Source organism: Dipodomys merriami, unplaced genomic scaffold (assembly GCF_024711535.1).
Source record: "Dipodomys merriami isolate MVZ:Mamm:240054 unplaced genomic scaffold, mDipMer1.0.p SCAF_331, whole genome shotgun sequence".
Taxonomy (NCBI): domain Eukaryota; kingdom Metazoa; phylum Chordata; class Mammalia; order Rodentia; family Heteromyidae; genus Dipodomys; species Dipodomys merriami.
This window is the reverse complement of record NW_027204838.1, coordinates 884,082-956,170: the sequence shown is the minus strand read 5'-3', so window position 1 is coordinate 956,170 and position 72,089 is coordinate 884,082.

The following is a 72,089-nucleotide window of genomic DNA, read 5'->3' as shown; positions in this document are numbered from 1 at the left end:
ATTATATTCACATATTTTAAGTGAATATCGAGGACAATTTACCTAGTATTGGAAGTTTAGGGACGATTTTCAATTTCTGATGAAAGAAACAGGAGTCTGTTTTAATTATGCAGAATCCACTATGTAGTGAGTGCTGTAGTCTTCTAAATTTTCAATAAATTCCGAGTTACTTTTTATTAATAATTGAAAAAGTTTTATTTCAATATTTGAAATGCTGTCCCAATTATTTTAAAACTTTCACATTAAGTTACAATGAAATCCCCCCCCCCCCCCACATTTCCCCTACTAGTTCAGGTTCAGTGTCCTTTGGCTTTATTGTTTCAGGGGATGAGGATAAACAGATGAGGGTAAATAGAAAGATGATCATTGCTCAGATATCCCCTTCCTCTTCTGTTTCTGCTATTATTTTTTTTTAATTTTTAATTGTGAAAATACTGTACAGAGGGTTTACAATTACATGGGCAAGATAATGAGTACATTTCTTATCAAGCATTGTAGCCTCCTTCTTTGTTTCCCCTTCCCATCCCTTCCCAGCCTCCCTGTTTCTGCTATCCTTGTAGAAAGGAAGACTGGAACAGGGAATAAGAGTAATACTTGGACAAGGGAGCATTTCTGGCATATCAATGATTGTTTCTCAGAATCACTTAAACTGCTTACTCTTGCCTTGTTTGTAACAGTAACCTAACTGTGGCTTCCTTCCTACAGGAGTAAGCACACTAACAGGTTTTACATGTAAATTTGTATTTTATATCTCAGCTTAGTACTACCAAAAATAGAAAGCTTTGGTTACATAAATGCAAAGGCACTGATTGTTCAACAATACCTTGGTGAGGAATAGACAATTATACTCAGCTCCCCCCTCCTCTTTTATCCTTCCTTCCCCTCCCATCCCATCACTTCCCTCCCTTGCCTTCTTCTTTCTTTATGTCTCTCTCCTCCATATTCATTTCTATCTTCTCTGTTTTTTTCTTCCAGTAGCAAGTGATTTCGTTTATCTGGCAATATATACGTAATTGAACAAATATGTTTTCTCCTCTTTTTGTGAATATTTATTATTAAGAAGTGAGTTCTAGCAGAGCACTAGTGGCTTAAATCTCCATACTAGGTGGGTTCAAATTGGCAATTGTAACTCAAAGCTATTCCAAGTAGATAAACCTAAGAGATTCTTTTATCCACTAGTGGTAAAAGGAAGAAGTGAAAGTGTGTTTCAGGAGGTATAGAGTAAGCATTGAGAATTAAAGCCCAGATTGTTAGGTTTTTAAAGAGTGGTTGAGTAAGAACCACACAAACACAAGGTATTCAGGAAAGGGGTAAGTTTATTCATCATTCCCGCTGGCACCAGGACATGTTGGACCTCCATGTGGCTGAGAAAGTCCTGGGAAAGACCTGGAAAAGACCTGAGAAAGAGAGCATCTAGGGCTGGGCTAGGCCTTATCTAGGGTATGGGTGGAGAAAGGAGTGGCCACATCACTTTCAGATATGACCTCAGCAGATGCAGATGTGATATTTTCCAGGAGTGCCAGTTGCCTAGGTGACGCAGGTACTGGGAGGAGACTTTGCTTGGAGGAGGGTGGAATCTGCTCTCTATCCAGAAGCAGACCTTATATTCCAGCCTTTTAATAATCATGAAATAGGGTGTGGATCCTCTCTGGCTAATTCCTGCTGACGAGGTGTGTCGAAATTAGGGGTAAAGGGCTGGAATTTGGTCCCATCCCAGAGAAGGCAGTGAGCTGCACCTGTCCCTTGGTGAGTGTGAGTCCTTTGTTAAAGTCTGGCAGAGGCAAGTCTCTTGGATGAAGTCTAGAGAAAGTCTCATGAGGCATTGAGGGGCTGGAAGAAATTATTAGAGAGCAAATAAATGGAACGTGGAAGGACTTGGGGCTGAAAAATGTTGGTAGAAATGTCCCTATCTGGTGATTAGGTAGAGGAGGATTCAGGTAACAAAGGCAAGAATGTGAATTCCCATAAAGTTAAAAGGTAAACAGGTATGAACATTAAATGGTAGGCTTCTTACTTATATTCATCCTGGCTCTGGTTAATTTTGAAAGGGCAGGCACAAAATGGCTGATATGACATCATCTCCTCTTACTCCTCTCCCTAGTCCCTTGTTCCCCAGACTGGCTGAGTCTAGGTGCTCGTTTCTGGGATGACTTGTCTCAGTGAGTATTCATCGAGATTTGAACTCAAGGCCTGGGCACTGTGCCTGATCACTTCTGCTCAAGGCTAGTGCTCTACCATTTTGAGTTACAGTACCACTTCCATGGCTCTTTGCAGGTTAGTTGGGAGATGGAGTCTTAGGGATTTTTTTAGCCCCAGTTTGCTTTGAATTGCAATCTTTGTCACGAAAACTCTTTATTATTTCCAATTAAATAACATGGAGATCAAATAGAATAAGTAGAGTTTACCTGGTCCTTACCAAGAATTGACCAAGTAATATCCTGCAATGACAAAACTCGTTAGATGTGAGAATCTTAGCACAGATATACCCAATATTTTAGAATCATGTAGTCAGTACTAGAATACATAACACAAAACCAAAAAGGCAAAACTCAAAATCTAAAATTTTTTACATTAATATTTAGACATCTTTGCTAACAAAGCACATCAGACATTTGGGCCTCAGTTACCAGGGTCTGAGAAAAGAGCAACTTGATAGCAAGTTACAATAGAATAGATGGATGGAGGAGTAGTAAACTTGGTGGAAAGGTGTGGGTCAGATAGGAACAAACCCTGAACCCACCATGTGGCCAAGATGGCAAACTCACGATGGTGAATTTCTGAAAAAATGCAAAGAAAGCCTGAACAAATAGATGAAGCCTAGATTGGCTAAGCTTTGATAGGGACGCTAGAGGAGGTCCTCGGGACCCAACTCTCATTACACACTTCAGGGCACAATCCAAAAAGTTGTAGAAAAGAAAGGGAGAGATACACGAAGTTGGACATGATTAGCAGAGAGCAAAGAGATCCTGAAAGTGAACAGACTTCTGACCGTTTACCATTGCAGAGGCAAAAATTGTCTAAATCTGAGAAGAGACTAAAAAATAAGTGCTCTGGCTATCCAGGGAGTGCAGGAGGCATTTCAGAGGGGTTTCAAGGCACTGGAGTTACACACAGTTCCCCATTAATGGTGTAGGAGAGAAAAGTAATCAGTGAGTGAAGGTGGGCTTATCGGATGGAAGTGGCCCCACAACTTACCACTGAGCCCTCTAGGGGGAAGTGGCAAAGCAACCAGAGTCAAGTGCCCTCAGCTCCAGACGTGACTGGGCTTTCAGTTAAAGGCCTAGCAGGTTCTTCGGCGTGGAACCACATTTGGAGGGAGACTGAGCGACAGAGAACCCTTAGAGAGTATTTCACTCACCAAAAGGTACAAGCATGGAGGTGGATGCAGAGGCCAGCAAGGAATTGATTCACTTTGTCCACAGTAGACAGACCAGTTTCCAAAAGCCCTTCCGAACTGTAGTATTCCTCAGAGCAAAAAAGGGAAAAACAAGCAAAAGAAAGAAAAAAAAGGAGAGGAATCCCACCTCCTATCATGATTTTAAGCCTTTCCAGGGTTCAAATGGCACCATTTATGTTATGTTTTTAAAAAGATGTTGCTGAGTAAGAACCACACCACAAATGTGGTATTAAGGTAAAGAGTAGGTTTATTCATCAATCCCACTGGCACCAGGCCATGTTGGTCAGCTGGGAAAGGCCTGGGAAAGACTTAGGAAAACCCTGGGAAAGAGCACGTCTGGGCATGGGCTAGGCCTTGTCTAGGGGATGGGTGAAGATAGGTGTGGCCACATCAAATTCAGATGTGACCTCAGCAGATGCAGATGTGACATCTTCCAGGTGTGCCAGTTGCCTAGGGAACAAAGTTATTGGGCGGAGACTTTACTGCAAGTAGGATAGAATCTGCTCTCCATCCACGAGCAGACCTTACACAGGTAGTGCGCAAGGCCGGGAGTTCAAACCCGAGTACCAGCACAACATAAAAAAATGAGTCCTTTATCTTTGAAAAGGGATATTTCTCCAAAAATTCATACCCAGGAAAATTTTCAAGGTCAAAGACTGTTTGAAAGGCTCTTTCACATCTTAAACTGATTTCTCTATTTGTTTCACATTATGGAAAATAGGAATCACACTACACATTAAAAAGTATGCACATTGTTGAACATTTTTAATGTTCAACAAAATGTAAAAATTGTTTGTATTTTTAATGTAAAGGAAGCATGTGAAAGGAATTCACCTCATTGGGTGAATTAGGTTTGACTCACTGACAGACTTTTGCAAGTAAATGAGGGTCTGTTTACATGTAAAGAAATCTACACAGATGGATTTCTAGGAGGGAGAACAAGCTAGCTGCTGTCCAGGTTTGAATCAAAGTAAGTTTATTCCTATGAAATGACAAAAAGTAGCATATCTCATAGAATTATATGCAAACAGCAATTTCAAAAGGTTTAAAAGACTCATGTCTATGTTGTGAACAACCAAGTTTTCACAAACAAAAAAGAGTTTCCTGAGCCAAAAAAATATGTTATAGCAAAAGAAACTATGTTAAATATAGTTAATGGCTGAGGGACAGGTGTAAAAGAGTTCTGTAATAACAACTATACTATAAATTTTTCATCAAGTCCCTAACAAGAATCTCCAAGATAAGCCTTGCTTAATCTGTCACAGAGGACTGGGTTTATGCAATTGTCAGTTTTGTTTAGGGTCCAACATCTTCTATGGTAGCTTTGTTTGCAAAACCCTCATACCACATGCAGTGTCTGGAAAAACGTGCTGTCTTGCTAGGCACCTAAGGGATTTTTGTGCCACTGTGAATATTTGTCGTTTTACTTCTTGTAATTATACCTGTCAATGTGAAGTCCTTTCGTGACAAGAATAATAGCTTCTGGAAGTGGTACCGTGGCTCAAGTGGTAGAGCACTAGCCTTGAGCTGTGGAGCTGAGGGACAGCGCCCAGGCCCAGAGTTCAAGCCCCACGAATGACAGACACACACACACACACACACACACACACACACACACACACTCACACACACACACACACACACACACACACACACACACACACACACACACACACACACATACACATACATATTTACCACTTTAACTCATGTTAGGTTCCTGACATTGGATATCACACAATGATCTAATAATCAAACTTTCCTCCCCAGACATAAAATACATTCATACTTCCACACAAACAAAAACACCAGATCCTTCAAAATAATGAGAATAATGAGCCATCTACTCCGTGATTTCATTCATTCATGATGATGCATTTTTCATATCATAATTAAAAATCTTTTTGAGTCTCTCTGATTAGTAGACAAAAATATGTTATCATATAATAGAAACTTTAGGTAAAATTACTTTCCCCTAGTTAAACTTTAATATATCATATCAAAGACTTCTCTTTCCTTCTTGCAGAGTCTGTTTCTGGCATTTTGCCCTAATGTCTAATATTAAATTACAAAGGATATGCCATATTCCTTAATTCATTTTTCCTAAAGGTTATGCTATAGAGTTGAATCTGATTTGTTTACTGATTCTAAATTAACTTTACTCAACAACTTGTATTATTGTTTATATTGCTCCTAAACCATTTGAAATGTGAAAAAGAACTGGATATTCACCTTAGCAATGATTGTGAATGGCAGCAATGTTTGTGGGGAGATGAAGGACTTGACTTATCTGGAGTGCCTAAAAGATGGCAATGCTATTTAAAGGGCTGATCGTTTAGTAATCTTTTAAAGTGTGGTCTTCTTATTTCATCTAAGAAGATGAAAGTATGCTTTTCATCACATTCTGGCCTGTAAAACACTGGAATCATTTCCTTTGTACATCATATACCCTGCTGCTTCTGTAGTGAAACCCACAAACAACTGCACAGCTGTGTTAGCTGCTCTAGATTTTGAAATTTTCTTCCAGCAGCCCTCCCTAGTGATTCAAGCCCAGACTCATGAGATAGTCATATAATCCACAGTTATAAAGCACCACAATATAAAAGACCACGTGCAAAACGAGGTTCATTTTTTTCTTTGTTATTTCCTTTTTTTTATTGATTGTCTTTTAAGGAGCATGGGGCTGTTTATTTTTCATTATTGTTGGTATGACTTAAATAAATTTACCAGATTTTTGAAATAAAATACATATAAAAAGGCATATTTAGTCACAAAATAAAAGTAAACATTTGAGTGATTCTTTTCATTCTACTCCTGTTCACAGTTATTTTAAAATAACTTTGAGATGAGACAAGCATATGTGTAAATTGCCATGCATCAAGCACACAGGACTCTCTAATCTTTGGGCTTTGATTTCTATATCAACTCCACCTAGAAAAGAAAATTATCACTTGCTTCATGTCTTAAGTAATCTACTTAAAACAAGTTTAATTTTATCAATACATCTCATAATCTATGGAATTGATGCATTGCATAAGTATTTGATTTCTTATTTCCACTACATTAATATTACACTTATTGAAGTTTTTTGCACATGAAATAATGACATTCTTGAGGATAAAACATTCCTGTTTTTCATTTTGGTTGCCGAAATGGAACTATTAGAATTTTTGAAAATATAACTTTAAATCAAAACCTTCAAATTTCATAGGACTTCAATTGTGTTACTTACATCTTTAATGTTAGAATATAAAGCATTATTAAATAGAAAGCAAAATTACGTTATCACTCCTCAATTTCTGAATTGATTTTATAATAAAAATAATTATATTTATATAATATATATACTGAAACAAAGTATGTGATATGGAAACAAAAAACTCCTTTTTGGTTTTGTGTTCATTGTTATTGTTTATAGTTTGTGATGATTCTATAGGCTTTACCTCATGCCTGGTATATTCATTGTATGTCTTCAGGAAGGTAGGGGTGAGCACAGAGCTTTAGGGAAAAATTGCAGCAGTGGAGTTCATTGAACATTGATAAAAGTGAACTATTTAACACACGGGTAGGGACAGGAAGGTAGTACTGGGAACAAGTGAGGGAACTGAAGACATTTTATAAAAAGAAATGTACTCATTACCTGACTCATGTAATTTTAATCCCTCTATAAATCACCTTAATAATACCAGACTAAATTTATTTAAAGGCCAAGAAAATGTTGTTTCTTAGAATCCTAATAGTTTGCTTTGTTCACTGGTTTGGGCTGGTTGAGTCTATCTCTGAAAACAGATACATTGACATTCATTGGGAGAAGTTGTGAGCTCATTGGGAGAAGTTGTCAGCTACTAGATGATAAGTCAATTATGATTGTCTGTATGGTTTTTGAGACTCTGATTCATTTATTTCTTTATTCTAATTTGTATTATTTCTGTCTACTGGTTTTTGTTTTGGCTTGTTCCTGTTTTTCAAGTTCCTAGTGCTGATTCAACATTCTTCTGATTTGTTGATGTACACACTCAAAGATATAAATTTTCCTTGAGTATTGCCAGTGCTGTTGTATCCCAGAGGAGGTAGCATTTTGTCTGTTTCACTTCCACTGAATTTTATAAACGTTGGAACTTCCCTCCATATCTCATCAGTAACTCACTGATGATTTAGCAATGTGTTATTCAGTCTCTGTGTTTCAGAATTTTCTGTGATGCCTTTTGATGTCGAGATCTCATTTGGTCCCATCATGGGCTGACAGAGTACAAGGAGTAATTTCCTTTTTTTTGAATTTTCACAGATTTTCCTTGTGATCTAAGATATGATCTATTTTGGAGAACGTTCTGTGGGCTGCTGAAAGGAATATATATTGTGACACTGCTAGATGAAATATTCTGTAGATATCTGTTAGGTATGGTTTGCCAATACAGTTATTTAGCACTGAAGTTTTTTTGCTAAGTTTTTACCTGGCTGGCCTGTCCAGAGGTAAGAATGATGTGTTCCAGCAACCAACAATGTGTTTGGAGGTATACATGTTTTTAGGGTAAGTAGTATTTGTCTGATAAATTTGGGAGCTCTAGGATTCATGGCATTGATATTTAGAATTGTTATATCCTCCTAATGGATAGTTTTCTTTACCAATATGTAATGTCTTCCTTTGTCTCTTTTTACTTTCATACCACTTTTAATTTAAAGCCTATTTTATCTATTATTAGTATAGCTACTCTGGCCTGTTTATGAGGTCCATTTTTAATTTTTAAAGATGATGTACCGAAGGGTTACAATTACATAAGTCAGATAATGAGCACATTTCTTTTTGAAGTGTCACCTCTTCCTTAATGTTCTCCCAGCTTTTCCCTTTCAACCTCCTTCCCCTATAAGTTGTATAGTTCATTTTTAATGTAGTGTCTATTGAGTAGCACTGCTGCATTTGTTCACCCTTTGTCCCACCATTTCTGCTCCCCCTTGCCCTTTGAAATCTTACATATAAGACCAAAGGTGCAGAAAGAAAAACCAGCGTCAGAAGAAAGGAGGAAAAAGCAAACCAATAAAAAAATCTTTCATTATCATTTATTGGAGATCATTTTGATGAACATTATTTTATATGATAATATTCATGTAACTATTGAGCTTTTGTGATCCTCTACAAAGGGCATCCTTCTTTGATCTCACTGTATACATGTATAAAATCCCATATAATTTATCATGTGCAAGTGTAATGTTTTCTCTTTTACCATCCAAGTGTGTTTACTTGTAGAATTAGAGGCACATTCTAATAAAACAAGTGAGGGAAATCAGGCAACCTATATTTCTTTGAGTGTATCTTTCTTCACTTAATATGTTTGTTCTAAGTCTTTCCATTTCCTTATGAATGGCGTAATATTATTCTATCTGAATCAATAGAATTGCATCAAACTGAAAAGTTTCGTCATGGCAAAGGAAAAGTTAGCAGGATATATAGAAAGAGAACAGAATGGAAGAAGAATTTTACTAGCTAATCATCAGACAAGGGTTTTCATAACTAACCCATATTTAGAAATGAAAAAGTTAAACCCAACAACAATAAACACTCAAAAAAGAAAAACCCAATTAATATATGGTTAATTACTTAAAGATAACTTCTAAAAAGAAGTAAGAATAACAAATAGACACATCTCTCTGCATAAAAGAAATGCAAATCCAAACAACACTGAGACTCATCTCAACCCTGTTACAATTTCATTATGAAAAAATGAACAATCACAGATACTGATATGGCTGTGGCCCAAAGGAAACTCTATTTCATTTTTGGTGAGACTGTAATCTTGTTCAATCACTTTGGAAAAAACTATGGAAGTTGCTCACAAAACTGAATAGAGAGCTACCTATTATCCAGCAATTCCACTTACGGGATGCAAGGAGGTACAAATGAATTATCTGAAATGTCATAGTCCATGGAGAATGAAAATACTATAATTCTCTTTAAAGACTTTCAAAGCCCAGCGAAATAAATAGCAGTAAATGTGTACTGCAAGAGAGGACAGTGGGGAGCAATGTGAGAGGGGTAGGAAATTGAAGAGGAAAAGGATAGAATACAGACAACAATCCATTGTATAATTCCCAGAATTGAAATATACAAAGGAAGGAGTAGTGTGAAAAGGGGGTGGAGATGTTAAAGTCGTAACACAATTCCAGGTGCATTGTACATATAAACTGCTTTGTTTAATGGCAAGTAATTCCATAACAAAATATTGACATACGTAAGAATTGGGCTTGAGTGGGAGGGGTGGATGAGAATGTTGAAAGGGGTGATATTGATCAAGATACACTGTATCCCATATACTGTTTCAGTGAATGGAAAATCCTTTGTACAACTACTTAAAGATAAAAACTTTTTGAATCTTAATTATGATAGTTGAATAGAGTTGAACCTCAATTCAATTCCAATTTAAAAATATTTCTAACCTGGAGTCTTGGAGAATAAAATTCAAATAATAAAATATTATAAGTATTTTTATCAAAATTTGTGATATTTATAAGAGAATTCTTCAAAATAAGTGGCATAAAATAAAAAGGAGTATATTACCCATACTCTAGAAGCTTGAACATTGATTATAAAAATGGTTGTTCCAAGCAATTCCTTTTCTCATGGGGGTTCACTTTCTGGTTCATTATATTTATTTGCTGGACATTCATAAGGCAGTGTAATTATATTGGGCTTCCTTAATCAGGATTATTATTGCAGGGTCATCTCTAAAAGGTTGATTCTAATGTCACCAGACAGGGGAATAGAATTTCAACATGTGTATCTGAAAGGAGTTACATCGTCCAATACACTTTGCAACTTTTGCTTTAACTTAGGGTAGTATATCATTTGGATATTATTTCATAGAAGATAATAACTTAAGGACAAGCTTATATCATTTGACTTATGTGGATGATTCTTCTTAAAATGGGAATAATTATAGTGATGGCAAAGTGAAGTATGATAGTTTAATGGCTCTTGAATCACATCATAGGTAACTATGTAAACATTGTACAGCCTTTCTAAGGCCCTTCTGATGTATTTGAAGAATCTCTGATGAGTTAATTGCTTTCAGAAATATTTGATTGAGCCAACAAATACAGATATCATTTGATTTTAATTACTTTCTACTATTAGGACTTTCACAGACACCACAATCAGAGGATATTAATTTCTCTGATAAAATACATAATAAATTTTTTGTAATTAATATAACATGAAGAGTGTAACGTTAATAGCACTAAAATGCTAATATTCACATTATATAATACATTGACATTCGTTGGTTACATCAATTTTTAGATTATTTATAATTTTTAGAATATTTATAAGAGTAAATTGTTTGCAATGTATAGACAATAAGAGAAAGATTTGCATGCATATTACTACAGATGCAAACAGATTCACTTGGTTATTCATGATCCTCTATTCGTTAGTTTCATTCATGCATGGAGAACATGCAAAGAAGTGAAAATTGCAAACTTGAATTTACTAAAGGGTTAATTACATGGAGTTTCTGTTGGACTAATAGCAGATTTTAGAAATTAGTTTTGCCTCTTCCGTTCACCCTCCTTTCCTTCCTTTGTTCCTTCATTTCTTCCTTCCTTCCTTTTTTTCTTCCTTCCTTCTTTACTTCTTTCCTTTCTCCCTCCTTCCTTCCATCCCTACTCTCTCTTTTTTTCCTTTCTTCCTTTCTTTCTTTCTTTCTTTCTTTCTTTCTTTCTTTCTTTCTTTCTTTCTTTCTTTCTTTCTTTCTTTCTTCCTTCCTTTCTTTCTTTTACTGAGAATATTTCTTATGGCTATAGAAAATATACCAACTGTTGTACTCCAAGGAATTATTAGTAATTATAAATATAACTAGATTAATATTAATTTAAATATCCTGTTATATTTTGACAAATTATACTAAAAACAATTTCACAACCGTTGTAAGATATGCAACAAATATTACTTTTCATGATATTGTTTATTTCTTCAAACAAAAATAAGAATTTAGACATAATATTGTGTATGTGTGTGTTGTTCTTGTGATTCTAACTCAAGACCTCTAACTTAGTTTCTTTTTTCCCTCAAAGATATTTCTCTATCATTTGAGCCAGAATTCCATTTTTGGCTTTGTGTGTGTTTGTGTGTGTGTGTGTGTGTGTGTGTGTGTGTGTGTGTGTATGTGTGTGTTATGATTTGCGTGTGATATTTGTGTGTGTTGTGATGTGTTTGGGCTTTGAACCGCAGCTTCCTGAGTAGCAAGGATTACAAACTTGAGACACCTTCACTTAGCACAGATTTAATATGTGTAAGAATAAATTAAATTCCATATTATTTGAATTTTAGAGGCTCCATTTAACAAATTAACGTTTAGTTATTTATTTAGTTATTAAACTTGAACGTGCAGTGTGAAAACTAGTTTTCATTTTTATGAAAAAAATATATACTCAAAGGTTTAGATGACAGAATCTTTGGACAAATTGAAACATTCTATTATTCAAAAGCGAAAAAGAATCAATCAAATTTCTCATGTAAACTAAAAGCAACAGGCTCTGTCAGGCTGAATGAAGCAATTTTACATTACATTAAATATTATATACTTTGGTCACATAATTTTCTTTTCCTTTAAACATAAGCTATATTTGACAGAAAAAAAGTAGATTCATAAATTTTGGGGTATATAAAAATCTCAGTTACTTGTCATGTATTTCTCAGGTTTGAATAACAAGTCATTTCAGAGAAACACTGAATTTCATGTATTTTATGTCAATAGTCATTTTAAAAATGAATCAATCTCAATGAGATAACTAAAGAACGATATTCCATCAGTTATCCAATTATTCCAACAGCCTTTAATAGAACTTATTTTTGAATAGCTACTCTCTATAGAATAACTAAAAAATAAATGATCATGATAATATTTATTGTTACTTCAACTAGAAAGAAAGAACCTCACTAAAGATGACACACACTTGAATGGAAATGCCATAAAATTATGAAAAATTCAAGTCATTATTAGTTAGATGAAATAGTCATTTTTGAAGGTCAAAAATGAAATCTCTTGAAGCTTCCTTATCTGTCAAATTAAAAGCATTTGTACTCTAAATATTCCATTCATTTCTCCAGCAATTGTATAACCCAACCACCTTTATGCCAAATAGCTTCTCTGATTAAGTTAGGAACAGAAGTTATCACAATTGTATAGATGTATCTATCCACCACGCAATAAATTAAATCTGAAATCAAAAAGGATTGGGATTAATAACTACCTTTCACTATGTTGCCATAAAGAGGTGAACCCTTTCAAATGGGCATAGTCATAAAGATTTGGTGACTGAGAACTTGTGATCAAAGAGGATGTTAACATCAAAGTCCTTTTCCTCTTCCTTCTTTTAATTCTCTTTCTCCTTTTCCTTCTCCCTCTCCCTCTTCCCCTGCTCCTCTTTCTCCCTTCCCCCACTCCTATTCCACCTCTTCTTTACTTCCTCGCTTCCATGAATACAAATAATCCATCACATGTTCCTGACATGGGGTACTGTGCCACCAGCAATCCAAAGCAATAAGGATAAGAAACATACAATGAAATGTATAAAATCAGAAGTCAAGATTTATCTTTCCTCCTTTTAAGTTAATTTTATAATGTATTTTGTGATATTAATAGGATACTGAAACAACATGTTCTCATTTATTGTAAGCGATAAGATTTACTGGAAAAAAAATCAGACCAACATCGCCCTAATGAAATGATTGATTAAATTAATATTATATTAGGACAAATCTACTTTAAAATATTAGATATAATTGAGTAAGAGGCAAAAAAATCACCTCTATGATTTCTTATGAAAAGACAGCAGAATACGATTTGTTAACAAAAATGGGTCCCATGGAACAATGGGAAACAAAATCTACACCTACAGATTGTTATATAGCTAGAAATTAGTTTTCACTATCCTAAGTCTTTGACATTTTAGGTTTGTTTACACAGCTACTGTCATCTCTTAGGAAATGACTTTATTAATACTCAAGGGTTTGCAGCTTATAACCCAGCAACAAATAATACTTCTAAATGTAAAAAGGCAGGGGGGTCTAGTTCAAAGCCTTGGCTTGGTGCCAGCTTAGTAAGGCATAGCTGCACCAGGGAAGAGGGGTAAAACAGGTGTGGTTATAAAAAAAAAAAAAGCACTGGTCTGAAGCCTCAAAATAAGGACCCCATTCTTTGTGGACCAAACAGTCTCTAACATGAGGTTCTTTTTAAATTAACAAGCACGATTTTAGATTTTTGCAGAGTGAGATAATTCATAGTTACAGATGAAGTCTGATATGTCAGGTAATCCAGTCTGCTCTTTCACATGTTACCCAATAGCCATGTTTCAACACATATGACTACAATTAGATTGTCCAAATTATACTGTGACTTTTACCTCTCATGAATCAAAATTCTGTCTAATAATTTCTGTCTTCCAGATGTTTTCACAACATTTCTCATGATCTTTTCTACTATTTTGTCTTCATTACTGATGCTCATACTATTTTTGTGTTGTTTTCTTTTGTGTATATGCCATTTTTAGTGCTTGAACACAATGTTTAATGGTCTCCCTTGTATTTTTTGCTCAGGGCTGATGACACGCTATTCCTTGAGCCACATCCTCACCTTCTGCCTCCTGCTGGATAATTGAAGATAAATTTTCACATTTTTGTCTGCTTGTACTGATATTGAGCTAAAATATTCAGCTGTTAGCTTCCTGAGTTTCTATGATTCTATACATGAACAACTAACACCAAGCTTTGCTATCCTATTATTTTAATTATGTCTTAGAAGAAAGTGAAGTCTATTTGTGTTAAGTGTGTAATTTTCAAATACAAGTTTGAATCTACTTGATATAATGTAACTCTTATCAATTTTAACAGTTAAATCAATGAATGCTACACATTCCCAAAGAAATATAATTGAAAAAATGCATAATTATTTTCTTTAAACAAGCAAAGGAACTATGAATTCTTTCACTTTACAATTCATGTTTTATATAACTTTAATTAGCAAACTTCCATGAATAAAAGTAAATATATTAATTTTATACTACAAGAAGCAAAGTGATTATACTTAAGAATAGATATTTCATCACAGTCAGAAAATAACTTTTTGAGCATTCTCCCCATAAAGAAATGTTACATGCAGAAATTAATGGATATGATGTGGCTTGATCATTAAACAACATATAAATGAATGGGAATATCACTCCATATTTCATAAATGTGTAAAAAATAATTATGTTGCTAGGCTCCAATGGCTCATATTTGTAACGCTATTTACTAAGGAGGCTGAGAGGTGAGAATCATGGTTCAAAGCCAGCCTAGGCAGGAAAGACCATGAGACTCTTATCTCCAATGACCCACCAGAAAACTGGCTGTGGCTCAAGTGGTAGATCACTAGTCTTGAGCTGAAGACCTGACCGACATCGTCCAGGTCAAGATTTCAAGCTTCATGACCGACAAAAATTAAAAATAAACAGTTACAAATAAACTAATATTTTGGGATAAATGTTAAAATATGTATTATAAAAACCTTTAAATCCTCACTAGATATACTAGTTTAAATAAAAGTAGAGAAGTGAACTCTGGTTTTAAATGTCATTGAATCAATTGTGTAAATCACACATTTCTCACTCAATTCATATTTGTATGTTTATATACTTATATGCCATAAATATAATTAACTGATATGTGATAGGCAGTGTTGTTTTAGGAAACTCCCTTGGCTTTCTAAGATTAACCCTTCTACCCTAAAATAAATATGCCATCCAACCTTGTAAGAGGTTTCATCTCATTGAATCAGAAAAATATAAACTGTAATCATTTTTTGGAACAACTGTAATATTTTACATGCATTTCACTTAGTTTAAGAACCAAAATATTCAAGTCATCTTAACTGTACAAGTAATAACACAATGTCTTCTGAGCTTTTCAGTCTCTTAAGAGATGAAAACCTTTAATTATATATCTGTTTTTTTCTGCCTCACATGCTATTCCTTAGGAAGCTCTTTTGTGTAACCTTGTGTTCCTGATTAGAAGACAGGATCAAAGGGAATAATGAAAATAGCCAAGGAAAATATTTGAAACAATTATAAAACAATCGTCTACACTCCTGTATTCACTGGTTTCAATGAGAATATACGTTAAAGTATCACGTTTTTGTTATCATTTAAAGAGCAATAATTAAACTTCAATTAACAGTGAAGAAGGGAACAGAAAACTGAAGACAGCTAGACTTTGAACAATCCAACATAAGTAAAATGGATTTATCTTTTTTTTTCTATGTAGTTGCCAAAATAATAGAGAGCAACAACCAAAGGAAAGAAAACACCTAAGCCAAAGCAGTAAAACGTTTGTCTATAAAATATGGGGAGCGTCTGACTCGTTCAAAATCAGGCTTGCAAAGAGGAAAAGTGTATTTGCTTTAATGTGACCGATAGAAAATATAAAAATCTTTTATTGAAATTTTACATATCTAGACTAGGACTTCTTGTGTTGGAGAAGAAGAAAGGTATGCAAAAGTTCAAGATCGCTTGACTATTCCCCAAGATCATTCTACTTTATCAGCTATAGCAATGCAAGTAGCCTTGGTTACTCTTAGTATCATGCTTGTTTGCATTTAGAAGCATTATTTGTTGCTGGGTTGTAAGCTGCAAACCCTTGAGTATTAATAAAGTCATTTCCTAAGAGATGAAAGTAGCTAAAATGTCAAAGACTTAGCATAGGGCAAACTATTTTCTAGCTATATCACAATCTGTAGGTGTAGATATTTTTTCCCATTGTTCCATGGAACCCATTTTTGTTAACTTCTTTTTCACCATCCGGTGATCCTATAACATCCTATACTATCCTGGGATTGCTTATCTTTACTGGATTCTCTAATTTCTGTTCGAAAGTTAGGAAGGAGAAAAGATTGAGTTACCGTTTCGGTTTTACTTTATTTTTTATTATCTTAGAAACTGTAAATCAAAATAACATAATTTATCTTTATAATAACAGGAGACATATTTCATTTCTTTATTCTTACCCTAGCCTTCCACATAACTTTGGTACTTAGTGATCCCCAAATATGAAAATGAAGATAGGGAGCTTCTTGTTTAAATATTATTTAGGAATTCAAGACTTCATTAATGCAAGGCCCTTAGTAGTATGTACATCTTACATGTGTAAAAAGCTGGTGGCAACTTTTTCTTATTCTCAGAAACTAGGATTCGTGGTATCCATGTAGTTGCATCAGGAAAAGGCTGTGGTTGATTTAGCTTACTACACCAAATCTGCTGTAAAATATTTTTACAAGATAATTGTCTTGAATAATCCGAATTTATCATTTACATTTCTAAAGGACAGAAATCTAAAATAAGTCTCACCAGATTAAAATAGAGCCTCCTACAGAGCTAAAATATTTTTCAGGTGAATCTAGTGGAAAAGGCATATACTTCCTGTTCCGCTTCCCAGAAACTTCAGTATGTTTGTTCTTGTCTTTTTCTTAAGCTTCTAATGTAGCATCTTTACATCTTTCTGATGTTTCTTACCTAATGATGTCCCTTTGGAACTACAACTGGGACTTTTGAGTATACTTTGCCCATCTGATAATTATTCAAATTTGTGTTCCTTGGGCAATGAAAGGTGATTGTTTTACAAACTTATATATAAAATGTAAATCTACATTTGATTGATTAGATATTTCAGGACTATAGATATTTTGGGAAGGTATTTTACTGCCTATCACAATGAGTGTGTAAGCATTCTTTCTACAGGTTATAACCTGTTACCCTTTCATTAATTTTGAACAACATATTCCTTCAAAAAAATATAACGAAAAAATTTGGTTCCTGAAAGCATTTAATCCTGATTAAAAATTGTCATTTACTAGAAATCTTAAATATCAGTCAGCAGCTCCTGAAGCAGTGCTGGCACTATCACTTTTTGTATATTCTGCTTACAATCTTCTCTTTTCAAGAGCATTTGATTGTTATTATTTTGGAATTATGGTTAATAGTTATTTGACTGCTATTTTTAAAGAATGCACCACCAATACTCCTTCTCGTCTTTTAACTTGTTTATGTGTAATCTATTTCTGAAAGAAACACAGCTATTTGAATTACATGAACTGCTTATTGAAGTGTGGAGAGGAAAAGAAGAAAAAAGATGTCCCTGTGTGTATGTCATGTTGAAAATTTACCTAAAAGCAATTTTCTTCACATCATATATTTTTCATTTTGTTTCGATTCTGATAAAATTTAGCCTCTCAACTCACACAATGTTAATGCAGTCTTATTTCATGCCTACTAAAAGCAAACAGCAAATTACTACATATTTGAAATTTTTTAATTGTTAAAATTATTATTTATTAAAAACAATATTTTTAAAAAATTAGGTAAGGAAAATTGTTTATTAGATGTTTAGAGTTGTGTTCAGTCTCTGTTGTTGAAGCCAGAAAGGGAAAAAATCTTGCTTTTCTTTTTCCTTGGGCCACTCTGATTTATTTCATCTATTTCTGAAAGAATAAAATTCAGGCTTTGGAGCCTTTTGCTTGATATCCACAATGTGTCATTCTTTCTTTATTAATAGGAGAATTTGGAGAAAGGCTGAGAATTCTCACTAGAAAAAGGAGAAGAGGAAAAGAGAAGTGAGAAATCTAGATATTTCTTTCTCATCTCAATCACAAGTTCTTGATAATGATTGTGGTTGTTAGATACAGTACTCTAGAGGGATTAAACACATTTATAGAAAGAGTTAACCCCTCAAGTGATCACATAGAGAATGCTTATTTATTTAAAAAATGTAATAGCATCAAACAGGAAGTGTTATCTATTTATTTAGTACTTGTTTAGTATTAAATTCTAATGTGCTGTAGTCATACAAGAATGGTAAGAAACTAACATATTAATATCACATACTAATGTTCACCTAATTCTTGCTGTGTTTGAGTTTTGCTTCAATTTTACATGCTATATTCTTCCAGTATATAATTTGAAAAAAGATTCCCTCTGGAAATATGCTATTTTTATCGGTAAGGGTAAAGAAGTTAGCTCTTAGACACAGACAATGGGACAGAAATCTTCTATGTTCCATGTTACTGGAATTAGAGAACATCTTAATACTGAGACAGCATAAAATCTCAAAGAAAGCTGGACTAATCATTTCAATACTACATTTTGTTTTGCTAGGACATGAAACCATTTTATAGACAATACTTTATACTGGTAACTTTTTTTTTCCAGAACTGTATTTTGTTAATATATGTGACTATCCACCAGAATAAATGTCTTCATTTTCTGCATTTTGTGCAGACAGCATATTAAAGTAGATGTTGAGTTCGTCAGTAACAATTTTAAAAGTGCAAAAAATGTGGACCAGGAGCCAATATACATATTTTTCCAACATCACCTTCTACATTCTCCTTCTTCCTTCCTAGGAAATACACCCAATCAATAAAAATGTTTAGATTTTTGGCTCTTGAACTTGAAAGTGTAAGTAGATTTTTATGGATGTCAGGGATGAATTTTTATATTTTTTTTTATATAATAATGTAACATACAACATCCCTATGAGTCCTGCAGGTCTTAACACTGTACTTCTTTAGGGATGTGATACGAATGTTAGCCTTACTGGACTTAGTATTGTTTTCCACTTCCTTTTCTAACACATAGCCTAAATTATAATACATAGTAATGGAATGAAAAATTAATGCCATATTAAGAAAGTCATTTAGGGCTCTGGGAATTTGGCTTCATGGTACAGTGATTGCTTAGAATGCAAGAAATAATGGGTTCAATTCCTCAGTACCACATAAACAGAAAAGGAAGTGGTGCTGTGCCTCAAGTGGTAGAGTGCAAGCCTTAAGGAAAAAAGAAAAGAAAAGAAAAGAAAAATCTCAGGTAGAGTTCCCTGGCCCTGAGTTCAAGCCCCAGGACTGGCAAAAAATTCTTTAGCTAGTAAATGCCAAATAAAGAACCTATAAATATATAATTGCTTCTTCCAATAATGGCATAACAATAGTTCTTAATTCATGTACTTTACATATATTAGAAGGCTGTGTTGAGAAAAAAAAACATTTTGTTAGTAAGTCACGGCAATTCATGTCAGGAATTTGCTTAGATATCAGGTGAATATTAATCCTGGAAAATCAAAGATACCAGGCTTTTGAGTAGTCACTGCTAATCACAATGAGAAGGGTCGTCTAAGTGAGAATTGGAAATCTTTTTGGTCAGTATGGCACCAAAAAGGCACCAGCTAATTAATAGTTGTGATAGAAGTGAAGGAATAAATACAGATGGAAGAAATAAATGAGAACTGTTAGTTTTTTTTAAAAAAGAGATAGCCAAGTAAGAACAGCACCATACACGTGGTATTCAGGTAAGGAGTAGGTTTATTCTTCGTTCCAGCTGGCACCAGGCCATCATGGTCCTCCACGTGGTGGGGAAAGGCCTGGAAAAGATTGCTGGGAGATCTGGGAAAGAGAAACAGCTGGGAAAGAGAGAGCTGGGAAAGAGAAAAGAGCTAGAAAAGAGAGAAAAGAGCTAGAAAAGAGACCATCTGGGAAAGAAGTGGGAAAGGGAGAGCTAGGAAAGAGAAGAGAGCTGGGAAAGAGAAGAGAAGGAAAGAGCTGAGAAAGAGCTAGAAAAGAGCAGAGAGAGGGCCTCTGGGCCTGCGCTAGGCCTTATCTAGGGTATGGGTGCAGAAAGGTGTGGTCACATCAAATTCAGATTGACCTCAGAGGATGCAGATGTGACATCTTCCAGGTGTCCTAGTTGCCTAGGTAACACAGGTACTGGGTGGAGACTTTGCTGAGAGGAGGGTGGAGTCTGCTAGCCATCCAGGAACAGACCTCACAATAATAATAACTAAATTATACCAGAAATTCTTCTAGGGAATCATATTTGATTATTGAAGAACTAATTATGAACCAAGCTTATTCCTCATTACCTTTAGCATTCTATATCACTTAGGCTAGTTCTTAATCTCTGTGTGATAAATTGAATGCCATTCTATGTTTCTTTCCTATCTGATTTCCATTGCTTTCTAAAAATCTCAGTCTTTCTATATTTCTCTACTAACAATTATTTATACTAAGTCCACCGCCACAGACATCAGAGGATGGTAAAGTAAGAGTCCAATAGCTCATGAGTCATTAATGTAACAACATGGAAAAAGAGGACATATTTATTGCTACCTCAAATTTTCTGAAAAGCTGAAATGTCATCATTTGATTCAAATTTCCATTATTTGTCTACAGTGTCATTAAGTGCACATAAATACAAATATGAGCTGGGTTCTGGTGGCTCACACCTGTCATCCTAGATATTCAAGAGGTTGAGACCAGAGGATTGTGGTTCAAAGCTAGCATGGTCAGGAAGGTACATGAGACACTTATCTTCAATTAGCCATCAGAAATCAATAAGTGGTGCTGTATCTAAACTGGTAGAGCACTCAATTTGTGCTCAAGAGCTGAGGAACAGTGCCCAGGATCAGAGTTCAAGCCCCACAACAAACAAAAAAGTCAAATATACTTTAAGCTTCCCCAAAAGGAACTACAAAGTGAATAGTTATCTTCCCAAGCAGAAAAAATTTTCCAATATGATTCAGAGCACCTACTTTTGCTGAATTATTTAAGTTATGGCTTCTTTGCTGGATGTTTTCTCTTCTTTTAAAAATGGTCAAATATTACCTTTATAATAATCTTCATCTAATATTTCTTGGTTCCAAAGAGAAGTCCATGCAGTTGATGTCACTTAGCTTTCTTACTATCTCAGTTCAAAGCCAACCCAGGCAGGATATTCTGTCAAATTCTTATCTCTAATTAAACACCAAAAAATCCGTAAGTGGACTTTTGGCTCAAGCAGTAGTGTACTAGCTTTGGGGTCAGGTGGGCAGGAAAGACAATTGTTCAGGGACAGGGTCCAGGCTCTGAGTTCAAGCCCCACAAGGAGCACAAACTAAAGAAACAAACAAGCAAACAAAAAACCCCACATATTTCTTTGAAACCATCCTTAAAGCACTGGTTTGAAAAGAGGCTCCTTTTGCTGATCATACTCACTGGATCCTGCTTTTTGGAATCCTTATTGATATTGCAAACTCAGGACCAGAAGAAAGGAATGGATATATGACTTTTACAAGAGAATCATCTCAGGAGTTAAATATCCATGCATAAGACTTTTTAAAAACTCCGTGTCTTTGTTTCTTTGCAGTAGAACATTTTACAACAATGTTATTTCCATTTTTTCTATGCTGGCCTTCAAATGGAATATTGTTTCCTTTTGTAATACTCTCAACTAGAAGTCTCCAGAAAGTTTTATAAATAAAGAGCAAACTCGAAAAAGTCAGGGACAGAGTTTCCTTCAAGCCTTGGATTATTTTCTTGTACAGTGAAAGGACAGCACACATTAACTTGAACTTTGTCATTTCTCTATGTTCAATTTCTCTCCTGGATTCAGTTTCTACTTCCTGTAAAAGTTACTTCCAATTACTTCAGTAACAAACTACGGTGCTGCTCCAGGCAAAGTGAATGTTTTCTGGCTTCATTGAAATAGCACAAAGACATCTTTGGGCATGAGGTAACACGTGTTTCAGAGACAACTTAGCAACGAGAAAATATAGAATTTACATGGCTTATAAAATATTATCCATGTACAAATGGCCATATAAGACTATGTTAAGTGAAATGAGCCCCAAAATAGCGACACAACTTGTTTTTTTCTTTCTTACTATTGTTTTTAATGTATCTAATATATATTATGTGGTTTTTTTGTTTCTCTTCTATTTTCTTCCTCCATGGTATAACCCATTTCCACTGTTTGATATCGGTGACCTTGCACATACATTTTTCTAATGTGGGGAGGGGAAGGGAAATAAAATGGTGAAACAAGGATACTGTATGACCTGTTGTAACAATGAGACGAACAAAACACTATGTTGAAAACGAACTTTACAACTTGGGGATAGGAGGGGAGAGTTGGGGTGGTGGGGAGAAAAGGCATGGCAGGGGAAAGACAAAAGAGGAGTTAACAATGCTAGTTAGATAATGTAGTCATTAACTTACTTATGTAACTCTAACCCTTTTGTCCAACATTTTCACAATAAAATCATGAAAAAGTAAAACATTATCCTGGAGTACATCAAATTCAAATTTCCTAAGTGCTCTGTAAATTAAGACCTATTTTAAGTGGGAAGAAGGTTCTCAGAAATATTTTTTGTCAGTGTTTGTATTGTGCATTATTACCCAAGTGTACATAAGTTAACAGAAGGAGAAACAATAGGAATAGGAGAAAGAGAAGTTTTGTATTTAAGTATAATGGTTCAATACTCTATAGAAGACTTTGCAAATAAGACAACTTTCAAATAATAAACCAAGGCAAGTATGTAGATTTATGGGAGTGACATAGAGAAAGCATTACTACTAAGTGGAACACAAAGGATGAGACCAGTCTCCTTCTTCTACTAGCTCTAAATCATGATAGCTAATCATTCAAATTTGTAAAAAGTAAAATGGAAGAATAATGCTGGTTCCAAGCAATTCAGATGTAAGACCATGGACTTAACTGGAAAAAAAGGCCATGTCGAGAGCAGGAATTTTACTAGCAATGAACTAGTGGCTAAGATTACATTTCTTTTTCTTTTTCTTTTCTTTTCTTTCTTTTTTTTTTTTTTTTTTGATGGTAGTGGGGCCTGAACTCCGGGCCTGGGCACTGTCCCTCTATTCTTCAGCTCAAAACTTTTTCTCTACCTTTGAACCCCACACCACTTCCAGTTTTCTGGTTGTTAATTAGAGACAAATGCCTCAGAAATTTTCCTACTCATGCTGGATTTGAACTGCAATCCTCAGATCTCAGCCTCTTGATTAGCTAGGATTACAGGTGTGAACCACTTGAACCCTGCTTAGGATCACATTTCTAACAGTGTATCCTCAGTATATGTAACGTGTATGTTCATCTATGTTTATATGAACTCGAGTTAAAAATCTGGGAAACAGCTTAGATTTTACACTCACAAAAATGCTTGCAGTTCAAAAGATGATACCCCTGGAGAAATAAAACTTAAGAATGTAAAAGAGTCTGGGAAGTTCAGTTTGCATCTAGCTTGGGCAAAACACTATAATTAACCAGCCAAAAGATGCATTAGAATAATATCTCAAGTTATGGAATACTAGTTATGAGCAAGTTTGCTGAAGAAGAGCTTGAGGTTTTTGCATACATATATACATACAAATATGCACATATACACAGATGCACTTATATGTTCAAAGACATATATGGAACAACTCTCAGATTCTGTAGAAAAGTTAGAAAATATGTCCTCAGTAAAAATAAAATCAAGTGATAATTTTTAATATTAGAAAGTCCTCAAGTGAAATTTCCCCCAAAAGCTTGAGAATATTACATAGGTGGGAGCAGAGATAGTAAGAAATTCAAGTCATCATTAATAAAGGGATCAGATCCAGAGAGGAATGAATCAGAGACCCCTTCAGTGCACTTGAAAATGTTCATATCCTGTGTCAAATGTTAGAACATCTTTGAAAATAGTGCATAAACAGCCTGAGCCATCACTCTAGTGGAAAATATTATTGGAGAAGTTCAGCATTGTTAGTCTGTATCTAGATTAAATAAATAAAAAAACTATGGTAGGACAATGTGATACAAGCCAGGAATTCTAGCACTCAGACTAAGACAGGTGATTAGAGAGTGGAATGACATAGTGATACTTTCAGTGGAATAGGTAGTATAATTTTGTCTCAATAAAACAAACCAAGAAAAGAATAAAAAATAAGCCAGAAAGGAATAGACAGTTGGGAGTTTGGGCTAATTTTGTCAATATGTTTTGAGAAGTCAAGTTTCCTATTGAAATGCAACTCATATATAATCCTCAGTTGTGTTTAAATGTCGTCTTCATTACAGAACATTACTAGATGCAAAAGAGCGCATGATTCCCAACCAAGAATTTGAAAAAGCAACCATCATTCTGTTAGATTCCAAAGAAATGATGAAGGATTTCAAAAGCTTAAGCCTAGAGGAATAGGAAAGTTCATTTAAAGTAGGACTTTGTAGACCTGGCTAAATAAGAATTTAGATTTAAAATAAATATATTTGTTTGTAATTTAATATTCTATAGGTTACTATAAATTGTTTTTAAGTAGAAGATTTAATTTACAAATTCACAAATGATTCTGGCATTCTATTTGCCTAAAATATTCTTTCATGTAAGGTAAAATTAGAACTTAGTTAACAGTTAATTTCAACAGTTCATAAGTAACATGATAATGTGAATAATCTAAATAAAGTTGACAACAAATTAATGCTATTAATTTATAAATTCACCAAAAGAGCAACTTTTTGACACTTTGGTGTAACATGGTATGAAGAGAGTAATTGTGAGACATCTTAACTTCTAGGCTTGGGCACTATCCCTGTGCATGTTTTTGCTCAAGGCTACTGCTCTACCACTTGAACCTCAGTGCCACTTGTGTCAGGCTTTTCGTGAGCAGTTTATTGGAGGTAAGAATCTAAGAAACCGTCCTTCCTGGGTGGGATTTGAACCAGAGTCTTCAGATCTTAATATTCAGACATTCAGATCTCCTTAATATCTATGATAGTTAAAATATATAACTATAAATAATATTTGCAAGTGTTCTGATCTCAAGGGTAACACTGGGTGGAAAATGATGCAGCAAAGTTTAGTGTAGTATTCTTTCCACAATACTAAGGGCATCACATTAGCAGAAGTGTAGTATTTTTTCACAATAGTTATATGCTTGTCATGTTGTGAATTTAAGGAATTTTAAGGTGCACATTACAAGTTGGAAATTTTGGGGCTAGGATGACTTTATGGCATAAAAACTTGGGATTAATGGTTATAGACATGATGGCTTACTTTGATGAAAAAATGTTTACTCTTGAGGAATTAATATAGATACTTCATAGTTTTAACTTCTACCAGACTGTGGCTATTTTTTCTGTTGAATTTAAATATGTAACGCCCCATTGAAAACTGCACTTATTGCAGAATTAAATAAAATGCAAACAGGTACTTTTTTGAATGTCTCTAGTGTAGCATGTTCAGAATTTGAAAATGAGTAGTTAGTAGTCATAGGAATGTTGAAGAACATATATACTCTGTCCTCTTAACAATTATTCCATTTTAAAAGTTAGGAGTTTCAACAGAATTGAACTATTTTTGTTTTAGTATGAGACAATACTAAAACAATGTTTTTCAAAATAATGACAATTATATTCTGAAAATATTGTATAGTTTGATAATATTCAAGTTGATGACCCTCTGATAAAGGGGTAATTAATTCAAATTAGCAGCCAAAAATATTCATTTCTTAAAAAGGTAATACACATAGAATAATATTTACTATACCAATACAGTAATATTATATTTTATACAGCTCATTTTTAATTTAATTATATCGTCAAGGTGATATATAGAAGGGGTTGCAGAAATTATAAGGTAGTGAATACATAACATATGTAACTTTTTACCCCCTCCCTCATTTTTCTCACAGTTTTCCTTCAGCCCAATACCCCTCATAAGTTGTAATGTAAATTTCCAACATGTTCTTTTGTGAGTATTGCTATTGCATTTTTTTGCCCTTTGTTCTTTGTCTTGCCATTTCGTTGTTCCTCTTCCCTTGCCAAATTAATATGAATGTATATACAATACACAGGATATTGAAATCAAATATAAGAGGGATAAACCAAAGGGAAAACACAAAAGAAAAAAGAAATCACATAGTACATTAAAAACAACAACCACAAACAGAAAACTCTGTTCCCATATCCATGAGACTATTTTGCTCACCATCATCTTATATGGTCATACATACATAGTTATTGAGCAATTCTGCTCAACTGCTAGGACTATCCTAGATATTTCCTACTTATTAAAAATGAGGAAACCACGGAATCTGTTTCTTTGTGTCTTGTTCATTTTACTTCGTGGGATTTTTCCAAGACTTTCCAGCTCCGTATGAATTTGAAGTATAGAATTCCACCATGCATACACAAACCCATTTTGTCAATTCGTTCATCTACTGAGTGGCATATTGGTTTAAAACATGACTGCATGTAAGTATCACTTAGGGTCATTCAAAAATGAGAGATGTCACTTCCCCAGACATTCTAAAAGCATGAATTCTAAGTAAGATAGGATTTTATGGTGGTACGAGTTTTGAGAAATCTGGATGAGTCTCATGTATATCTTGCACTGAATTAGGCAGGAAGCTATCCAATATCATAGAGGATAAAAATGGTAGTGTCAAAAATATTTCCCTTGAGAAAGATATAGGAGGCTGCCAGAAGTATAAAGTAGTTCAGATAATTTTGAATAATTTAATAATGCAAGCTTAAGTATGTCTCTTTAAACAATAATTATGTAAGTGGAAGGGCAAAAGAAGGGGACAAAAAGAAAATAACGGACAGCAGATCATTGTCCCAAGATAGAGTAAAAAAGACATTATCTATAACTTTCAAGTTAAAGAGAGACCAGTAGAATACATCCCATTTAATTTAGGTACATGCAAAATAATTATTGGCTTTTTTCTACTTTAATGCTCCAAAACAATTGAAAACGTATAAGAAAAGTTATGTGATTGCCATTGCTTCAACCTGAATACTAACTGTGATGAGCCCTTTTTTTTTTCACTTTGCAGTTGGAAAATATCCGTAGTTGATGATGATGTGGCTGATTAGAGTCAGAGTTATGGGCTTGTTCTTGTACATTTATCCCAGAAGAGGTTAAAGCAATTCCCCCCCCCCCAAGATATCCAAGTACATTGTCTGAATCTGTACTTTGAACACACCCTCACACCTGAGCACATTATTTGAAAATATACTTCAGCATGTCATGGCACAGTCTACTTTGTGCCCTTGTCTTCTTTGCACATTCCTTTTGAGTTCATAGTTGTTCTATTTCCATTTCATCTGTTAAAACTGCTAAGAAAATTGTTCAACTACCACTTCTTCTTTGACATGCCCAGTCTATGTATGAAGGTATATTGTCCATGTTAAGCAATAGGGTAGTGCTCACTCTCTGAAGAGAAAAATTCCATAATATGACCCTGTGTCCACATTAGAGTGCGTAGAATTTAAAGCATTTTAAGACAAACCGTGATATTAGAATTGAAAGGCTCCTTATGGACATTTTCTGGGAGGTCATTAGTTTTCCCAAGAGAAATATAAATATCCACAAAATCTGGATTAATATTTTTAATGTTACCACTGTGCATGCATTCATATTATAGATTTGCACAAATAAAGAAACAAAAAAAACTAAACCATAACAAGTAGATTGACTATGTGCTTATAACAAATTATGGAATAGTATTGCAAATACCTAACTAGTATGAATTAACTTCCTCTCTCCACAACACTACACACAAATATTTAAGGGTGTGAACAGAATTATTTCAAGTAATATACTATAAATGTTAATTCAATATCATGTGTATATCTAAAATTCCCTTGAAAGTAATAGATTCTACATTCTATTGAAATATTAGTTATTTTATTCTAGGAAACATTTGGAACAATAGACTGTATATCTTTGAAATGAAAAAGGTCAAAAAATCATAGCATAAAAGTTTTAGAGGAAGTCTGTCTTCAGCAATATATATATATATATATATATATAATATGAAGAAAGACATACATTTTCGAGATTATTTGTCATCAGAAATATATACATATATCTGAATTTATGTGTAGAATGATGTATATTATAGTGAAACAAAAATCTTAAAACATAATTAAAATTTAAAAAATACATTAAACCAAGTGTCAGTGACTCACGCCTATAATTTGAGCTATTCTGGTTAATGAGATCTTAGAATTGTGTTCGAAACTAGCCCAGAAAATACTTTTTATGGGGCTGGGAAGGTGGCATAGTGGTAGAGCACTTGCCTTGCATGCATGAGGCCCTGGGTTCAATTCCTCAGCACCACATAAACAAAAAGAAAAAAGCTGGAAGTGGCGCTATGTCTCAAGTGGTCGAGCTCTAGCCTTGAGCTGAAGAGCTGAGGGACAGCGCCCAGGCCAGAGTTCAGGCCCCATGACTGGACCCTCCCCCCACCCCCCAGCAAAAAAGTACTTGTTAGATTCTTATCTCCATTTAACCACTAAAAACAGGAGTTACCTCTGTGCCTCACGTTGTAAAATGCTGGCTTTGAGCAAAAAAGTCTTAAGGATAATGCCCAGGCCTTGCAAACATCAACAATATATATCACATTAATTTCAGAAAAGCACCTTTTAACTGCTGTGAACATTTCTTAGAAACAATAATACAAGCCCCTGGAAAATGTTAAGTAAAAACTATAGAATATTAAGTTTATGTTAAAGACATGACTATTTAGTTTAAGATATTTAGGTAATGATTAGGAATTAAGAATAATGATAATATATTGGGACTGGTCTTTTATTCTATTTTACTATAGTAATAAAATGATATTTGTAATGATTGTATAAAAATAATCTTGTTTGTTATTTGAGCTATAATAAGTAATAAACATTTTAAATTGATTTCCATAGGAAAAAATCATTTTCTTAATGGTATCAGTTCTTTTGATTTTTTTCTTTTCTTTTCTTTTTTTCCTTTTCCTCACTTTTTTTTAAATTTTATTTTTTATTGTGAACATACTGTACAGAGGAGTTACAATTACATGGGCAAGATAATGACTACATTTCTTATCAAGCATTGCAGCTTCCTCTTTTTTTACCCCTCACATCCTTTCCCATGGATCAATTCTTTTGTAATGTCAAAACAATTAAAAAAATTAGTCCAAGGCTGGTTTGCTCTAAGACTATATTTGTTTTCTTGTTCTAGTTTTTATATGTTGGTAGAAATTAAAATTCAAAAAATTCAATGGATATTGGTATTCAGGAACATCTTCATAGGTACTAATATTGGAGTCTGTCAAGTGGAATTGTTTTATTTCATTTGTTATTTTCACAAATAAATTAAGATGATTATGTATTTTGTTTCTTTTCACTGCTATTGGCTCTTACCTTAAGAATAGTTTTTTTTTCCTAGCAAAGGAGAGAATACAATTGGATTGAGGAAGTAACATGTGACCTTCATAGAATGCAGATGCATAGATTTGGGTGATCTGTCATTTGCTAAAATTTTCTTCCAGAAAAGGTTATCAATTACTTATAAGTGATGCATAATTCCTAGATATTACAGTTATCACAACACTTTTTGATTGAGTCATCTCTGTATAAATTCAAAATAAACACCAGACCAAAAAAACTCAAAGTACACAGAAATCACATCTTTGTTTTAAACGCTGTAGTTTACAAGGAATTTTTAGCCAACAGTGAAAACATCTTTTTAGGTATTCTGAAATTTGTGTGAAGTGTTTTTAACAATAGTTTTCTTTTTTTGCTGACATGAAATTCACATCAATATATAATCTACTTTTTTGTATACATTTTAGTGCTTTGGAAATAAATTGTACAATAATAGGTTTTCCAAGCCTAATTTTCACAAACTTGCATTTCTTCAAATAGAAATGCTGTAAATTTTAGAACAGACATTAAAATAGATATAAAATTCACTTACAGGAATTTGTCCAGCATACATGCTCTATAGTGTGTCTTTTCACATTTGTTTTTGGGGATTATTTCCAGGGTCTCACACATATTATTCAAGTGCACTGTCAATGAACTACATTCCCTGTCCAAACAAGTTTTTTACTTCTCTTTAATACATACATAGAAGTGTAATGTCTGGATCATATACAATTCTCTTTGACCTTTTGAAGACTTGCAATCTTGCTTACTAAAATGATCGCAGTATTATACAAATCATTCTACTATGTAGAGTTTATCATTTTCTCCACAAATGCATTACTATATTTTGTGTCAACTTTTTATATTAGGGTCATACTAGTGAGTTTCTTTGTCTTTTTTCTTAGAAACTAAAGAAGAACTTATTTCATATGCTCCTCCTATTGACTATTAATTTATATATGTTCTTCAAACAAATATCCTATTCAGGTAAAAATTTATATAGAATTAGAAGATATAAAAATACTATAGATTCAGAAATATTGTAGCATTAACATTGTAGCATTAACAAATATGTTCCCTGTATCTGTTGGATATGTTTTCACTTCGGTTATAGTATCCTTTGAATTATGAAAAGCTATCACTTGATATAATCCAGTTTATTCTTGCTTTTCTTTAGCCGCTAATGCTTTACATGTCAAATTTTAGAAACCCTTAGTGATGCAATGTCGTGAAATTTTACATTTATGTTTTATAGGTTTTCACATCTCACATTTAGTTTGATAATCATTTTTATTTTATTTTTTTGTATAAGGATGGAGGTAGGACAGGTGCCTGAGTCTCATATCTGTAACCCTCGTTACTGAGGAGTCTGAGTTCTGAGGATCACAGTTTGAAGCCATCCCGGGCAGAAACGTCCATGAGACACTTATATCCAATAAACCTCTAGATAACCAGATCTGGTGCTGTGACTCAAGTGGTAGGGCAGTCACATTGAGCGGAATAGCACACAGACAGCGCCTAAGCACAGAGTTCAAGACCCATGAATGACAAAAATACAAAACAAAACATAAAAGGACTGAGGTAGTAGTCTAAGATCATTCTTTAAATCTCGAGAGAGAATAGTGTCAATACACCCATTTAAGATTTTATTTTTATTTCATAAAGTCATAGGATAGTTTTCAAAATCTATTGATCATAAAACTAAGAATTTATTTTTGACAAATCTGTTACATTCTTCTATGCATCTGCTCTTATAGTAGAACTATTTTATCTTCACTACTAAACATGGTAATAAGATTCAAAGCTAGTTTGAAGGCCGAAGCTACACCATTGTACAAGATTGTTCTGACTGACCTGTATTCCTTGAATTTACATACAAGTTTGTTGAGCAGGTGGACCAATATTCTACAGAGATTTCCAGATGTTTTATACTCACTCATATTTTGTACCTTGGAAAAACACAAGACCCCAGATATTATACATAGAGAAATGTCTTTAGAGAATACTGGAAACAACTAAAATTAATTTAGGAATGAGTTAAGATTAAGATAATGCTGTAACATAATAAATCTAAATGATAACAACTTGAGCTGTACAACAGAGGAGAGTGAGAGGGGAAAGAATGATGGACCACATAGGAGCTATATGTCATTGCTATTGTGTTTCAAAATACAGAAAGACTTCAGAGAAGAGAAGGAGAAAAGTAAAGTGTCCTGAGTCAAGTTTCTTTTTAATCCATCTAATAGTTTGGACCAAAAGTCAGTAAAAAATGGGAAAAAATAAAATATAAAATAAAGCATTGTATAAACCTGTTACAATGTAAGGAAATTTAATAGGAATATGATAATTATTTCCCAAAGAAATAAAAGAAAGAATAGCTAAACTGTAAAGGGAGAAAGAATGAAAAGAGAAAAGAAGCAAAGTAAAACCTTTATCAACAACAAACATAAGAGTTTGGAAGTGGAAAGGCAGTGGGAATATTGTAAATAACAATAAAAATTGCTAGCGTGGATAGAATATGGATCACATTTTATCATATATAATTTTGAAAAAACATACTAGGAATGAAAGTTTCAAAGTCATGATTTAAAACAATATTTGGATTATAACTAGGCAGTGTAGCCCAGTGGTAAAACATTGGCCTAGCATGTGTGAAGCAATGGTGTGATCTCTCAAACATTACAAAGTACACACAGAGCACACACACACAAAAACCACATAAACACACACATACACACCACATACACACATTTGGAATATTGATATTATCATATTAAATGGAGGAAATTATCACAAATAGTAAAAGTATGTTAATATATGAAATCTTAATATTGCTCGTACAATTTACAAGTTTAGTAGAAATAAAATAATCACAATATACTTGGATTTTATAGATTAAGTAAATTGAAAATTATTAGAAGACATGAGAATCTTTGCAAATAAGTTTAAATAGTAAACATTTTTAAACATGTGTCCTTTTATTTTGACAAAAGATTGATGTTACTGGTGTTTTAACTCAAGATTTAGAATATGGTAGCGAAGTGCCCTATATAACACTAGCGATGGCTATATCTCTAATCATTGCATTCTGAATAGTTTTAAAATAAGGACACAGAGTTTCTCAGTATCTCTCGAATTACAAACCCTATTTACAGTGTCCACCATAGCTAGAAAATGGATGCCACAAATCACAATGCGGAGATCAAACTTTTTTTCAAATTCAAGTAAAAATATTTCCAAAGAGTGACCAAGTAATGAAGCCTTTCTTAATAAAGTATGTGCTTCTTGAAAATACAGTAAGTATTTGTTACCTGGACAAATATGTTTATAACTATAAGAAAATAAATTTATTTAAAATCAATAGCCATATAAAAATTAAGAAAATAATTTTAAATAGTCACGTGTTAAATATTATAAAAGCAAAATACATGTGTCTGAATAGTTTACATGTGTAAAAATCATGCAAAAATAAATTACCTAATCGTACAACTCTGAAAAAAAATGAATTACCCTAAAGAAACAAAAGAAATCATTTAAGCCCAAAATGTGAAATTTAAAGAATAAAATGAAGTGTACTCTTTAGTTGACTTAATTAAGTGTAAACCCTCTGTATATCAATTTTATAATAAAAGTGCATTAACAAAGAAAGCAAAAGTACCCATGGATCAATAGCAACTGCAAAAGCACCAGTAGTTCTTCTTTTGTGTGTACAAAAAAATCGATGGAAGAGATAACAATGTTCCTTCCCTATGAAATGTACTCATTACCGTATTTATGTAACTGTAACCCCTGTGTACACTACCATTGAAATAAAATTAAATTGAAATTAAAAATAAACCAAATGATATACCAATTAAGAATTGTTAGAATTCATTGGTTAAAAACTTTGTAAAAAACTGCCCTAAATACCCAAGGAATATACTTTGATGATACTATTTAAATACTTCAACTTCAGCAGAAAAGCAAAAAGTTTAAAAACTGTTACAAAGTAAAGTAATAAATTAGAATATATTACTATTAATGATAATCATAAGATGAATTTATAGTGGTAGTCAAATATGTAAGAAATGATGCAATTTGCACTTAATAAGTGAGAAAGAATTTTTTAGGTCTTTTTAAATTATCATAAGATAAAAGAAGAAACTGTTCTGTCACATCATATGATAATCAGATGAAGCTGATATTAGAGCAAAGAACAGATTGTACTAAGTTTTGAATGTTCATGTATATACTTATTTTGGTTGTGGGAAATTGTGGGTATTTCAACTTGGGGTATATTTTTCTTGCTAAGCAGGCGTCATGTCAGTGGTTAATTTTAGGATAGCGGTTTCCTTTCCACAAGAACATTCACCTGATCTGTCCTTTTAGCTTTCTCATCATCAGTGGCATCCGAGATGAACACCAAATTTTCCAGCATGCTACCTTGACTGTCATGGATCAACAGTCCTTCCATTCGTAGTAACTAGGTAGTGAAGGATGGTGGAAATGATCCAATGCAGCCAGCTATAGATTGAGAAGGAATTCCACTGAACTTTTGGCCTGGGTTCTGTTCTCAAGCCTCCTAAGTAGTTAAGAGTACAGATAGGAGCGCCTGGTGCCAAGCAGTAACAGTATTTTTAAAGCAATTAGGCATATATATGACTTAGGCTTGTGATTACCTCAGGAAATGAATAAAAGAGCAGTGAAGCATAGACGACAGGCAGAATTTTAACTAGGTACTCAGAGTCTGAATAAGCTTAACTAGCTACTCAGGAGTCTGAAATCTCATGACCACTTCAAAGACAGTCCAATCATGAAAATACAAGCGATTATCTAAAAAACAAAAACAAAAACAAAAAAAACACAGAAGTGGTTGAAGTGGAAGACCACTATGCTTGGGCACAGAAGCTGAGGAATAGTTCCCAGGCACTATCAAGCCTCAAGAATGATGAATGCATTCATGAGCACATGCACATGTGTGTTTCCATACTCATATGCGCATAAACACACACACACACATACACACAAATGAGTATTTCAATGTGAATTCTTTATTTTTCTACCTTGCTGTACTTTATTTTCCTGTATTAGCTCACAAATTAACAAAATCAGCTAAGGACCAATTTACATAAAATTCATCATGTTTCTCTAAAATCTACACTCTTTTTGGATGCCTGTTTTTATTTGACCCAAAAGTAAATTATTCAGGAAGTCAATTCATCACTCTCAAGTCTATAGTATTAGATGATTGCTTAGGTTCTTACTAACAATATGATTTTGTGAAATCCTGCATCAAGCAATATATTTCTTTCACTAGAAGTGAAGCCTCTGTCAAACAATTAACAATAGGTTTTTCTCCTCCTGGCATGCATCTGTAGTTATATTATCTTCATAAATTTCATGATCTGTGTATGACAAAGACTACCGTGAAAGTAAAAACACCCTTCTCAGCGCTTAACATTTGTATACCATTCATAGATATGAAGGTGTTTAAATGTTACTGAAATTGCTTTGGAATAAATAATGTTCACCCTGACTATCTTGAGAAAGAAGAATTGGTTTCGCAGCACTTTAGGTAAGAACATCAGGGAAAGAAACAAAAGGAAAAGTGAGGAACAACTCAACACATACATTCAAATGAAACAAAACAAGACAAGGAAACAAATTATTTCAGTACTCAAGAACCTGCAGGAAATGCAAAGATTTTTTAAAAATCAGCTATGACAGCTTATGAAAATCCTGACTACATGGGAGTGCACTGATGTGAGAACAGTCGCTAACGCCCAGACTAGACAGAAAAAAACTGTACATAATACCATGCACTTGTTCTTCTAAATTCCAGGAAGAATAACATAAAGTGGACTGAGGCCAAGATCTCACACATGTAGGAAGAGAGTTTCTATCTGAAAAATTGTCTGGATAATTTAGTGCTGGGCACATGACAAATTGAAAAGAAACCCATTTAGGGGGCACAAGACACTGAATTCAAACTGTGATATTAGGGGTATAAAAGAAAAAAGGTATGTTTTTAAATAATTGGAATAATTGTAACACTTGAGTATTTTAGTGGAGAAAAATCCATTAGAGAGATGGAATGAACCCACGTTCCAATGCTACTTTAGTGATAATGTTTAGTGGTACTTCAGACAAAACAGATTTACCTTGCAAATGAGCATGGATGTGCATTTGGGTGATGGAAATACTCTACTTACACAGGTGTAAATTAAATAGATTTTTGGGGGTAAATTTTAGTTATTGAACTAAGAGCCTGGGTGATGTCCCTGAGCTTTTTCTCTCAAGGCTACCACTCTATTACTTTGAGCCACAGTTCCAATTCTTATTTTCTGTTGGTTGTTTGGAGATAAGAGGCTCATGGACTTTCCTGCCCTGTATGGCTTTCAACCATGTTCATCAGATCTCAGCCTCCAGAGTAACCAGGATTCCAGGCATGAACCATCGATGTTTTTAATAATTTAGTAAATTGTATAGTTACCGAAGTTATAAATTATCATTGTAAACTATGTAATATATGTATGTATGTATATATCAATACATATGGATAGAAATAGTTTAACATATTTTTGTATTTACAGTACATATATCAAATCATCCTTCATTATAAAATAAAATGGAAACAAAAGTTAGTAAGTAGCAAAACAAAGGGAATTGTTACAAGTTACTTTTTGTTGAATAAAATATGTATCAGTTTTGAATAAAACCATCTCTACTTTAACAAAAATGGATAATTGCTATTAATTCCAATCCATCTATTTGCCCATATTGTGCATCCTCACACATAAGTGTCAAAATCAAACCACACTTTTTGTCTGTATTTAACTCGTCTGTAATAATTTAGGGGATAGATGAAGTAATCAAATAAAGATTAAAATAATAGTAAGTGAGGCTATGAGTTAGAGCTGAAAAAGTTTTTAAATATGATAATAGCTAATTAAAATGTATATTTCTTACTTTTACTCTGTTGTTATGTCTCTTATTCCCACATTAGGAAAGTACATAGAAAGTTCTCACTAAATTTATGTAAGTATTAAAAATAAATTGTAAGAATATGGGCATAGTGTGGTTTTAGCTTATTGAGACATGTATGGTAGACTGTGTTTTTGAGGACTTGCAATATCTTGTGATAGAGATGAAAGGAAGGATGTGCTTATTCTAGAAAATTGGCTAGAGGATTGCTCCCAGAAAGATAGTGATGAATTCTTCCAAAAGGTTACAGTAAAATCACTTTCACAACCTTGTTCATTACTGCACTTATTCACCACAGCCAAGTTATGGAAACAGCCAAGATGCCTTTTGGCAGAGGGATGGTTGGAGAAAATGTGTCATATATACACAATTGGATTGCACCTATCCATTATGAGCACTGTTACATTATTTGCAAAGAAAGGGATAGATCTAAAAATATGTTAAGTAAACGAAGTGAGAGCCAGACACACAAAGGACCCATGTTCTGTCACATATTTGGAAGCCAGAATTTTATGCAAGTTAAACAACAGTATTAACCAAAGTTTTCATTTTTCAGAGCAGTATTTAAAAGGTGTAATTTCTTATAAAATTGTACTTTTAATCAAACAAAATGAATAACAGGAAACTATCACTTGGAAGATGTGAGGGGAAATCAAAGGGAAGAAATAAAGAGAGTTATGGAGTAAGAGTGAAGACATTATATTCAATGCAAATAATATGAAACTAGAAAAAATTAAAGGGGTGAGGTTTGGAAGGGTAGGGAAAAGTTATATAAAGATCCATTATACTTAAAAACTCATTTATTGAATGGAAATTCCCATGTACACCTAGTTAAGATAATGAAAATATGATAAAAAAAAACAATGGAGACATTTGATCTTCAACTGTGTTCTCTTAAAGTCAATATAATAGGTCCCTCCTCAGAAATTTTCTTGCAGGTATTTTCCTCATAGTGACAGAAAAGTGATCAATGCAATGAATATCAACACATCACATTGCACATATAAAATCATGGTAAAAATGTTAGAATTCATCAAATTATAAAATAACAGGTAGAATGTGCCAAATGCTAATTGATTGTTTTTCCAAGTACCTTACCTATGGTATATAATTTAATCCTCAAAAAGGTAAGTGTTAGCCTGAGGATCATCTCCCACTGTATCAATTAACCTCATTGTATTTTAGGACTAAAATACCAGCACTTAGTCTACAAATTCTAGGAAAATTTCCCAGAATTTTTGTTTTCACTTTCACAATATTTCACATTATCTTTGTTAGAAAATAGGGAACTATAATATGAAAACTCAAAGTTCATAATCAATGCAAACCTCAATGGTGAAAGGAACTGCTAAAGAATAATATTCTTGGTTTCTAGCTCAAAATAGTAGAAATCATATTTTAACCCTTCACTCAACACTGCACTGCCTGGGGAACCTATCTCTGTTTAACACTGTCTTACTGAAATAATGACTTCCCCAATTCCTGAGGGAAACAGACTGCAGGTCTTATGGACCAATCATTTCCACATTGTAGCTCAACTAAGTCGTTTACCATTCGAAGTATTTTGATTGCTTTTTATACCCAACATTTTGAGAGAAAGGTACTACTTTAAAATGCTATTAAAGCAAGACTGATATAAAAATCACCTTTGACCCCAGATAAATATTTTACCTTTCCTATACACAAAAATGCACTCTGACCTATCATTAATGTTAGGAATGAGAGGATAAAAAATCATAGACACCAAGACCGAAGTATGAATTAAAGACTCTCCAACTTCTGAATACTATTGGTTTAAAAAGAGATGAAGGGCTGGGAAGGTGGCTTAGTGGTAGAGTGCTTGCCTTGCATGCATGAAGCCCTGGGTTCGATTCCTTAGCACTACATAAGCATAAAGAAAAAAGGTGGAAGTGACGCTATGGCTCAAGTGGTAGAGTGCTAGACTTGAGCTGAAGAGCTGAGGGACAGCGCCCAGAGTTCAGGCCCCACTACTGGACCCCTGCCCCCCAAAATAAAGACATCAATACTACCAATTTTTTTCAAAATTTCTTATGATAGTGAAGATTCAATTATAAACTATTAACACTTGAAAATAACTCATTTTCATGGGAGTAGAACACAAAACACAAGATTAATCCTAATCATATTAAAAGACATTTATTTTTACTAAAAATTCACTCTTATAACTACAAAGATTCTAAAAATAACTGAAGCACAGTGACACAAAAATAATTTAACTGCCTCATCTACATTCAAAGGACTGTGCTAATAGAAAACAAAATTATACTAATAATTAAGTTACCCAATTCACTTACATTCTTTTAATCTATTTCCTTTAGTTTCATAAAAACTGGCTTTTCATGAAATGATCCATAAAAAAGCCTATATACCCACTTACATTTCAGATCTTAACAATATTTACTTCAGAAATGTCATTAGCTGTATAATCAATGAACTAAAATATTGCTAAAATATTTAAATGTTTTTCAGAAATTGCAAGACTTGGTCTGGGATGTTATTTATATTGGAAAAGATATTCAAAAAGCCTTATTTGTTAAAGTTGTGATAGTTACTCCCACAAAAGAACTATTAATGAAGAAACCTTTATATGTACAAAACAACTTCAAATGAATCCACAATCTGGAGATGACACATGTTTTTTTTTTAATATATATCTAACAAGCATAGCCACAATACTGATTTTCAGTCAATATGATGTGATATTCAAACCTTAAAATTACGGGGTTTATTATCTTAGTGTGAATAGATACTATCTTACAAAGAAAGTTATTTTCAACCGAAATCTGTAAAGAGTTTATCCACCTTGAGTTTCACAGAAATAACCAGAGAGTAATACCTATTTGGTCAAGTCGATCAAAATCACTCCATGAATATTTCTTAAAAATATAACCAATTTAAGAAGTCAAATACATGTTTTGTACTGACAGTCTTCTTACAGCAATAACTTACTACCTAATTATATGTGTATCTTTTTACCTAACATATATTAAGAACTGAAAATGATCTCTTTTATATAACTTATGTTGTAAATGCTTTGATTATGATGATGTTATTAACAAATAAAATGTACAGAAGGGTGGTTCCACTGAAATGACAGGACAGAACACTGATAAATAAAAAAACATTGCAACAGAGTTCTTTTCAGCCTCACCCTTTTCATATTGGCAAGCAACATTGCAACATCACACACACATACACACAAACACACACATAAACACACATGTGTGCACACATACACACACATATACATGCATGCCAAATTCAGGGTTTATTGTACAAAAAAGCTCAAATAAAATATTAGTGATTAGGACAAATGATAATTTGCCTTATTACAAAATAATACATAATTCAGTCACCATGGTAGTTACATTTTATCTGCCCCTCCACATGTGACCACTTCATTTATTTTATGTAATTCATTAACTAATTCATTCCTTCATTAGTTAAATACTAATACTAGAGCTTGAATTCAGGGCCTAGCTCTGTCCCAAAATTTATAATTTTTTGTTTTAATTTTCTCAAGGCTAGCATTTTATTGCTTGTACCACAGCTCCATTTCTAGCTTTTGCTGGTTACTTTCAAACCAGAATCTAATAGATTTTTTTCTTGGTCTGGTTTCAAACCACAATCATCAGATTTCGTCTTTCTGATCTAGGAATAAAGACACGAGTCACCAGTGTGGCTCCTACTCTTTCCTATATTTATCTATTGCACAAACTTAGATAGCAATTTAATATTGAGAGTATAGAAGCAAGATGTATAGTGATTATATTGTTCTGTCAGAAATTTAAGTTAGTAATGTAAATTTCTTCTTAAGACCATACACAAAAAATACTTAAGAAGAAATCTGATGATGATGATGATGATGATGATGATGACGTTTGTGTGTGTGTGTGTGTGTGTGTGTGTGTGTGTGTGTGTGTGTGTGTGTGTGTGTGTGGTGTATGTGTGTACTGTTGCAATATGTTTCACATATAAGCACTGTGCAGGGGTGTCCAGACATTCACAGTAATTGCGTGAATATCTGCCTTGAGCTACCAACTCGTGGACATTGTCTAAGTGTCCACTCTAGGCTTCCCAATGAAGAGGGCTATACTCATCCTAATCCCTAGTATTCATAGGAGTGGCCTTTTTGGAAAGTAGTCTCCGCACTGTAATAAGGGGCAAGAAAAGCACTCTACCACTGAGCCACTTTCCCAGCCCAAGGATTAAGATTCTTGTTTGTAATTTGTTCAAAGCTATGTCTCTTTATGTAGGCTACTAAAAATGTATTTACTAATTTCAAGTAAATATATAAATTCTATTTCCATCTCTTTTAACAAATGAAAAATAAAATTGTTTGCTTTGTAAATGGATCATAAGCATGGATTTTTTGGCTAGCTAGGTCATTGCACATCTGTATCTCTCTTCCTCTCTCTCTTTCATGAGTCTCATAGACAATATGGTTGCCCCATAATTATCCTAATTTATTTTGCTTTTATATTTTTGGTTGCATCATTTCACTTTCTGCACTGCCATTTCCCAAATCAGCACCACATAATCAGAACCACAGAAGTGGCTCTGTGGCTCAAGTGGTAGAGCACTTGCCTTGATTTGAAGAGCTCAAGGACGGTGCACCACCCCAGAGTTCAGGCCCCACAACTAATTGTTTTTTAAAAAAGAATCTAAATCCTTGATAATTCTTGGAACCGATCTGACTGAAATCAGTTGAATCACACTTTTCCTGCACAATGAAAGAAAAGGTCCAGGCTAGGAAAGCAGCTAGAGAAGGCAGGCAGATTGTTTCTGTGACAAAACTTTGTGGAAAATGGTATAGAGTATTACTTAATGGAGATCCATTTGCACTGGAAACATGATGCTGAATTATTGCTTGCTGATTCTGAACTATTGCTTTGATCATTATATTCTCCAAGAAGGAAAAATGAAATTTAATTGATATCAAAGGACTACTAATACATTTTGACTTATCATTAAGCATCTTCAATCATCAAAATCACCTGAAGAAATTAGATAGGCCTACTTTTTTTTTTGGTCCTGTCCTGGGGCCTGAACTCTGGCCTGGGCGCTGTCCCTCAGCTCTTCAGCTCAAGGCTAGTGCTCTACCACTTGAGCCACAGCTCCACTTCCGGCTTTTTTATTTTCCTTATGTGGTGCTGAGGAATCGAACCCAGGGCCTCTGGCATGCAAGGCAAGCGCTCTACCACTGAGCCACCTTCCCAGTCCAGGCCTACTTTTTTAGATGAAAACAAGTGTTTTTAAAAAGCAAGAATTTAGGTAGTCATACAAAGGACTTCTATTTTACTACTGCATTATACATTTTTTTCTAATGTTGGTTACCAATAAATAATGGATCTATTAGCAGGCTCTTAAAGCTCATATATTGAATAGTAAGTTCTCTTACACTATATCTTGGTATTTCCCAAATTATTTATGTAGAAGGCATTGTTTCCTATTTTCTCCTTCCTAGAATAAGCTGCACATGAATCATGAATACACCACTGGTCCTCACTTTTAGTCTGTGCATTTGAATACAGAGGAAAATCTTTCCTCTGCTCTCTATCAATTCATTACTCTCCAGTTTGAATAATTTAAAATAGTAAAAATGGAAAAAGAGAAAATAAATCATGGTGAAAAAACATATGCAGAAAATTCACCGGATTTTTCTGACCATTTCAACCAACGTGAACTATTGTGGAAATAGATGGACACCTCATTCCCACTGGTACTCAAAAATCTCTGGTTAGGCAATTCTGATGAAGACACGGAACAAGATGAAAACGTGAGGAAGGTATCATTGGCAAGAAAATAATGGAGAAGAATGCCATGCAAATTTCTTCTTTGGGATGCCGAAATTAATCAGCTTATTTCAGTGCCGAGACTACTTTCCAAAAAGCCTACTCATGTATACTAGAAATGAGGTAAAGTATACCCTTCTCCATCGGGAAGCCTAGAGTGGACATTTATACATTGTACATGAGTTGGTAGCTCAAGGGAAAAATGTCTTCCTGACCCTTTACACTTCTTCCATGTAGGAACAGACCAAACAGAATATCTTACCCTGACAGCATAGATTGTCTTACTGGAACAAAACTAATCTTAGTTACAAGGGTTCATAGAGAGATGAACACTTCAGACCGAATTGTTCAGAATAGAAGGTATTTTATCACAATATAATTATTTATTTATTATACCTATTATTTCAAAAGTAGATAAAGCCAAGAAGGTGAAAAAATTGTTCATATTCATGTTTGCCTAATATCCTGGCCTGTCTACCATCCAACCAGGCAGGAACTTACACTACTGACTTTCTATCACCAAATATTTCCATAGCTCCTGGAGAAGTCCATATGTTTTTCCTCGATATTAGGCCTTAAATTGGTAATGTTTTAATCAAAGTATTTCCTCTTGCCTCCAGGCTGTAAATTTACAAATGGTAAAGTTTTAGGTCTAACTCTACCAAAAACTGAGGCAGAGATAATGGAATAATACTTTAAAACAGAGTTGCCTTTGATACCCTAACCACAACAGAATATTGCATAAAAATTTCTTTTTTTTTTAATTTTATTTTATTTTATTTGAGAACATACTGTACAGAGGGGCTACAATTACATGGGCAGGATAATGCATATATTTCTTACCAAGCATTGCAGCCTCCTCCTTTTTTTACCCTTCACTTCCCTTCCCCGCCTCCCCCCTCCCCCCACCCATTTTACCCCCTCCCCCCACCCAATTATACCCCCCTCCCCCCCCCACACCGACATTGTAAAGCTGGTTTTGACATGACATTTTGTACTTCTCATTGTTGCAACAGGTCCACCTGAATCCTTAAACGACTTGTTTGTCCCCATCTCCTCCACATGTTACACTGACACCAAATATAGTGAAAGCGGGGGTTACACTGTGGGGGAGGGACATACAAAGCAACAAAGAAATAATCTTATAAATGCATTAGAAACACATGCATGAAAGAAACGAAAACATTAAAATACATATTTAAGGGTTCATTTTCCTAACATCACATTATTTGACCTTTTCCGCTTGACTCATACCTATACTAGATATTGCAAATAAGGGAAACCATGGGACCTATGCTTCTTTGGGCCTGGCTTACTTCACTTAATATAATTTTTTCCAAACCTTTCCATTTCCTAACAAATGGGGAAATGTCATTCTTTCTGATGGAGGCATAGAATTCCATTGTGTATATATACCACATTTTTTGATCCAATCCTCTACTGAGGGGCATCTGGGTTGGTTCCATATCTTAGCTATGGTAAATAATGCTGCAATAAACATAGTTGTGCTGGTAGCTTTAGTGTGGTCTTGTTTGTAAACATTTGGGTAAATGCCCAAAAGTGGGATTGCTGGATCATAGGGGAGATCTATGTGAAGTCTTTGAGGAACCTCCATACTGCTTTCCAAAGTGGTTGAACAAGTTTACATTCCCACCAACAATGAAGTAAGGTTCCTTTCGGTCCACATCCCCTCCAGCATCTGTTGTTGTTAGAGTTCTTGATTTTTGCTGTTCTAACTGGAGTGAGGTGATATCTCAATGTTGTTTTGATTTGCATTTCTTTTATGGCTAGGGTTGTTGAACATTTCTTCATGTGTCTATTGGCCATCCTTCTTTCTTCTTCAGAGAAGCTTCTCTTTAAGTCTTTCGCCCACTTATTTATTGGGCAGTTGTTTCTTTGAGGATTTGTTGTTGGGTGGTTTAATTTTTGAGTTCCAAGTATATTTTAGATATGAGACCCTTGTCCGTTGTATGGCTAGTAAAGATCTTCTCCCAATCGGTGGGCTTTTTTTGATCTTGCTAGCTATGTCATTTGCCCTGCAGAAGCTCTGCAATCTTATGCAATCCCATTTGTCCAACCTTTCTTTGATTTGTTGTGCTTCCGGGTCACTATTCAGAAAATTTCGACCTGAGCCAAGGAGACCTAGTGTTTCTCCTATTCCATCCTGTAATGTTTTCAGAGTGTCTGCTTTGAGTTCAAGGTCTTTGATCCATTTGGAGTTGATTCTGGTGCAGGGTGATATATAAGGATCTAGCTTTAGTTTTCTACATGTAGTTAACCAATTTTGCCAGCACCATTTACTGAAGAGGCTGTCTTTCTTCCATTCTATTGTTTTAGCTTCCTCATCGAAGATTAGATGGCTATAGGTCTGTAGGTTAATTTCTGGGTTTTCAATTCTATTCCATTGGTCCTGAGGTCTGTTCTTATGCCAATACCAAGCTGTTTTGATTACTATGGCTTTATAGTAGAGTTTGAAATTTGGTATTGATATTCCTCCAGCAGTGTTCTTTCCGTAGAGGAGCGTTTTTGCTATTCGGGGTCTTTTATTGTTCCATATGAATTTTTGGATTGCCTCCTCTATTTCCTTGAAGAATGAGGGTGGAATTTTGATAGGTATCGCGTTGAATTTGTAGATAGCCTTGGGAAGTACTGCCATTTTCACGATGTTAATCTTGCCAATCCAGGAGCATGGGAGGTTTTGCCATTTTTTAAGTTCTGTGTTGATTTCCTTTTTCAAGATTTTAAAGTTTTCATCATAGAGGTCCTTCACTTCTTTGGTTAAGTTAATTCCTAGGTAATTTATTTTTTGTGGGGCTATTACAAATCGAGTTGCTTTCCTAATTTCAGCCACACTTTTCTCATTGTTGGCATATAGAAAAGCCATTGATTTTGGGGGGTTAATTTTATAACCTGCTACTTTGCCAAAGTTTTGAATCAGCTTGAGTAATTTGGGAGTGGAGTCTATGGGATTCTTTAAATACAAGATCATGTCATCTGCAAAGAGGGAGAGTTTTATTTCTTCTTTCCCTATTTGGATCCCCTTTATGTCTGCATCTTGTCTTATTGCTGTAGCTAGGCATTCTAATACTAGATTGAAGAGAAGTGGAGAGAGTGGGCATCCTTGTCTTGTTCCTGATTTAAGAGGAAATGGCTTTAGTTTTTCACCACTGAGTATAATGCTGGCTGTAGGTTTGTCATATACAGCCTTTATTGTATTGAGGAATGTTCCATGGATTCCTAATTTTTCCAGAACCTTCATCATAAAGGGGTGTTGGATCTTGTCAAATGATTTTTCTGCATCTATTGAGATAACCATGTGGTTCTTATTCTTGCTCCTGTTGATGTGATGAATAATATTAATTGATTTGCGTATATTGAACCAGCTTTGCATCCCTGAAATGAATCCTGTTTGATCATGGTGTATGATTTTTGGATGAATTGTTGAAGTCGATTGGCCAAAATTTTGTTGATAAGATTTGCATCAGTGTTCATCAAAGAAATGGGTCTATAGTTCTCTTTCTTTGATGAGTCCCTGCCTGGTTTTGGGATGAGGGTTATGATGGCTTCATAGAATGTGTTCGGTAGTGAGCTTTCTCTTTCAATTTCATTGAAGAGTTGGAGGAGTATTGGTGTGAGCTCTGCTTTGAAGGCCTTGTAAAATTCCGCTGTAAAACCATCTGGTCCGGGACTTTTCTTAGCTGGGAGGTCTCTTATTGCTGTTTCTATTTCAATGCTTGATATGGGCCTGTTAAGCTGGTTTAACTCATCTTGGTTTAGTTTTGGCATGTCAATATTTGCTAGGAAAAGGTCCATTTCTGTCAAGTTCTCAAACTTATTAGCATAAAGTTTTGAGAAGTATTCCCTTATAATGTTCTGAATCTTGGTTGTTTCCGTGGTGATGTTTCCATTCTCATCTCTGAGTTTATTAATTTGGGTGTGTTCTCTCCTTTTTCTGATAAGGTTTGCTAAGGGTCTGTCAATTTTGTTAAGTTTTTCGAAGAACCAACTCTTTGTTTTGTTGATTCTTTCTAAAGTATTTTTGGATTCTAATTCATTCAATTCTGATTTAATTTTGATTATTTATTTCCGTCTACTGGATTGGGGTTTATCTTGCTGGTCTTTTTCATGGGGGTTTAGATGTGTCATTAAATTGTTAGTTTCCGATCTCTCCAATTTGTTGATGTAGGAGCTCAGAGCTATAAACTTGCCTCTGAGTACTGCCTTTGCTGTGTCCCAGAGGAGCTGGTAATTTGTGTGTTCATTTTTGTTGAATAGCATGAACATTTGAATTTCCTTTCTAATCTCTTCCATGACCCACTCATGATTCAGCAGTGTGTTGTTCAGCCTCCATGTGATACCGGACTTTCTTTGGTGGCTTTTGGTGTTGAGTTCTAATTTTATTCCCTTGTGGTCAGAGAGAATGCAAGGTATAACTTCAATGTTTCTGAATTTAGACAAGTTTGCTTTGTGGCTTAAAATGTGGTCTATTTTAGAAAACGTTCCATGTGCTGCTGAGAAGAACGTGTATTCTGATGCTGCTGGGTGAAATGTTCGGTAAATGTCTGTTAAGTCTATTTAATCTATGTAGCTGTTTAGATCTGCGTTTTCTCTGTTTAGTTTTTGCCGAGTTGATCTATCTAGTGGGGAGAGTGGTGTGTTAAAATCCCCAACAATTAATGTCTTTGGATCTATATGGGATTTGAGGGAAAGTAGTGTTTCTTTGATAAATTTGGGTGCTCCATTGTTTGGCGAATAGATATTTAGAATTGTAATATCCTCCTGAAGGAGAGATCCTTTAATTAGTATGTAGCGACCTTCTTTATCTCTTCTCACGAATTTTAATTTGAAGTCTATTTTATCTGATATTAGGATTGCAACTCCCGCCTGTTTATGAGGGCCGTTTGCTTGGTAGATTTTGTTCCAGCCTTTAACTTTGAAAATATGTTTGTTTTTACGGGCAAGATGTGACTCCTGCAGGCAGCAGATAGAGGGGTCTTGTTTTTTAATCCAACTAGACAGTCTATGTCGCTTAATTGGAGAGTTCAGTCCGTTAACGTTAAGAGATAGGACTAAGAGGTATTCGGGGGTTCCTGCCATGTTATCCACCTTCTTGGGGGCTGTGAAAACTGGGTTCTTCCTAAGGTTCTTGGATTGTCAGTTTGGGTGCTGTTTCTTGGCCTTTGTTGCGTTCTTGTTGGTTTTTTATGTGTAGGACATCTTTAAGAAACTTTTGCAGGGCTGGTTTGGTGGACATGTATTGTTTCAATTTTTCTTTGCTATGGAAGGTTTTTATTTGGCCTTCAGTTATGAAGGAGAGTTTAGCTGGGTACAGTATTCTTGGTTGATAGTTGTTTGTTTTGAGGGCATGGCATACGTCATTCCAGGCTCTTCTTGCTTTGATTGTCTCTGCTGAGAAATCTGAGGTAATTCTAATTGGTTTCCCTTTATAGGTGATTACCCTTTTCTCCTTGACAGCTTTAAGGATCTTTTCCTTGTTCTGGGTTGATCCTGTGTGGATTATAATGTGACGGTGGGATGTCCTATTCTGGTCTTGTCTATTTGGGGTTCTAAAAGCTTCTTGTATCTGAATAGGCCTATCTTTTTTATGTTTGGGAAGTTCTCTGCTAGGATCCTGTTAAACAAATTTCCTAGACCATTAACTTCTGTTTCTAGGTGCTCCTCTACACCCATTATCCTTAGATTGGGCCTTCTGATGGTGTCTTCCAGGTGTTGGATAGACCTATCATATTTCTTGGACTTGTCTTGGATGGTTGTATGTTCTTTCTCTATAATATCTAGGCTGTCTTCAATCCCTGAGATTCGATCTTCTGCATGGTCTAACCTGCTGTCGAGACTCTCTACTTTGTTTTTTATCTCTTTTCCTTCTAATTGGTCAGCTTTGATGGTTTCAAGTTCTTTGTTGAAGCTCTGTTTTAGGTCTTGTATGATTTTCTTTACTTCCTTAATTTGGTGTTCAGTGTTTGTTCTCAAATCACTTAGTTGATTGGTTATGGTTTCTTTGGACTCCCATTCCTTCTGTTGGGTTCCATTCAGCATTCCCTTTGTGGCCTCCCTGACTTCCTTCAGCTCTTTGTTAATGGATTCCATGAATGTCTTTAGTGATCTTTGTGTATTCTCTACCTGGTCTCTTAATTCGTGAATTACTCTTTGATTAGTTTCCTCCCTTCTGTGGGATTCCTGCAGTTCTCTTTGAGTGTTCTCTGCCTTCTCACGCCATTCCTCCCTTTCTCTTTGAGTATTCTCAAGTTGTTCACGCAAATCCTGTATCAGTTTTTGAGAAGCTTCCTCACGCTTATGATATTCCTGTATAAACTTCTGGGATGCCTCCTCTCTCTCCCTATCACGCTCATACAGAGTCCTTTGTACATTGTCAAACTTCTCATTTATCATGTTTGCTATTAGTGTTTGTAGAGCTATTTGGGAACTCTCCTCTGGATTATTCTTTATCTGTTCTAATCCCTGATTATCAAGGTTGGGAATTGAGATACCCGAATTTTCCATTTTTCTTGTGTTTTTCCGGCTTACTCGGCCCATTTGAGATAAAGATTGCACCAGTTTTGTGCTAGAACACTATCTTAAGGCAACCATCAACCAAAGTTTGCATTTGTACTGTCAATAGTCTACAGATACAATCTAGTTCAACAGATACATCTATTCAACATCAAAGGACTATATGTTAAAGGACTTTGAACCGCAGAAAAGAATTTGGAAAACCAGAAATTATTAGGATTAGGGAGAGATGTGGGTAAAAAATAGGAGTAGATTGGTGTGGGGAGGCACAGGGAGAGTTAACTATGTCCTAATCACAGTGCAGGAAATGAGTTGGGTAGGATGCAAGTAGAGAGAGAGAGAGAAAGAAGAGACGGAAAGGGGAATAAAGAGAGACCAGAAAAAGAATAGAAACGTAAAAATTAATGTTATTATAGAGGTTAAAAGACCGTCTATTTAGAGTGGAATGTGAATATGTTAAGAGAAGGGGAGGGACATAGAGGAGATGTGAAAAGCTTTAAGGATGGGAACGGGAGAAGAAAAGATCAGAAGTTCAGTAGAGCTAGATAAAAAACAAAAAGATAATTAAGAAAGAAAGAAAAAGAGAAAGAAGACAAGAAAAGAAAGGAAAACTCTTATTCACGTATTCCTAAAATAAAAATTATAAGATGAGAAAAAAAAAAGGTTACTGGAAAACAATTATTTTTTCAGAAGAGGCAAAAATTAAAGATTAATAAAAGTTTTAGAAGGGAAAAAATTTATATATATATATATATATATATATATATATATATATATGGTAGCAAAAAACAAAAAACAAGCAAAAAAAAGAAAAGAAGAAGAAGAAGAAAAAAAGAAAAAAAAAGAAAAAGAAAAAAAAAAGAAAAAAAAAAGAAAAAAAAGTCTTTTGATTTTTTTTTTTTGGGGGGGAGGAGTGGGAAGAATCCTGTATCTCCCTTTTGTCTGCAACCAGTCTCTTGTTGGAGTCTCTGGTCAGCTTGATGTCCTGTGGCTTGATTGGTTTCTTAAGTCGGTTGGTTGGAAGAGGCAGAAAAATGCTCTGCTTTACCCAAGATTTTGAGATCCCCCTCCCAGGTTAGTTTTCTGGGAGGGTGGTCTGCTTTGAGAGTCACAAAAGAGGGGGATGTGGTGATGAGGCTAGGTTCTGGGTAGAGTTGAGGCCTTTCAATAAACAGTAGCTTTTCCCTGGGGCTATTTTGTGATAAAGCTCACAGCGCCCAGCCTGGAGCCATTCTCAGGGTTTCTGTTTTTCAATTGATTGTCGAGGCTGCTAGAGGGAGGGGCAGCCTCTGGCTCTGGTTACCCAGTGAAGTAAGGCACTCCGATGGCTGGCGCCTGAGCTGGGTGGCTTTTCCCTGGATGGAGCTGAGTCTGGCAGGTCACTTCACCGTTAAGTTCTTGTGACCTGCTAAATGACTCATTTTATTCCAAGGCCTGAGCTGGAGCTAGCAGCTCCTCCGAACTTTGTCGGTATCCAAGATGGAGATCACTGGTGCTGGGGGGGGAGGGGTGGCCTTCCCTCCTCTGCTCCCTGAGGAGTGAGGATGTCGGGCTTGTACTCACGCCGAGTCTTGGATCCTGGGTCGTCTCTGGTCTGCAAACAGCAGGATGAAGATGTTCACTCCTTGTCGGTTCTTGTTGGTGTTGAGTAGAATCCGCTCTTCCGCTGTTTCTGGCTCCTTCGTCCCCGACTCTCTGTGTCTCAGGTATGTCTCCGCGGCCGCCGGAGCGGCAGCTGCTGCGTTTCCTTGGCTTCCCCTCTCTTGTCTAACTCTCTGTCCTGTGATGACACACTTGGTGTGATTCTCTGGCTTAGGACTGTTCACTGGAACTCTAAAACTCCTTTCTATGCGAGAGCTTGTTCAGATTCCAGCTTCTCCTCCGCCATCTTCCCGGAACTCCCTAAAGGTTGTCTTCATTACAGAACATTCCTAGATGCTAAAGAGCTCATGATTCCCAACCAAAAATTTGAAAAAGTAAGCATTATTCTGTTAGATTCCAAAGAAATGATTAAGGATTACAAAAGTTTAAGCCTGGAGAAATAGGAAAGTTCATTTAATGTAGGACTTTGTAGACCTGGCTAAATTAGAATTTAGATTTAAAATAAATATTTTTGTTTGTAATTTACTATTCGATAGGATACTACAAAATTCTTTTCAATTAGAAGATTTAATTTAGAAATTCATAAATGATTCTGGCATTCTATTTGCCTAGAATATTCTTTCAAGTGAGATATAGTTAGAACTTAGTTAATCAACAATTCCAACAGTTCATGTGTAACATGATACTGTGAATAATCTAGACAAAGTTGCCAACAAATTGATATTAATTTATAAATTTAGAAATCGAGCAATCTTTTGAGATTTTGGTGTAACATAGTATGACGAGAGTAATTGTGTGACATCTTTTCTCTTCTACCTATACAAAGCACAGGAAGAAATTTCCTTAATTATTTACCGATGTAGAAAATGAGAAAATGCAAGGTTTGGCGTTTGGTTTTATTTTGTTTTTGTTGTTTGTTTTGTCCTAGGGCTTGACCTCTGGGTCTGGGCACTGTACCTGAGCCTGTTTTGCTCAAGACTACTGCTTTAACATTTAAACCTCAGTGCCACGTGTGTCTAGATTTTCATGAGCAGTTTAATTGGAGATAAGAATTTAAGGAACTTTCTTTCTTGGGTGGGTTTTGAACCATAATCTTCATATCTTAATATTCAGATAATCAGATCTCCTGAATATCTATGATGGATAATATATATAAATATATAATAAACTAAATATAAAATAAAAATAAAAATATTTGCAAGTGTTCTGATCTCAAGAATACCACTAGGGGGAAACGATGCAGCAAAGTTCTTTCTGCAAGACGAAGGGCACCATATTAGCAGAAGTGTCGTATTTTTTCACAATAGTGATAAGCTAGTCATGATGTGAATTTAGGAAATTTTAAGATGCACCTTACAAATTGCAAACTGTTGGTCTAGGATGACTTTATGGAATAAAAATTGAATTTATTGTCATAGAAATAATAGCTTACTCTGATTAACAAATGTTTACTTTTGAGAAATTAAATATTATAGATACTTCATAGTTTTATCTTCTACCAGAATGTGTCTACTTTTTCTGTTGACTTTTAAAAATGTAACGCCTCATTGGAAACTGCATCTATTGCAGCTTTAAATAAAACACAAACTGGTACTGTTTTGAATGTCTCTGGTATGGCATGTTCAGAATTTGAAAATGAGTAGATAGTAGTCATAAGAATGTTGAAGATCATACCTATTCTGTCCTCTTAACAATTAGTAAGTTTTGAAAGTTAGAATTGAACTGTTTTCTAAGTTAGTATGAGAAAAGATTAAAAATGTTTTTTTTTCAAAATAATGGCAAGCATATTCTGAAAACATTGTATAGTTTGATAACATTCCAGTTGATGTCCCCTGATAAAGAAAGGGGTAATTAATTCAAATTAGCAGCCAAAATGTTCATTTTTTTAAAAAGGTAATACACATAGAATAATATTTACTATACCAATACAGTGAAATTAAATTTTATGCAACTCGTTTTTAAATTTAATTTTATTGTCAAGGTGATATATAGAAGGGGTTGTAGGAATTGTAAAGTAGTGAATACATAACATGTCGAACTTTTTACACCGTCCCTCATTTTTCTCAGACTTTTCCTTCACCCTAATACTCCTGACAAGTTGTAATGTAAATTTCCAACATGTTGTCTTGTGAGTATTGCTATTGCATTGGTTTGCCCTTTGTCCTTTGTTTCACCATTTTGTTGTGCCTTTTCCCTTGCCAAATTAAGATAAATGTATAGGGCTGGGAATGTGGCTCAGTGGAAGAGCGCTTGCCTTGCATGCCTGAGGCCCTGAGTTCGATTCCTCAACACCATATAAGCAAAAAGAAGAAAGCCGGAAGTGGGGCTGTGGCTCAAGTGGTAAAGTGCTAGCCTTGAGCTGAAGAGCTGAGGGACAGCACCCAGGCCCAGAGTTCAGGCCCGATGAACGGACCCAAAAAAAGAAAAAAAAAGATAAATGTATATACAATGCATAGGATACTGAAATAAAATACAGCAGGGGATAAATCATAAGGGAAAACACAAAAGAAAAAAGAAATCACATAGTACATTAAAAACAACAACCACAAAGAAAAACCTCTATTTCAATATCCAGGAGTTCATTTTGCTCAGCATCATCTTATATGTTCATATATACATAGCTGTTGAGAAATTCTGTTCGTCTGCTAGGACTATCCTAGACATTTCTTAGTTGTTACAAATGAGGAAAACCATGGAATCTGTTTCTTTATGGCTTGTTTATTTTACTTAGTAGGATTTTCCCAAGTCTTTCCATTTCCTTATGAATTGGAAGCATAGAATTCCACCGTACATATATAAATCACATTTTTTCAATTCGTTCATCTACTGAGTGGCATATTGGTTTAAACATGATTGCATTATTTGGTATAAAATTATGCCTCCAGGAATTAATCACAGGAGGAGACTTAGTAAAGTATTAATTAATCAATTACCTAAATTTATTGCTTACAATCATATACTTGAATGACTAGCTAATTAGTAACTTAATTAATACATTTCAAACATTATATTAGTATTCCTATAGATAGGAACAAGTTTCCTAGGATCTTCAGCCATGTGTAGGTTGCAGTCCCGGGATCGAACTCAGGGCCTAGGTGTCTGGGTTGGACTCAGGCTTCACTGACAGACCCCAGCCTTCATCCATGGAAGGTCACATACAATTTTCAAGCCAAGTCATTGAGACCCAGGAGGGTCACAGTGCTAAGGAAACAGGTAAAACTGTTATATAAAACTTGGATGTATATCGGAATGCATTTCTTAGGATCTCCCACCATTCGTAGGTGGCAATACTGAGATTCGTGCCCCAGGCCTAGGTTGCTGGTTTTGGCTATGGCTTCCATGATAGTCCACCAAACTTCAGCAGTAGAATGTCATGGACAATTTTTGGGCCCTGTCATTTGGACCCAGGATGGTTGCAATGCAAAGGAATAAACTATGTAAAACTGCCTTCTGGGACTTCTCAGTTTTATCCTTCTCTTTTTTCCCCCTTCTCTTTTCCCCCCCTCTCTTTTTTCTCCTTTTTTTCGGTATTGGGGCAAGAACTCTGAATCTGGGTGCTGTCCATCAACTCTTCAGCTCAAGACTATTGCTGTACCACTTGAGGAATAGCACTACTTCCAGGTTTTTTCTGTTTACGTGGTACTGAGGAATAAAACCCAGGGCCTTGCATGCAAGGCAAGCATTCTAATACTGAGCCACGTTCTCACCACTTCTCCTTTTTTTTTTGAGAGTCCCAAGATTTGAACTCGGGTCCTACGATCTGAAGATGGGCTGTGGGTCCAGAGGCTGCACCCCAGCCTAGGATGATAGAAGCTGAGGCAGAGTTGCCACGAGCTGAGTTCAACCCCAGGCCTGGCCAAAAAAAATTAAGAACCTGGCTTGGAATTTACACCATTTTTCTGGAAGGCCTGGAATTTGAACTCAGGGCCTGTGCAATTCTGTGTCACTGTGGGGCAGAGGAAGCTCACTGTCATTGAATACAACAATTTCAGCCCAGTTTCCAGGGCCCGAATTCAAGCCCCAGCACCGATAAAAATAATATTCATATATGACATCTATTTACATACATGGGTTTACTCCATATGATATTTATTACCCTTATTTTTATTTTATTTAGTATTATTACATATATAACATTTATTTCATTTATTACATCTAATCACGTGTATATATTTACATATGGGTTATACTATGCATCACACTGAGAGCCACGATTTTCACAGAGAAGAAAAAATGTGTCAAAATTTACTGCTGACTCCACATATAAAATTTTGGCCATGCTTGGATTTGGACTCACAGCCCACAATGCCCAATTCATGAAAAAAAATCCTTTGGCAAACTGGGCTGCCAGCCAGTTCTGAGGACCTGGGAACAAGCCATAGTAGTTGCTGATAGATATAGATAAATAGATGTGTAGTTTGCTATATATGAGAGAGAGACAATGTGAGGATATTAAATTATATATATTATGAATTATTATTAAATTATGCTTCCATTTAAAGAAGTATCATGGTTGAATACTTATTGAAGCATTCATGTAAACGTAGTCAGTATTCCTTAGTTGGGACTATTACACCATATTGCTAGAATGGAAGACATAATCCAATACTTTTTGTGTGACATTCTATAAGAGAATCATGAGCTAACTGCAAATATAATTGTTACTTTTATAACATTCCATTAAGCATTCATATGAATAATGAAGATTTTCTCAAGATCTCCCTCCATTTGTAGGAGGCAGCCCTGGCAATCAAACTCCAGGCCTGGGTAGTTTACTTCAAAATGCAAACCATTAGAATGACACTGTGAAGATTTCAGTTTGTCACAATGAAAAAAAGGACAAGAAGAAAAGAAAGCCAGGTGTCATTTGTGCCATCTGTAATCCTAGCTCTTCAGGAGTCTGAGAGGTAGAGAATGCCAGTTTGAATTCAGCCAGGACAGGAAAGTCCACAGCACTGTTATTTCTGTGGGATCACAGAAATAAAAAAAAAATTGTCATGAGTGGGGCTGTGGCTCAAGGACAGGGCGATACCCTTGAGCAAAAGGAGTTCAGGGAATGTGCCTAGGCTCATAATACAACCCTGGATGTGCCAAAAAAAGAAAGTCACTCCATGTCTCCCCATATACGTATGCATGTATTTCTATCAGTGAAGGTCCAGAATCCTTAAGATGAAAGGCACCAAGCTAGGAAATTTGCTTTGAATAAAATGATTTCATAGCAGGGACAGTGCTTTCAAGACAGTGCATGTTCCAGGGCTCCCCTCACTGATCCCAGTGTAGCTTGAGGTTTTCTCCACACCAAGGACTGTTGGAGGAAGTCTGGCATCCATGGCTCAAGCCCTATGACCTCTTGAGTGCACCATGGAACCAAGCAGGCCTTCACAAAAGGCAGGAGAGAAGGCTGGATGGACACTGAATTGTGCCTTCCTCCTCAGGGGGCTGCCATGGCTCTCAAGGCTCCTTTGGTGTGGCATGAGACCATCACCTCACTTCTGTTTCCTGGCTGAAAGTTCGGCCCATGCCTGTGTCACCTCACTCCTGCTTCCGGTCTGGGTGGGTAAGGACCATGTGCCTGTGCCACGCCAACCCAGTAGAGTCTGCTTAGCATGGGAAACCATCTATCAGACCATGATAGGGGCTTCAAGACCTATCTCTGAGTTTTGGGACTTCACCGAAGTCTACCTCAGAGAATGGGGCTTTACAGAAACCTATCTCCAAGTTTTGGGACTTCACCGAAGTCTACCTCGGAGAATAGGGCTTCTAAGAGGCCTACTCCTGGGAAAAGGCTGGAAAAACCCCTGGGAAAAGATGTGTTTCTGTCTTTCTTCTCCTCATAAGAGTGCCTATCAATCTTTTACTGTTTCTGCTGTTCATTGTACTTACTCATTGTCAACGTTCCCTTATTCAAAGCTCTTTCTTAAGAGTGTTGACGACTCCAATATCTGATGAGTGTCTTAAAAATATGACTAACTCACCAGAGTTAAGTGCTACCCTGAAACCCCTCTTATGGAGGCTAGTAGACAAGTTATAAGTAAATATAAAAGTATTGGGGGTTTCACAAAGTCACTCCAGCAGAAGGAATTGTAAGAAATTTACAAGAAGCTGTAGGCGCAGCTAGAACAGAAGGAATGTATGGCAATTGCTGAGATAACTACTTAGGAGAAAGAACTTCCTGGTACTCTCATTTACTAAGACACTTGCTAGATCTAGGCCTCCATAACCTTATTATTAAAGAAGGAACAGGAAAAATCTTATGGGATAATTAAGGCCTCTATAGAAATAAGGTAATGGTGAGATGGTGAAAAACATCGAAACCCATTATATTTCTTAGAGATAAGCCGGAAACAAGTGCCTTTCAGGCGACCAGCTGGTGACCACCTAAGAATGAAGCCCTGCAGCAAGATTGTGTAAACTTTTGCCCTTTCAGGCGACCAGCAGGTGACCATCCAAGAACGAAGCCTTGCAGCAAGATTGTGTAACCTTTGCCCCTTTTCTTATGAAGACTTCTGTTATAAAAGTTTGTTATCCTCTGCATTAAATCGCACTCAGCATCCACTCCTAATGTGTGTGAGTTGTCTGTTTGCCATCTCCCCATCCTATTCCAGGTTCCTCCCCTAGGTATCCTCCGTCGTCCCGACAGAACCCGGTCCGCGGCATGCCTGTACCACCTCACTCCTGATTCTGGTCAGGGTGAGTGGGGGCTTCATGCTTGCACCACCACACTGCTGCTTCTGGTCTGGCTGAGTAGTTGTTGTGTATCTGTGTCACCTCACTCCTGCTAACCCTCCTGGAGAAGTGGGAGTAAATGGGGTAAGTGGGGGCCGCATGCCTTTGTCACCTCACTCCTCCTTCTAGTTTGAGTGAGTGGGGGTCTCATGTTTGTGTTACCTTACTACTACTTCTGGTCTGGGTGAGTGGGGCCATGTGTCCATGTCACCTCACTCCTCTTTCTGCTCTGGGTGAGTAGGGGCGACTTGCCTGTACGACCTCACTCCTGCTTCTGGTCTGCATGAGTCAGTCTTGGCTCAGAGCTACTTCATCCCTCCAGATGCTGTTTACCAGCAGGGATTGCAGCCCAAGCCAAAGGTTAGGCTTTTCTAATTCCATAGCATAGCAGGGCATTAAGGGATTAGGATGGCACCTTGCTAGGTTTGAGAACTCTGTTATAAAATTGTGTGTGTGTGTGTGTGTGTGTGTGTGTGTGTGTGTGCACACGCGCGCGAGTGCACATTCGCATACATATGCCTGTGCGCTTGTCTTGGGGTTTGAACTCAGGGCCTGAGGTCTATCCCAGGGGTATTTGATCAAGGTAGAGCTCTACTTTTTGAGACATAGTTCAACATACAGATGTTTTTGTGGATAAGTGGCACTAAAAGTCTTCCAGATTTTGCTGTCTGGGCTGGCTTTAAACCACTATCCTCAGATCTCAGACTTTTCAGTAGCTAGGATGTGTAGGTGTGAGCTACTGGACACACTCTATTTGCTCAATTGCCATCCAGAGAGAAATGTGCGTGGTAAGCGGTCTGGAGGAAAAAGAATTGAACTCTTTCAATGATCAGTGGTGAAAATACTCAGGTTCTGGCTCAGCGTTGGCGGACCAGGCCTGTAATCCTGCCAATTCAGGAAACTGAAATCTGAGAGTTGCAGTTAGAAATCAGCATGTGGAAGACTGAATTGTTAAGACTCTGTATCTCCAATGAACTACCACAAAACCAGAAGTGGAACTGAAGCTCCAAGTTGTGGAGAATCAACCTTGAGCGTAAAAACCTCAGGGACAGCACTCAGGTTGTGAGATCAAGTCCAGTGACAACAAAAACAAAACAACACAAGAAATATACCTGGGTTCTTCAGTAAAAGTTTACCTTTTCTTTTTTGGATTTTGTAAATCATTCTTTTTTTATTGAAAATACCATACAGAGAGGTTACAATTACATGGGCAAGATAATGAGTACATTTCTTTTTCTTTTTCTTTTTTTTGGGGGGGGGGGGTCCGGTCATGGGGCCTGAACTCTGGGCCTGGGTGCTGTCCCTCTGCACTTCAGCTCAAGGCTAGCACTCTACCACTTGAGCCACAGTGCCACTTTGGCTTTTTTTTTCCTGCTTAGATGGTGCTGAGGAATTGAACCCAGGGCCTCATGCATGCAAGGCAAGCGCTCTACCACTGAGCCACAGTCCCAGCCCATGAGTACATTTCTTATCAAGCATTGTTGCCTCCTCCTTTGTTTCCCCTTCCCATCCCTTCTCATCCCCACCCCTGCTAAAGTTGTAAAGTTCGTTTTATGACATAACAATTTGTACATCTCATTGTTGCAATGAGTCCACCTGTATCACTTTTTAAACAACTTGTTTTTTCCCTTCCCTCCACAAATTATATCAACATCAAATACCATGAATACAGATGTTAGGTGAAAAGTTTATCATTATAAATATCTCTTTCTCATTGTATTTAGCTCTGTCATAGGTGCATGAATCATAAGAGAATAAGAAGCTTGGCTAAAAGAATATAGGTAGCATTGGTTGTGTGTGTGTGTGTGTGTGTGTGTGTGTGTGTGTGTGTGTGTGTGTGTGTGTGTGTTTGTGTTTGGCAGTCCTGAGGCTTGAACTTATGGCCTTCATCTCTTGCTTGGCATTTTTTCCATCAAGGCTGGTACTCTGCCAGTTGATCTACAGCTCTACTCTCAGATTTGTTTTTATTGTTAATTGGAGAGAACAGTTTTACATACTTTTCTACCTGTGATGGCTTATTGTAGATCGTGACTATTTGGAATGTGTAAAAAATGTGTGTACAGATAGCTCTACCATAAGGCTGACTTATGTTTCTTCAGGTGTATATATAGGTTTTCTTGGGTGGAACTTCCACACTGATTTCTGTTGTGGCTACACTGATTCACTAATTTGCCAACATTGTGTAGAGTACCTTAACCCCACCTCCTTTCTGGTATTTGTGTTTTCTTTGATAATAGACATTCTGATTATGTAGAGATGGAACATCAACATAGATTTGATTTGCATTTCCTTGATTACTAAAGATGTAGAATATTTTTCGGGTATTCCTTAGACATCTATAACTTTTTTGGACCTATCTAGTCAATTCACTTGCCTATTTATTAATAAGATTATTTGATCTTTGGGCATTTCATATTTAATTATTTATTGTGAAAATACAATACAGAGAGGTTATAATTACATGGGCAAGGTATTGAGTACATTTTTTATCAAGCATTATTGCTTCCTCTCATGTTTTGCCTTCCCATCCCTTCTCATCTCCCACCTTTCACCCTCCACCTTCCCAATTTCCCCAGGCCAAAGTTCTAAAGTTCGTTTTTCACATAACGACTTGTGCATTTCATTGTAACAATGTGTCCACCTGTATCTCTATTTAAACGATTTGATTTTTCCCTTCCCCTTCACAAATTATACCAACATCAAATACAGTGAAAACAGGGGTCATAATTATATTAAGTGAAGTTAGCCAGGCCCAAAGAAACATAGGTCCCTTATTTGCAATAACTAGTAGATATGTTTGAAAGAAGCAGGAAAGAGCAGATAAGTTGATGTTAGGTGAAATGAACCCCAAGATAAAGATTCAAACGGTTCTTCTTTCTTGAGATTGTTTCTAACATATTTAGAAGATGATTTTTTTTATTGCTTTGTATGTCCCTCCCCCACGGGTGTTTAATTTTTTGAGTTTATACATTCTAGATATTACGATTTCTTCCATTACACAAAAGGCAGGAGATTAGGCTTATTTTACTTATTGTTACCAAAAGATGCCTTGTAAGTTTCAAATTAATTAATCGATGATCAAATTAAAAAGGTCCTGAAGGATTTGACTCACAGAGCAGAGTGCTCACCAACAACTTCTGAACTGACTTCAGTGTCTACCAAAAAAGATATACTGTAGTATTTTAAATCAATAATAGCTAATCAGCTGCATTTTTCAAAATATGTAATTCTAAATATTTCACTAATCTTTACAGTAAAACTATTGCAAATTTTAGCACAAGTTAAAAATTTTAGGTTCTATATTTTTTCCTTGGTAATCATTCAAACTAGCCAAACTGAAAAGAAAATACTATTTTGGCTGGGTGCTGGTGGCTCACGTCTGTAGTACTAGTACTCAGGAAGCTGAGATCTGAGGAATTCATTTCAAAGCCAGTCTAAGCAGGAAACTCGGTGAGACTTACCTCCAAATGACCACCAGAAAACCAGAAGTGGTGCTGTGTCTCAAGTGGTAGTGCGGTCTCCTTGAGCTGAATAGCTCTGGGACTGCCCCCAGGGTAAAAGTTCAAGCCCAACGAACAACCAAAAAGAAAAAAAAAGAAAAAAAAAAGAAATTAAGAAAAAACAACTTTGTATAAAGTGGAAGAATCTCCAAGTATTTATTCAAGTTTTTAATGCTTCAGGCAACTGTTTTCATTAGGCCGAAAGTGGACAATTTATATTTGTCATTGTGATAAACTTGCTACTCTGTGGTTGTTTTCCCCCTATTTATAGTTTCATTCACCTAACATTATGGAAGATGAAAAGTCCATCAAGGACAAGACACATTATTTGGTAAAACTGGTCAGTGAAAATGACTATTGCATTCTAGTACTTTGGCAAAGAAACTGTGATCTTCCTTCCCTCCCCAGGATTTTAACAATGAAAAATATTGTCTTGATTTTTCCAAGAAGTCAAGAAGACAACTCATATTCAAATAATTAGAAGATAATGAAAAGAAAGTTTAGGATGCATAATACGTTTAATTTTGAACCTTCCTTACAAGAAACTTCCAAGAAACCTAGCACACATTGGTAATAGATATTCTTATCAAAGAGCCCAGGTGCCTCACACCTACAGCTTCCAACTCAGGAGGATGAGATCTTGGATTGAGATTGGAGCCAGCATGGAAAAGCAATAATTGCATGGATGATGGCCCATGCTGTTAGATCATATGTCTTTTCCTCTGATCCTCCAATGTGAAACTTTCTCCCCAGATCACCATCCTTCTGATTTTTTGACGTTTTCATTGTGATTTCTGGTTTTCTCCCTCAGCATGAAATGTACATGGAGGCAGGCCATTTGCAGTTGTATTCACATCTGTTTCTGCAGTTGTCTACAACAGTGCTTGGTCCTTAGTTCTTAGGAGCCTTGTGTGGAGATGAGCCTGCTCTGCTCATGAAATCTCAGAATTCAATCAGGAAAGCTCATAAAGCTGTGGTCTTGTGGTCAATCGTCATTTCTTCTATTTTTTTCCTCCCTGTGTATCTAAGTCCACATAAGGGTGAGATCAGTGCCTGACACCTAAGGTTTGTGATGGCAAAGATGGCCGTGACATCACAGAAGTTTATTGTGAATCTGCAGGAAGACCTGACAACTGAAGGACCCAAACTGGTAGGCTCCCACTTCCTGAAATACATTCCACAGCTCTGCAATCAAACAAGCATTCACTCTCTGCTGGACTCAGACTAAGCATATGGTTTGCTTTCCTATTTAAAATAAAAAATTCAAGACATGCCTTTTTTGATATGTTATTGCATTATTGAACTGTCCCTCCAACCAAAAAAATAAAGCCATTAGTGGAATGTAAATATAGGCATGGAAAAAAATCATTAAAGCTCCTAAGGAAAAGATCAAAAGTGGCAACTGCTAAAAAAGTTGGTTCTTAAACCCAGAACTGGTGGCTCACACAAGAAATCCTAGTAAAGCTAATGAATTTCTTTTTGTGCCAGTACAGGGGCTTGAAATCGCCTCCTGGGCTCTGATTTCTTTTGCTCAAGGATAGCACTTTACTACTTGAGTCATAGCAACACTTCTAGGATATTTGATTGTTTATTGGAGATAAGAATTTCACAGACTTTTCTACCTATGTTGGCTTCAAACTGTGATCCTCAATGTCAGCCTCCTGAGTAGGATTAGAGGTATGAGCCACCGTATCCATCTAAGTTATTTTTGTAAGATATAAAAATTTACTTGTATAAGATATAAAAAGCCACATAAAAAAAGCCTTAGAGCAACAAAACTGAAAAAAGTTACATAAAAGACATAAAAATAGCAACACTGACGCTCCAAGTTCAAGCCTCAGTTCCACCACAAAAGAAATGATGTATAGAAGATGAGAAGGAATAACCAGTGACAGAGTTTTAGTCAGTCACTGGTGGCTTACACATGTTGTATTAGCTACATAGTAAGCTAAAGTCAGAAAATACCATTTAAAGACAAGCCCAAGCAAGAAAGTCCATGAGGCATTTTTCCCTTGTGTGCCAGCCATGGGGGTTGAACATGTTCTACTTTACTCAAGGCTGGAGTTCTATCACTCTCAGTTTATTGGTGGGATCCCTACCAGCTAATTGGAGATAAAGAGTCTCATGGAATTTACTGTGAAGGCTAGCTTCAAACTGTGATCCTCGGATTTCAATTTTCTGAGTCATTCTGTGCTTTTCATGAGATTCTTTTTTGTGGGGGGAGGGTCTGGTCATGGGGCCTGAACTCTCGGCTTGGGTACTGTCCCTCAGCTCTTCAGATCAAGGCTAGTGTTCTACCACTTGAGCCATAGCACCACTTCTGGCTTTTTTCTTTCTACTTATGTGGTGCTGAGGAATCGAACCCAGGGCCTCATGCATGCAAGGCAAGTGCTCTACCACTAAGCCACCGTATTTCCAATGAAGAACCAAAAAGAAGAAAATAACAGCTGGAGGTTGACCTGTGGCTCCAATGGTAGAAATGAGAAAATGATTTCTGGGACAGCCCCCACACCTTGCGATCTAGCTCCAGGATCAGCACACACAAAAATAATAAAATAAATAAATAAAAAGAAAGGTGGAAGAATAGGAAGAGACAATTTTAGAAGTTAAAATGAGCAAAACTGAGGTAGTTCACACCTGTTATTGTAGTTACTCTGGATTCTCACATCTGAGGATAAATGTTCAAGGACAGTCCAGTCAGGAGAAGACATGTATTCATCTCTAATTAGCCAATTAGAGTAAAAAAAAAACACACAAATTGTGTGGCACACATATTAGAGTTCCAGTCTTAAAAATGTACTGGGACAATACCTAGACTCTGATTTATAGCCCCAAGCCCAGCATACATAAGGAAATAAAAAATAGAAAAAAGTATAAGAAAATCCAATTAAATTTGCAAAATGAGTCATGAATTTGGTTTTTTGTCTGTAATCCTAAATACTAAGACAGATGAAATCTGAGGGCTATGGTCTCTTATCATCAAATCACCAGCAGACCAAACAAGAAAACAGAAGTGAAGCTGTGATTGGAGTTGTAAAGCACCAGCTATGAGTGAGAAAGCTATGAAACAGTGCCCTGGCTCAGAGATCCAGACCAAGGATCACAAAAAATGGTAATAAGAAGAGAACCTGGGGCTGGTGACTCATGACTGTAATTCTAGAACCTCAGGAGGCAGAAATATGGTGATCCAGTGTAAAGGCCAACCCTAGCAGGAATGTCCAGATACAGTTGTTTTTAGGCCATCCTGGGGCTAGAACTGTACTACTTCCATATTTTTGACAGTTATTTCAAGGTAAGGACGTTAGACTTTCCAGCTCAGGCTGCTTTGAATCATGATGGTCATATTTCAGCCTCCTTAATCAGGCCAGGCCTTGCATGAGTTCTAGTTCCAGGACCAGCAGGCACAAAAAGAATGCAATAAACATAAAGAAGGGTAGAAGTAGAGAAAAACCAATAACTGAAGCTTCAATAAGCCAATCAGCCAATCATTGGTAGCTCATAACTGTAATTCTTGTTTCTGAGGAGGGTGTGTGTGTGTGTGTGTGTGTGTGTGTGTGTGTGTGTGTGTCTGTGTGTCTGTGTGTGTCTGTGTGTGTGTTCGTGTGTGAATCTGGTTACTTGAATTTGTACTGTTTTGCACAAGGCTCTATTAATTTCAACTTTTTATTGGTTAGAATTGGAGATATGATGGACTTTCCTGCCCATGCTGGTACAAACTTTGATCCTCAGATTTCAGCCTCATGGGTCTGGTCTGGATGTGCATGATACGCATTTCTAATTAACCACGAAAACATGAGCGAATAAAACCTCAAGTTCGGCTGTTGTTCAACTGGTTGATTTGGGAAATAAATTTCTGGGCCTGCACTGAGGCCCTTATTTCAAGTTGCAAGACTAAGAATTAAGAAATAAAAGGAGGATAGAAGTACAAAAGGAAAAGTCAGTGAGAGAGGTTGAAATGAATGAAACATTGGTTGCTCACACATTCAAGTTACTCAGGAAGATGAAATCTACGGATTACAGTTCATGGCTAGCCCAGGGAGAAGAGTGCATGAGACTCATATGTCTAATTTGCCACCAAGAATAAATTACAAGGTGTACTTTGGCACATACAGTTGAGTTCTAGTCTCAAATAGAAAGCTTAAAACAGCACCTCAACTGTAAGTTGAAGTCTAGACACACATTTCAAATAACCAAAAAAGCACAAATTAAGAAAGATGGGAAAAGAGAAAATAAAGTCTCAAAATGAGCATGGATATTGTTCATATGGTATTCATCGTCATTCAGGGTTCAAAGCTAGGCTGGGCAGGAAAGTACATGAAACTCTTATCCCCAAATACCCAGTATAGATATGATTGTAGTTGTAAAGCACTCTATTTGGTGCAAAAGATTAAAAAAAAGTACGTTGACCCAGATATCAATTTCTAGTGCTAAAAATAATTTTAGGGCAAGAGAAGAAGAAAGGCCAATTGTAAATTTAAACATAGGCCTGGTGCTCATGGATTATGGCTGCAGTCCTATTCAGGAGGCAGAAACCTGAGGATCAAGTTTCAAGGCCATCCTAAGAAGCAAAGTCCAGGAGACTTTGTGTGTATTTTTGTGTATGTGTGAAAGTTTGTGTGTGTGTTTGTGTGTGTGTGTGTGTGTGTGTTTCTGTACTATCCTTTGCCTAGTGTCCAAGCATTCCCAGTCTTTGGGTGGTGAATTAGAGATGAGTATCATGGATTTTCCTACCCAGGCTGGCTTTGAAACATGGTCCTCAGATTTCAACCGCCTCATTCAACTGGAAGTTGAGCCATGGCTTAAGTGGCAGAACTGGGCAAATATTTTCTGGAACTGCACCCAGACCCTGAGTTCAAGTCCCAGGACATGCACAGAAGAAATAAAGAAGAGTAGAAGTAACCAAGGAAGAGAGAGTGATAAAGGCTTAAATGAATCAAACATTGGTGGATCATACATTTTCTACTAGCTATTCAAGAGCCTGAAATCTGAGGATGATGGTTCATGGCCAGCACAGGCAGGAGAGTCCATGAAACTCTTGTCTATAATTAATCAACCCCCTAAAAGGTCCAAAAATTATGGTGTGTCTCATGTAATGGAGGATAGCTTTGAATAAAAACTTCTGGGACAGAATATGAGCTCCAATTTGTAGACCCAGGAACAGCACACACATGCAAAAAAAAAGTATAAAGAAGGTAGTGGCAAGCACATATTAAAGATTTAAAATGACACAAGGGCGGTTGGTCCTGTGTATAATCCTAACTACACAAGAGGCTGACAACTGAGGATTGTGCTTTCAAGTCAGCCTGCGCATGAACGTGCTTGAGACAATTATCCCAACTACCTAGCACAAAGCTTTGAGCTGGGGCTGTGGTGGTAAGCAGCAGCCTTTAGTTAAAAAGCTAAGAAACAGTCCAGAGAGCCAGAGGTCAAGCTGCAGGATCACTAAAAATTACAAATAAAACACAATCAATGTAAAGGAGTCTGGAAGAAGAGAGACTGAAATCTGAGGATCCACAGATCAAAGCTAACGAAATCAAGAAAATCCATGAGACTTTCTGTGTGTGTGTGTGTGTGTGTGTGTGTGTGTGTGTGTGTGTGTGTGTGTGTGTGTGTGAGTGTGTGTGTTTGTGTTTGTGTGTGTGTGTGTGTGTGATCCTGCAGCTTGTGTGTGCCATCCTTAAACTTGTGCTGGTTTGTTCAAGGATAGAGCTCTACCACCCCCAGCTTTTCAGTGGTTAATCGGAGGTCATAGTTTCATGGACTTTCCTTTCCAGGCTGGCTTGATTCATGCTAGGCTTTGGCTCAGAATCTTATCTCCAATTAATTGACAAAAAGTAAAGAAAAAATAACCCTGGGAATTCAGTTATAGCTCAAGTGGTAGAATTGGGCAATCACTTTCTGGGACAGCAACCAGGCTCTGAGTTGAAGCCCCAGGACAATCTCAGAAGGACTAAAGGAAAAGAGGCTAGAAGTGCAGAAGGAAGATCCAATAACAGAGGTTTAAAAAATCGAGCATTAGTAAGCTCACTGATATTCTATAAGCTACTATGGAGGATGAAACCTGAGGATCACGGTTGAAGGCCAGCCCAGGTAGGAGAATCCATGAGACTCTTATGTCTCATATGTCACCAAAAATATGCCACTATCTGTGCTCTGGTACAAGTGGTAGAGTGCTAGTCTTGAACAGAAAGCTCTGGGACAGCAACCAGGCCCTGGCGCTAAGGTCTCAGCACAGACACCTACAAAAAGAAAGAAAAAAACCCACAAATTATAAAAGATGGGATAAAGAGAAAATTATAGTTTCAAAATGAGCCATGAGTTGTTGGTTTATGTGTGTATTTCTAGCTTCTCAGTAAGTTGAAATATGAGGATCAATACTCAAATTCAGCTAAGGTAGGAAAGTAATTGAAATTCTTATCTCCAACTACCGAGCAAAAGCGGGAAATGAAGGTGTGGTAGTAGTTGTAAAGTAGTGACATTTGGTGAAAAACCTGGGAAACAGTTCCCTGGTTCATAATTCAGCCCAAAGTTAACCAAACCTAAAATAAGAGAAAAAATGAGCATTTTAGATTCAAAAATAAGCCTGGGGTGGGTGGTTCATGCTTATAATTTTAGCTTTCAGGAGGCTGAAGTCTGAAGATACTATTTAAAGGCCAGCCAAAACAGGAAAGTCCATGGGGCTTGTTTTCTGTATGTGTTCCAACCTGGGACTTCAATTTGTGTAGGATCTCTACTACTCCCAGCTTCATGGTAGTTGATGAATGTCTCATGGACCTTCTTGCCCAGGCTGGCTTCAAAATGTGATACTCAGATTTGAGCCTCCTGAGTCTTTCAGGGTTTTACAATTATTTAACTATCAAAAGGAAGAAAAATAAAACCTGGCGATTGAGCTGTGGCTCCAATGGCAGAAATGAGAAAATAATTTTTGGGACAGCACCCAGACCTTAATATTAACATCAGGACCAACACACTTACAAAGAATAAAATAAATAAATACAGAGGAATTTGGGAGAAGAAAGAGTCAATTTCAGAGTTTAAAATGAGCCAGTCATAGGTGGCACACACCTGTGATTGTAGTTAATCAAGAGGCTCAAATATTAGGATCAGAGTTGAAAGCCAGCCCAGGTAGGAGAATTCATATATTCAACTCTAAGTAGCTACTTAAAACAAAACATTAAAAAATAGCCACATGTTTTGCTGTGGCTCATGACTTAGTGTGCTAGCACACTGGGACAGCACCTGGGCTAATTTGTGGACCCAGGACTAGCATACAGAAGGAAATAAAAATACAAATAAAAAGGTGTAAGAATGGCTAGGAATATGGCTTAGTGATGGAGTGCTTGCCTAGCATGTTTGAATCTCTGGGTTTGTTTCCTCAGTATCTCATAAGTAGAAAAAGCTGAAAATGACACTGTGGCTCATGTAGTAGAGTTCTCTACTTGAGTAAAATAAGTTCAGGACAGTGCCCATGCCCTGAGTTCAAGCCCCAAGACTAGGAAATAGAAGAAAAAAAGATGTGAGAAAATCCAATTAAAATTTCAAAATGAGCCCTGAATTTTGGTTGATGCTTAGTGACTCAGAAAACTGAAATCTGAAGTTCATAGCCAGCCTGTGTAGGGAAGTGCATGTCTCCAATTAACCACCACCACCAACAACAACAAAAACAGATATGAAGCTGTGGTTGTAGTTGTAAAGCACCAGCCTTGAGCGAAAAACCTATGAAAGAGTGCCCTGGCTCAGAAATCCAGCCTTAAGATCACAACAAAAAAAATTAAATGGTTAGAATTAGAGAACCTGGAACTATTGCCTCATGTCTGTAATTCTAGAAATGCAGGAGGCTGAAATATAAGATCCAGTGTAAAGGCAAACCCAATCAAGAAATTCTAGGAGACTGTTTTGCGTGTGGTGGCCATACTGGGGATAAGTTTTATTGATTGAATTGAGACAAGAGTTTCATGGACTTTCCTGCTCTGGCTGCTTTCAAACTATGATGTACAGATTTCAGCCTCATGAATCAGGCCAGGCCTTGAATGAGTTCAAGGTCCAGGACCAACACGCACACAAAGAATGAAATAAATGAAAAGAAGGGTAGAACAAGAGAATAAAGAGGCAATAACAGAGGTATAAGTGAATCAAACATGGATGGCTCATATCTGTAATTCTAGCTGCTCAGGCTGAAATTTGAGGATACTGTTTAAAGCTCAGCTCAGGTATATGAGTTCATAAGATATCATTGTCTCTGTCTCTGTCTCTCTCTGTCTCTGTCCTTGTCTCTCTGTCTCTATCTCTCTGTCTCTCTCGGTGTGCCAATCCTAGAGTTTGAACTTGCACTAATTTGCTCAATGACATACTACTCTCAAATTTTTCGTAGTTAATTGGATAAAAGAGTGTTAAGGACTTTTCTCAATTATCAGCCTCCTGAATCTAGCCTAGCTCTACATGATTCTCTTCTCTCCAATTAACCTCCCCCTAAAAGCCATATATTATCGTTAGTCCCATATGTGTCATGAGACAGGATCTGAGCTTCAATTTCTACTCACAAGAAAAGAAAAAATGAAAAAAATAAGAAAAGAATGTGGAATCAAGCACATATTAAAGTTTTAAAATGATCCAGATGTTGCTGGTCATGTGTGTAAACCTTTCTATACAAGAGGCTGACTTTTGAAGATTTCAGTGTCAAGTCAGCCTGGGCAGAAACATGCTTGAGACTTTTATATACAGCTACACAGCACAAAACCTTGAGCTGTGGCTGAGGTGGTGATAAGACTAGCCTTGAGTGTAAAAAGTAAGATATAGGTCCCAGAGTCAGAGGTCAAGCCACAGGACCAATAAAATTTTCAAAGGAGAGAGGGTGAATAGAGGCTGAAATCTGAGGATCATGGTTCAAAGCCAGCCCGTAGAAGAAAGTCCATGAGGCTTTCTCTGTGAGTTCATCTGTGTGCTATACTATGGCTTGAACTTGTGCTGTTTTGTTCAGGATAGAGCTCCACCACTCCCAACTTTCCATTGAGTAATTGGAGCTAAGAGTCTCATGGACTTTCCTGCCCTGGTTGGCTTTGAACCATGATCCTCAGATTTCAGACAGCTTATTCATGCTGGACTTGGCATAGGACTCTTATCTCCTATTAACTACCAAGAATTAAAAAAAAACTGGAGTTGAGCTGTGACTCAAGTGGCAAACTGGGCAATCACTTTCTAGGACAGCATCCAGAGCCTTAGTTCAAGCACCAAGACAAAGCAAGTATAGCCAAAAGCTATAATTTGGCTCATGTTGTAAGCCACTATTCTTGAGGAAAAGCTCTGGCATTGTCTCCAGGCCTGGATTTGTAGCCCCAAGACTAGCCAATATGCAAAAATAAAGAACACGGAAAATTTAAAAAAAAAGTGGAAAAAAGAAAATATTAACATTTTTAAATGAGCAATAGGTTTGTGGTTCATCTCTATAATCGGATCACCTAAGGAAGCTGAAATCTGAGGATCATGGTTTGAAGCCAGACTACCCAGCAAAGTACATTAGAATCTTAGGTCCAATAAGCCAGAAAAAGTTAAAAGTTGAGCTGTGATTGAAGTTGTAAAACATCATTCTTGAGTCAAAATGCTCAGAAATAGATGGGCGCTGGTGGCTCTAGCCTGTAATCCTTGTACTCAGGAGGCTGATATATGAAGATCATGGTTTAAAGCCATCCTGGGAAGGAAAGTTTATGAGACTTATCTCCATTTAACCATCAGAAAACTTGAAGTGGCGCAGTGGTTGAAGTGGTAGAGCTTTCGCCTTAAGCTGAAAAGCTCAAAGACAGCAGTCAGGCCCAGAATTCAACCCCTACCCTCCTTAAAAATAGGTAATAAATAGCAATAAGTCTCAGAGATCGGGTCTACTGACCACAATAAAAAAGCATTGAGATTGAAGACAAGACCTGATTAAAAACATTAAAATAAGTCTTAGGCTGGTTGCTCATACCTATAAACCTAGTTACACAGGAGGCTGAAATCTAAGGGTCGCAGTTCAAAGCCAGCCATAGCAAGAAAGTGCATGAGACTTGTGTGTGTAATTATCAGTACTAGGGCTTGAACTTGCCCTGTTTTACCCAAGGCTAGAGTTCTACTACCCACAGCATTTTGGTGATTAATTGGAGATAAGAATCTCGCTCTGAAGTTGGCTCAGTGGTAGAGTGTTTGCCTTGATACATGAGGCCCTGGGTTTGCTTCCTCAGAACCACAGAAACAGAAAAAGCCGGGAAAGGTGTTGCAGCTAAAATTATACAGCGCTAATTTTAAACTGGAATGCTGAGGGACAGCCCCTAGGCACAGAGTCCAGGCCCCACAACCAATGGCAAAAAAATAAAGGACCCTCAGACTTTGCTGCTCAGACTGGCTTAAAACCAAGATCCACATACTTCAGTCTCCTTAGTTGTGCTGGGATTTGCATGAGACTCTTCAATAAAGAAAGAAGCCGGAAGTTGAGATGTGGCTCAATTGGTAGAACTGAGGAAAATCTCTGAGACAGTGGCCAGTCCCTAGTTGGAGAAAAAAAGAAACACAAAAATTTTCAAAAATAAATAATAAATTGTAATACAGAAAAATTTTTTTAATATGATACATAGGAAAACTATGTTTCTTTTAAATGCAGCAAACCAAAACAAACTACACAGTTTCAAAATGGCATAGAGAGAGTAAAGGAAAAAGGAAAATTTTATAAATTCATATAAATATTAAATACAAACTGAAATGACCAAAATGTAATGTGATCTCTCACTCATATCTCTCACTTATAATTGTTAACAAATAATTGTCCCTCCATTTTCAGCATGTAGTATGGGGATTTAGAAATGATCTCTCTATGCAGTTTTGACTGAATAGGGATCTTCCTACTTTAGCGTCTTGAGTTATAACTCCATGAATTGCCCTCATTTTAATACACAAATTATCCTTTAAAACTCAACATAAATATTCAAATGATGGATTATGTGTAAAAGCATGAATAACATTAGAGATCCACCAGAGATCCTCTGAGGAATACAATCATAACAATAGAAGAGCACCTACCTCTCAAGGTTGGTAACAGAAAGAAGATTTAGGGATTTTTGGTTTTTGTTTTTGATATGCAGGGGGTTGAAAGCACGGACTCATGCTTGCTAGGCAGGTATAAAATTCAGTTACATTAATTATATGCACACTATTTTGTTACCATTACCTCTGTTTGTGAACTTTCTTTTCAATACTTATGGAATCCACACAATCATTGAGTAATAATCACCCCAAATGACCTGTCCCAGAAACTTTTAATCTTCCATTTTCTCTTATGAAATGGTTTAGTCAATATATCTCACATAAATAGATTATTTTTGTGTCCATCTATGACAGACATATATTAATTGCAGCCTTTTTTGGATGAGTCATAATTTATGCATACCTCATATTTTATAAACCTATTCACCTGATAGACACTCCAGGTGTTTCCAACCCCTGACTATTGTGTACATTACTGAAGTTATCATTGGCATATGAGCTATTAGCTTTTTTCCTTTCTTTTGGGTATGAAATAAG